The sequence below is a fragment of the Sminthopsis crassicaudata genome, chromosome 2 (genome assembly GCF_048593235.1).
Source record: "Sminthopsis crassicaudata isolate SCR6 chromosome 2, ASM4859323v1, whole genome shotgun sequence".
In the NCBI taxonomy this organism is placed as follows: domain Eukaryota; kingdom Metazoa; phylum Chordata; class Mammalia; order Dasyuromorphia; family Dasyuridae; genus Sminthopsis; species Sminthopsis crassicaudata.
In genome coordinates this window covers 364367110-364439198 of record NC_133618.1, presented here as the reverse complement: position 1 = coordinate 364439198, position 72089 = coordinate 364367110, and the positions used below count along the sequence as shown (strand labels likewise).

The window sequence follows — 72089 nt, the reverse complement described above, 5'->3', positions numbered from 1 at the left end:
TGAGCTACAGAAAGAAATGGTAAGCCACTCCAGTACCTTTGCCAAGGTCGTGAAGAGTTAGATGTGAATGAACATAAAAAGGATTTCTAGTTGAATTCATTCATTCAAGTCTTGGATGTTTCCTGGTATATGGACTCTCAGAGATTTTATACATTCTGTAGTTACTTTGAATGGGCTTTTATTTTTCTGTTTCTGCTGGGTTTTCTTACAAGAGGAAATCTTCTCACTAAGTTCATGTGATAGGCAATTGCTGCCAAATAATACTATCACAATGCAGAGATTCCCCCCCAAAAATTAAAATCTAGGTTTTATAATGCTTAAGCTCAGAACTCAGAAAAATAATTCTGAGCTCCAATTAGAGGTCTATCAAAGCTTTCTTAGAGTAAAATTATGTTAGAGACAGCAATCATACATCCTCTTATTTTGGAAAAGTCACATATAGACATCAAACAGAATTATAATCTCATACATCCTCTAAGAAAACAGAACCAGCCTAACTATTAGTTATACATTAAAAGTTAAGCTTCCAAGATTCAGATTTACAATGAACTATTTAAAAGGAGACATTTTCACATCACAAAAATAACCAAATATTTGGAGCCAGTAAGATCCTTCCATAAATAAAGCAAGTTAAATTACTTTGGGAAACCGTAACTCTTTCTTTTGGCTTTTTTTCTCAGGAATGTAACCAGTTTCAGCCCAGTCAAACAATCTCTTAATCAGGACAAATGACCCTAAGTCCAAAATAATAACGATTCATAAAAAGAAATAAAAAATTATCTTATCAGTAATATGCAAAAAGACTGATGGTTTTTGTTGACTTTTAAGACTTTACTAAAAGTTATTGATTCAGCAATCTTTAGTCAAATCTTAGAATTCACTAAGTAATCATAGGTAATGGGGATAAACTTCAACCATTCCCAATAAGATCAGTAGTGAAACAAGGTTGCCCACTATCACCATTATATTCAATATTGTATTAGAAATGCTAGCTTTGACAATAAGAGTGGAGAAAGAGATTAAAGGAATTAGAGTAGGTAATGAGGAAACCAAATTATCACTCTTTGCTGATGATATGATGGTATACTTAGAGAACCCCAAAGATTCTACTAAAAAGCTATTAGAAATAATCCACACCTTCAGCAAAGTTGCAGGATACAAAATAAGCCCACATAAATCATCAGCATTCTTATATGTCACTAACAAAATGCAACAGTTAGAGTTACAAAGAGAAATTCCATTTAAAGTAACTACCGATAGTATAAAATATTTAGGAATCTATCTGCCAAGGGAAAATCAGAAACTATATGAGCAAAACTACAAAACACTCCACACAAATTAAGTCTGATCTAACCAATTGGAAAAAATATGAAATGCTCCTGGTTTGGGCGAGCAAATATAATAAAGATGACAATACTCACTAAACTAATCTATTTATTTAGCGCTATACCAGACTCCCAAAAAAACTATTTTAATGACCTAGAAAAAATAACAACAAAGTTCATTTGGAAAAACAAAAGGTCAAGAATTTCAAGGGAATTAATGAAAAAAAAATCAAATGAAGGTAGCCTAGTTGTACCAGATCTAAAATTATATTATAAAGCAGCAGTTACTAAAACCATTTGGTATTGGCTAATAAATAGACTAGTTGATCAGTGGAATAGGTTAGGTCCAAAGGACAAAATAATCAATAATGTTAATAATCTAGTGTTTGACAAACCCAAGGACCCTAACTTTTGGGATAAGAACTCAATGTTTCACAAAAATTGCTGGGAAAATTGGAACTTAATATGGCAAAAACTAGGCATTGACCCACACTTAACACCATACACCAAAATCAGGTCAAAATGGGTTCATGACCTAGGCATAAAGAATGAGAGTATAAATAAATTAAAAGAACATAGGATAGTTTACCTCTCAGACTTGTGGAAGAGGAATGAATTTATGTCCAAAGAAGAACTAGAGATCATTATTGATCACAAAATAGAAAATTTTGATTATATCAAATTGAAAAGTTTTTGTACAAACAAAACTAATGCAGATAAGATTAGAAGGGAAGCAATACACTGGGAAATAGTTTTATTGTCAAAGATTCCGATAAAGGCCTCATTTCCAAAATATGTAGAGAATTAACTCAAATTTATAAGAAATCAAGCCATTTTCCAATTGATAAATGGTCAAAGGATATGAACAGACACTTCTCAGATGAAGAAATTGAAACTATTTCTAGCCATATCAAAAGATGCTCCAAGTCATTATTAATCAGAGAAATGCAAATTAAGACAACTCAGATACCACTACATACCTGTCAGATTGGCTAAAATGACAGGGAAAGATAATGCGAAATGTTGGAGGGGATGTGGGAAAACTGGGACACTTATACATTGTTGGTGGAATTGTGAATACATCTAGCCATTCTGGAGAGCAATTTGAAACTATGCTCAAAAAGTTATCAAACTGTGCATCCTGTTTGACCCAGCAGTGTTGTAAATTAGTAATTGCATGAGTTTCTGGGAAACCAAACTCAATGCTGTGTCTTCCTATTTTGGGAGGGACTGAGCCGTGAGCTCTGAGCTGAACCTGAACAGAGAATGGTCAATGAAGAGACAGAGATGCTAAAGTGTTGTGAGATTCAAAAGGAAACTAAAGAATGAGGGACTCCAGAAGACCTTTTGTGATGCAAATCTAGAGGCTTCGATGCTAAATGTTGTGGGTCTCCAGCTGCGCTTAGGGCCGGACCCTCAGTCCCAGGTGATGCAATTAACCTTCACTTTCAGTTCTGCCACTGGACAGTTGGAGGCAAAAAGGATAGGATATCTGGCCTATTATTGGGCAGTTATGTAGGAAAGTGGATTGAGTGATGCACCTGGAGTCAGGAAGATCATCTTCTTGAGTTCAAATCGTCCTCTGATACTATTTAACTTTCTGACCCTGAGCATGTCACTTAATCTTGTTTGCTTCAGTTCCCTTATCTGTAAAAATGAGCTAGAGAAAGAAATGGCAAATTACTGCAGTATCTTATATATATATATAAAATGTATATATAGCTTTTTATTTACAAGATATATACATAGGTAATTTTTCAGCATTGACAATTTACTGCAGTATCTTTATCAAGAAAACCCTACACATGAACTCAAGAAAATGAGTTTCCTGACTCCAAGTTTAGCATCTAGTGCTACCTAACTGCCCTAGTTAATACAATGTTCTTTAGTAATAGATACTTGTGCATCAATAAAAATACTATAACTTTATGAGCATCAATATTAACACAGGATTACTGGTAGTTGCAGTACATATTGTCATTATAAATGAAGATATTGTACATGTCTTAAAGAATACAACACTATGGAAGTCTTCTGTGGATTATGCCTGAAATGCCTGAAAAAATCCAGACAGGTAATAGCACCTGGAAATTGGTTTACTTCCTCAGAAGTAGAGGAGTGCAAACAATTATATCTAAAGACTGTTACAAAGAACAGTATATAAAAGTAAATATGTGTTTGTATACATATGAATATATGTATAGCTAGATAGGTGTATAGTTATGTAAAACCAAGTTTACAAGATTTTAAGATTAGTCTAGATCCCTTTAAAGTGTGGTTTGTGACCCAATCTGGAATCTCATAATTGAGTCTGGGGGGTCATGAAATTATGATTTATTATCAATAAATGTTTGATTTGTATAGCTATTTTATATACCTCTATACTTAGGGTTGCATGAACATTTCTCAGTGAAAAGGGATTGCAAGAAAAAGTTTAAAAAGCCCTATATCGAGAAGTTCTAAAATTCAGTCCACAATAATAGAAAGTTATAATTCACCTATATACCAAACAAGCACTAGATTACCTGGGTTCAGGGGTGTGTTGGAATCAATTCTTCTTGGTTCTTGAGAGCTGGTCTACTCATTTTCCAATTCTTTGCTACCACAAAAAGAACTGCTAAAAACATTTTTTGTACATGTGGGTCCTTTTCCCTCCTTTATGATTTCCTTGTGATACAGACCCAGAAATGGCATTGCTGAGACAAAGGATATGCACAGTTTTATAGCCCTTTTCGGCATAGTTTCAGATTGCTCTCCAGAATGTGGATCATTTCACAACTCCACTAACAATTGCATTAGTGTCCCAGTTTCTTCACATCCCCTCCAACATTTATCCTCTTTTCCTGTTATGTTAGCCAATCTGAGAGGTGTGAGATGGTACCTCAGAATTATTTTAATTTGTATTTCTCTAATCAATAGTGATTTAGAGCATTTTTAAATATAACTATAAATGGCTTTTATTTCATCTGAAAATTGTCTGTTCATATCCCTTGACCATTAATCAACTGGGGAATGATTTGTAGTCTTACAAATTTAACACAATTCTTTATATATTTTAGAAACTTTTATTGGAAATACTCTATAAAAAATCTTTACAGATTTTATAAATCTAAAAAGATTTTTCCCAGCTTTGTAGCTCCCTTTTAATTTTCTGTTGGTTTTGTTTGTGCAAAACCTTTTTAATTTAATGTAATCATTTTACCTTTCATAATGTTCTCTAGTTCTTTTTTGGTTATAAATTTCTCCCTTCTCCAAAGACTTGCTAGGAAAATTATCCCTTTTTCTCCCAAATAATTTACATAGTATGGGAATTGATTGTTCTTTAAATGTTTGGTAGAATTAATTTATGAATCCGTCGGGCCTGGAGATTTTTTCTTAGGGAGTTCATTAATGACTATTTAAGTATTTTATTTCCTCTTCTGTTAACCTGGCAATATATATTTTTGTAAATGTTCATCCATTTCAGTTAGATGGTCAGATTGCTGTCATAAAGTTGGGCAAAATAGCTCCTAATTATTGCTTTAATTTCTTTTTCATTGGTGGTAAGTTTACCCCTTTCATTTTTGATGCTAGTGATTTGTTTTTTATTTTTCTATGAAGGAAATAATAACAGACTGTGAAGGAGATAATAAAGACTTTGCACTCTATTCCTGATCATTCTATTCTGTTGAGACCAAGGCTGGTCCTGAGACCTCCAGAAAGCTAATCAGAACATTACAATCTTATTATTGTTGTTTTTTGGATGAAATTATGGATTGTTTCTGTGATTTGTTTTATATATATATTATATATATTCATTAGCTGTCCCATTTTAAAGAAATCTAGAAGTTTTTAATGCTAGCTTCTCTAGTAATTCCTTTTTATCTCTCTGTATTCATTCAAAACTAAGAGATATTGCATCTCATTTTTGAGATCAGTATGTTTTACTTAGTGAGCATATTTTCTTTGAATGTTATTGTTTTTTGCTTATCTTCTTTTAGATTGTCCTCCACTTGTACATATTCTCTTTTGTTTAATATTTGCTATCACAAATATCTGCTATCACAGATTCCAATTTTTCTATTCTGCCCATTATTTTTCCTGTGCAGGACATAAATTCAGCTCTCATAATTTTCATTTCTCTTTTCTACTACTCAGGAACAGCATGTTGTGATTTCATGTTCTCAAATTCCAGAGGGTCCTCTGTCTCATTAAGTGTTGGATCATGTTCCTTGGTTTTATTCATAGTTATCTAAATTTGTTTGATACATCTGGAAGCATATTTCCTTCTGCCATTAATATTTTCCCTGTTGATTTATCTGTTTATGTTCAAGATCTTTGAATTTTCTTCCTGAGGTCTTTGATAATTTCAATATCTCCCCTTACCCCTGTTTTCTTTTAATTTGCTTTCAGACTTCTGAGGGTTTTCTTGGAGACTGGATTTCAAAATGTCTCAGCCTCCTCTCACACTGGACAATTCCTAGTTTAACAACTTAGGTATGTGCCCCAAGAACTTCTGGGTAATCAAAACTGGCCCCAGCTGGATGTTGTGTTCATTCCCTCAGGCTTAGTGGAATACTGAACAGCTTTTAGTTCTCTGGCAAGGCAGCAACAGTTTAGAGATGTCATACTGGTGCCATGGAGTTGTCTGCCCCAGCACTGGAAGTTCAGAGCTTTGAAAGTAAACTTCTACAGCCTGGAGTCTGGCTCTCTATAGCACCAGAAAGAGAGAGGGATGAGAATAGCTTCTCCCATATCCTAAGCCATGTATAAGGTCCTTGGGTGGAGCTAGTAAGGCTCATTGTAGATAGCAATTGGGTAGTGAGTGAGCTCAGGATCAGTGAATTCATGGTTTTTTAGGTTTTTTTGTTTTTTAAATTTCATTTGTATTGCAGGTATCCCAGACCAGGGTTTCTTAAACTTTTTCCATTTCTGATCCCCTTTCATTCAAGAAATTTTTGTGTGACCAGGAGTTTATAGGTACATAAAAAATAGATACACAAATAAAAATATATATTTACTGATAATAAATCATAACTCTACATTTCATTAACTCTACATTCAGTTACAAGACCACACATGGAATTGCAGTTTAAGAAGTTGGGTCCTAGATCATGGAGACAGCTGAAGTCACTTTCTCCTGTGCATATTTTCTGTTATTGGAGAGCTTGAGAGATCCTGGGGAACAAAGAAATACCTAGTCTTCCATCTTGTTACTCACATGACCCAGAAATCTAATTTTTTAAATATGTTGTTATAACCTAATTGTTAATATTTTGATTTTTTTTTGCATCAATGTTTATTTGAGATATTAATCTAGAGTTTTCTTTTGCTGTTTTGTATCTCTGCTTTAGGTATCACAAGAACATTTATAGCATAGATTGGAAGGGTGCTTATTCTAATTATTACAACATTTATGTAGTATATAATGGAATTTATTGTTCTTTGAATGTTTGATAGAATTCATTTGTAGATCCACTTAGTCCAGTTTTTTTCTTTAGGAATTCATTGCGCCTCATTGGAATTCTTTTTCTGATATTGGATTATTTAAACTGTCTTATCTTCTTTAAAGCTGGACATTTTAATTTTTTTTAAAGTCAAAAATATTATGCTTTAATCCACGTTCAGTCTCCATGATTCTCTCTCTGATGTGGATGTCAAAAGTCTATTGGAATTGCTTTGAATGTCCTCATTGTTGAAAAGATCCAAGATCATCACAGTTAATCACTACACAATCTTACTGTCTATAATGTTCTCTTGGTTTTGCTCACTTCATTCAGCATCAGTTCATGTAATTCTTTCCAGGCCTTTCTGAAATCACCCTAACTCATTTTTTTTCTTTTTTTCTTTTTTATTATTATAGCTTTTTATTTACAAGATATATGCATGGATAATTTTTCAGCATTGACAATTAAAAAACCTTTTGTTCCAATTTTCCCCCTTCTTCCCCCCACTCCCTCCCCCAGATGGCAGGTAGACCAATACATGTTAAATATGTTAAAGTATATGTTAAATACAATATATGTATACATATCCATAGTTATTTTGGTGCACAAGAAGACTCAGATTTTGAAATAATGTATACTTAACCTAAGAAGGAAATCAAAAATGCAGGCAGACAAAAGTAGAGGGATTGGAAATGCTATGTAGTAATTCACACTCATTTCCCAGAGTTTTTTGCTGGGTGTAACTGGTTCTATTCATTACTGAACAATTGGAACTGATTTGGTTCATCTCATTGTTGAAGAGGGCCCCAACCATTAGAATTAATCATCATATAGTATTGTTGTTTCCGTGTATAATGATCTCCTGGTCCTGCTCATTTCACTCAGCTTCAGTTCATGTAAGTCTCTCTAGGCCTTTCTGAACAATAATATTCCATAATATTCATATACCACAATTTATTCAGCCATTCTCCAATTGATGGGAATCCACTTAGTTTCCAGTTTCTGGCCACCACAAAGAGGGCTGCCACAAACATTCTTGCGCATACAGGTCCCTTTCCCTTCTTTAAGATCTCTTTGGGATATAAGCCCACTAGTAACACTGCTGGATCAAAAAGTATGCACCATTTGATAACTTTTTGAGCATAGTTCCAAATCGCTCTCCAGAATGGCTGGATATATTCACAATTCCACCAACAATGCATCAGTGTCCCAGTTTTTCCACATTCCCTCCAACATTCTGCATTATCTTTTCCTGTCATTCTAGTCAATCTGAGAGGTATATAGTGGTATCTCAGAGTTGCCTTAATTTGCATTTCTCTGATTAATAATGACTTGGAGTTATCTTTTCATATGGCTAGAAATAGTTTCAATTTCATCATCTGAGAATTGTCTGTTCATATCCTTTGACCATTTATCAATTGGAGAATGGCTTGATTTTTTATAGAGGAAATTCTCTATATATTGTGGTGGGCATTTTAATTTTTTAAAAAGATCTATTTCCTGACCAGCAGGATGAATACAGAGAGACTTGAAGAGACTTACATGAACTGATGCTGAGTGAAATGAGAACCAGATCATTATACACTTCAACAATACTACATGATGATCAATTCTGATGGACCTGGCTCTCTTCAACAATGAAAGGATCCAAATTGATCTGTAATGAACAGAACCAGCTACACCCAGAGAAGGAACCCTGGAAATGTGTATGGACCATAACATAGCATTTCCACACTGTTATTGTTTGCTTGCATTTTTATTTTTTCTTCTCAGGCTATTTTTACCTTCTTTCTAAATCAGATTTTTTTGTGTGTGTGCAGCAAGATAACTGTATAAATATGTATACATATATTGTATGTAACATATATTTTAACATATTTAACATGTATGGGACTGCCTGTCATCTAGGGGAGGGGCTGGAGGGAAGGAGGGGAAAAGTTGAAACAGAAGTTTTTTGCAAGGGTCAATGTTGAAAAATTACCCATGCATGTTTTGTATATAAAAAGCTATAATAAAAAATATATATATATTTCCTTTAAAGTTATCAGTTTTGTTAGCATAAAATTAGGCAAGTGGTTCCCAAAATTTCCTTTATTTCTTCTTTAACTATTAGAAGTTCTTTTCACATGAACAATTTTATTTTTCTCTTCTTAAAAAAGATGTTAACTGAATATTTATTCATCTTATTTTTCTTTTTCAAAAACAACTCCTAGTTTTATTTTTCTTAGTGATTAGGAATGTCAAAAAAATTTATTCATTTAAGTGGAACAATTATAGTTATTGGTAAAGTCCAGAGTTTGGCCATTTCTATGTATAGCTGATACATAGCATCTGAGGAGATGGAGAAACTGGGAAGTTAAGGTATTTTGGGGTATACCAGCATGTTCATGAAATGTTCTATTGTGAGGACAGGAATTGGGGAGATGACTATAAAATAGGTATCGAATTCTTTCAGAGAAAGGATGACTTAGAGATAACATGTCATGCTATAAATTGTGATTTAATTTTGTTAAGAATAAAGTTCAAAGGAATGGTTGTTGATTGTTGATGACAAAGTGAGAGTCTGGAAATGGCAAGGGGAAATAATTACAGCTTCCTCTCCTGAGAGAAGATAATTCTGGAGATAATTTTGTCTAGGTAAATTCAGATGAGAATGAGTAAGAAAACAATGATTAAGTTGAAATGAGAAAAAACTTGTTACTTATGGAACAGGAATTTCAGAGGGTACAATGGACGGAAAAGGTAAAGTTGGATTGGGATAAAGATAGATAGGATTAAGGAGAATGGGAATCAAAGAATGAGGGATAGAGTTGAGGAGGGAGTTACTTCTCTTTTCAAATATATGTAAGCAACGGCTCAAAGCTTACATAGGACTCTCCTGTTAGTGATTATTAAGTGCTCCTGCATGGACAATGTTGGTAAGAATTTGATAGTAAGAATGTGGTCTTCTCTTCAGCTTCAAGAGAGAAGATACATTTTAGAGTCTTTTTTTATGTCTTTCAAAGGAGAAGACCCTGGGAAGAAGCTAATATGTAGAAGAGCTGGCACCTTGATCATTTCCTTATCTCCAGTTAACTATTCTAGGGATTTTAGGGAATTTTCCTTTGGATAATTTCCTTTAGATCTTTGGATAAGATCTAAGACAGTTATCTCACTGTTAATGATGAGGATAAATGAGTTTGCTATTTACTGCATGTGTAATAGCTTGGGGTATGCCTTTCCCACTAAAGAATAGCAATTAGGAATTCAACTTGAACCTAAAAAATCTTTTCCCCAGGCTAACAATATATATATTTTTAAACTTTTTATTGACAGGAATAATGGGTAATATTTTTTTACATTATCTCTTGCACTCACTTCTGCTCCAACTTTTTCCTTTTCTCCCTCCACCCCCTCCCAGACTAACATTTAAGGGAATACACAGATATGATTCTCCCTGGCTAGCTCATCTCTCTGAGGGCATAATAAACAGCCTCTGACCTCAAACTGCTATTTCTCTTCCTGGGAAGAACTAATGCCTCCCTTGGAAAGAGATGGAGCAAAACGAGACCAGAAATATTTGTTCATGCCTCCCTGAAAAACACATTTAGCCACTCATGTGGATACCCATAACCTACCTGGGCAGCATAATACATTCCTTACATACATAATTTCAACTTGTAGCTTTTTCAAAGTTGTCCTGCTTGCTTGTGCTTTTTTTGTTTCCTCTGTTCCTTTTTTGCATTTTTAAGATAACTCATTGCCCACTTTCTTGGGTTAAATTAGTTTAGTTAGCTGATGGCTAACTTGGAATTGGAAAAAACTGGAAATTGCAGGTTGTGGTGGGAGTTTGCTAGCCTAGCTGGGAGTAGCAGGGGTAGGAGCAGCTCCAATGAAAGGAATTGGTCATCATTTTCTCTCTTTGGTTGTTTCAGCAGCTGTTTGATATCAACCAGGGATTTGTGGACCCAGTGAAGTGAGCAGCAGTGGGACTCCTTGGGTTGGGCAGGTCAGGACAAAACATGTGTTGTCTGAGCTTTCAATCTTCTATACCAGTCTAAATGTGTTAAGCAGGGACATATACCCTTCTTAGTTTTAAGATTAAACATTAGGAGACAGCTCAATGTCCTCCCACACCTATCTCCCCCCTCTACCTACCATTGTTGGATATAATCATGAGCTGGAAGCATTTTTGACCTGACCTGCTACCATTATGCTTCCATTCTTACCACGATTATCACAATTTATTTATTTATTTTTTTTTTCTGAGGCTGGGGGTAAGTGACTTGCCCAGGGTCACACAGCTAGGAAGTGTTAAGTGTCTGAGACCACATTTGAACTCGGGTCCTCCCGAATTCAGGGCTGGTGCTCTATCCACTGCGCCACCTAGCTGCCCCCGATTATCACAATTTAAAAGGCTTTTGGAGATAATTTTCCTAAGTCTAACTGAAAAGTAATAGTTCTTATGAAAGCAAATCTATAAGCTTTTGTGAATCTATTGCCATTCTTCCTCCCCCTTACCCACTCAAACTTATTACCTATCCAAAGGAATTCTTGAAATCATGATGAGGTATGTCCATTGAATAAAGTTGTTGGTGAAGAATTGTCATTGACCTCAGGGACTAGACAGAAGTCCCTTGTTTATTTTTTAAAATAAATTCTTACTAGTATTTCATTACATTGCATAGATGTATCTTTCCCCCTCCCCCAACATAAACATTTCCATATATAAGGAACAAGGTGATATATGAAATCATGAATCTATTATATACAACTTGTTTTTTTCAAGTATTTAGCAAATTCATCACATTTTAAACATTTATTTTACTAACCCAACACATTAATTCCCCATTGCACCACCAGAAAAGAAAAACAAAATCCTTGTAACAAATATGCCTAGCCAAACAAAAGAAAGTCTTAGTTTGACTATGTCCAATAGATGTTTATCTCAATGTGCACTCCAAATCCATTATCTCTAGGTCAGGAGGTGGGTAGCATGTTTCATCATGGGTTGTCTGAAATCTTGATTTTTCATTGTATTGATTTGTACTACTAAATTTGCCTTTTGCAATGTTATTCAAAGCTATTCCTATATAGTTTTGGTTTTGTTTTCAGATGCATCAGTTCATATAGGTCTTCATGGGTTTCTCTGAAACCATTGCTTTCATCTTTTCTTAGAGTCGCCATTATATTCATTATAATTTGTTCAGTCATTACTCATACTTCCTTAGTTTCTAACTGTTCTTTGTTACAAAGAAAAAGCTCCTAAAGTTATTTTTTAGATATGTAGGTTTTCTTTAGATTCTTTGGAACATAAAACTATACATAGTATCATTGGGTCTAAGTACATGCAGTTTACTAACTTTGGAGTTACAGTTCCAAATTGTCTTCAAGAATGGGAGGAACAGTTTATGTAGTTCAATGTACCTTTTTTGAACTGCCTGTCCAATAATCATTTCCTAATGTCAACTCTGCTAATGTGACAGGCATAAAGTGGAACTTCACAGTTGCTTTACGTACAGTTCTTGATTATTTATTTGGGAAAGACTTTTGTTCTTATAAATTTCTTTTCTTCTTTTTTTTTTTTTTCTGAGGCTGGGGTTAAGTGATTTGTCCTGGTCCATACAGCTAGGAAGTGTTAAGTGTCTGAGACCAAATTTGAACTCAGGCCCTCCTGACTTCAGGGCTGGTGCTCTATCCACTGCGCCACCTAGCTGCCCCTGTTCTTATAAATTTCAATCAGTTCCCTACAATTCTGAAATATTTAACCAAAGATTTTTTCTGCATTGGCTTAATTTGTGCAAAATTCTTTGAATTTCATATAATCAAAACTGCTTTGTCATTCTCTAGCCTTTGGTCTTGGATTTTTTCTCTTTTCATTATCTGAAAAGTAATTTTTTTGACGTCACTATGTACCCATTCAGAACTTAGCTTAGGACATAGTTTGAGATATTTCTGTCAATCTACTTTTTTTTTTTTAATTCTACAAAGGACTAATTTGATAGTTTGCTACAGCATTTGGTAGTAATATAGGCTCAGCCTACATGTGAACAAACAATATTTCTGCATTTTTAAATTTTTGTAAAGAATGTTTTATTTGTATACTTCCTGTCTCTCAGCATAGATTCCCAAGTATTTTATATATTAATAAATTATTTTCAATGAAGTTTCTCTCTGCTGGGTTTTGTTGGCATAACATAAAAATGGTTTGAGGGTTTATTTTTTATCTTGCAACTTTGTCAATTAACTATTTTTAAAATTTGCTTTCTCTAGTTTGCTAAAATTTATTTTTCTTATGTCTATATATTCCTACATACTATTACTTATATTAAGGAAAAATCCATTTGTTCCTATTATTTCTAATTTTAAATATTAAATGATTTTATCAGAAGCCCCAAGCTTATATTCTATGTAAAAAATCCAATCTGATCATCATGTACAATCCTCATATGTTGTAATTCCTTAAATTAATATAAAAAAAAAAAAATTTAATGACCACTGGGGATTTTGGTCCCTGCCTTTCTTAGCTCATCTCTCTTTCTCTGATCTATCAAAACATATTTTTATGATTTCCCTATTAATCCAAACAGCTAATTTTTCTTCAAATATCTGATATCATTTTCTAGTAAATCCATCTGGGGGCCCAGGGTTTCATTTATGGCTTATTCCATTTTAGAAGGATTAAGTCCTCTATTTTCTGTTAAATCTGAATTTTACATTTTAAAAATTATTGATCAATTCACTTAGGTTGTCAGTCTTATTGTCATATAACAAACTAAGTTTCTACAAATTAACTGTTTTATAATGGCTTGAAAAGAAGTACTCAAAGCTTTTCACCATTGTAGCTTATATATATATATATATATATATATATATATATATATATATATACACACACACAAATATATATATATATAAATATAAAGGATTAATAGTTCCTTTTAACACGTTGTTTCATGCAGGATTTTGCAGTTGATTTTGCCTAAGACCACAACTGCTATTCTTGCATCTTTTAATTTCAATTGGAGCAAAATGCATTTTGTAAAAAACTCAAATTTTAAGTTCTATGTCCATCATTCAGTTTTAAATGGTTTTTTAAAAAAATGAATTAGTGGGTCCTGCTTTCTAATTCACTTGGCTGTCTTCTTCCATTTAATACAAGTGAGTTAATCCCATTCAACTACAATTGTTAATTGTGTATTTCCCTGTCCTATTTTCCCATGCTTTTCAAGATACATCTGTCTGAAGTTGTGACCCTGTGTCTCTCCTTTGTGAGCTATACCACCCTCTCTCCAAATTGCTGCTTCAGTTAAAACCCTACCACAAAGTCTTCCATACCTGTATCCAAATCAGATCAACTCTTCTTTTAGGCAAGGTAGGTGACACAGTGGATATAGACATAGACTAAGAGTCAAGAAAATCTGAGTTCAAAATCAAGCCCCAAATTCTTACTAGTTGGGTGACCCTGGACAAGTCACTTAACTCGTCCCATTTCTTCAACTGTAAAATGAGATTAATAGCATCTGTCTCAGAGTTAATGAGGATCAAATGAAATATTTGCAAAGTGCTTAGCATAATGCCTCAGATATAGTAGGTATTTAATAAATGCCTATTTTTCTGCCCTCCTTGCACAACGGCCCTTAAGACAAGATCTTAAACAAGCCCAGTTTCTAACCACCTAAAATGGTTTCCTCTAATCCCTGTTTTAAATTCATCTCACAAAACTCCTCAAGATTCGTAGGCAATTCGGCCCCCAAACTGAGCAGAGTCAACAACTACCTCCCAAATGTGTTAGAATACATGATTAATAAAGTCCCTTCATGCTTTAAGATCTGTGATCTATGAACTTAGCTTAGGTTGAACAAAGAATATAGAGGAACCAATATTCTATTTCTTCAGAATGATAATGGAAGAGTATACAGGATAAAGATGATGGGATTTGAACACAGAAGGCTTCTAAATTCTAAAAACATGTTATATCACTTGCTACCTGTGTAACCCAATATATCTTTGAGATTATATACTTATTTTTAAAAAGAGGAAGTCAGATCAGATGTTTTGAGGCTCCTTTCTAATTTATAATGCTACATTCTGTGGTGATTCCACTTTCCCATTATGCCACAGATAATCGGCATAGTATTGCCATCTCTCTCCACTCCTCCACTCAATTATTTGCAATGTATGTGAATTAAGGTTTGCCTTATAAACCTATTATGTGACTAGTTCTATTAAGTGATATTACTAACAAGTCATTTAGAGGGATGTTAGTTTTACCACACACACAAAAAGCTGCTGCTGACAGTTTCTATAGATTCCCAAACACTAAACATAACCTACTACTCTCTCTCACTAGGTATATATAAAGGTAACAAAAAATTCTGTTTCAGCAAGCATCCAATCTATGGGCCATGGACCTGTAAAATTACTGTTAAGGCACACATTTCACTAAACAGCCTAAAGTAATAATAATACTATCTGTAGGGCGAATGTCTCACATGTATATGTATTATTGAATACATCCAGATACAGTTGTGAATAAAATATGAATTCAATTAAATCACTGAATTCATAGTAATTTTAAGCTTTTTTTTTTCATTCCACAATATAAGTTGGGATCCAGATGAGGCAGAAGAAGTCCATGAGATTTTTTTTTTATGGCATTACATAATATAAAAGTTGGAAATCACTGCTTTAGAGTGCAAAATTCTTAAGTCCAACACCAAGAAAATATCCAAGGTTTCCATTATATCTATTCTTTACCAATTTAATACTCATGCAGAATAATCCAGTGTATTTATTTGTTAACTTGTATCGTTTTGCATCTATTTGATTCAAAACATACATGAGTTATATGTAGGTTCATCATAGATATTTTATGGTAATAGCCAGTGTGTATCTGAGCTTAAGAAATCTACATCTCTTACTAGGAAATTATTCCCCTCAACCCTTCAAGGCTAAGCAGCACCTTACAATATAGACAAAACACTCCTGCTAGAGTAACCACCTTAAAGAGTACAACTCAATCTGAAGAGACCAAAATGTATATTTCTTGAGTGTGTTTGTCTTGATACACCTTACTTTATATCTACTAAATTTAGGAAAACATATATATTCATTAAAGATTTGCTTAAACTTTGGCAATTGGGATATACAACACAGCTTAAGAAGCATCTTTCATTTCTAAATACCTGATTAAAATGTCCCCACTAATTTAATTTATATTTCAAATAAATTTAACATATATGGCACTTGCTATGAGGGAATCTGTTCATTTAAGGAGTGTCTTAATATACAAGCAAAAAAAAAAAAAAAAAAAAAAAAAAGAATCAGGGAATCATTTTCTGTACTACAGAAAAACCCCAGAAAGTCATGCCATTCTAGTTTCCCTCCTTCCCACCCCCCAAAAAAATTTAAAATAGAGTTATGCCTGTAAGTTTCTAGTCACAGAGTATCCCTCACAAGCTTGCTCTCCAGCTAATTACAGTTCTCTGGTCTAAATCTTTAAATCTCTTCCTTAATCTGATCAAACATAAAGTGGGGGGAGGGAGAAAGAGAGAACAGGGAAGAAATAACTACTGCTTTAGGAAATTCAAAATGATTGAGTACAACATAAGAACTATGAGGAAAACAGACAACATATCGGATGGTGTATTGATGCAGTTTGCAGTTTTCATATTCAATACATGGATTTCCCTTCAAGAGAAAAAAAACTATAAAATGAACTCTAAATAACTTGCAATATTAATCTGTTCTCTTTGCTATTCAGAACAAAGTTGACAACTTAAATCTTTATGGTAAGTGGGCTTTAATATAAACAAGTACTGGAATTAATCAATGTCCATTTCAGGAAGTTTCTTCTCAGAATCTGGGGAGGCGCTTGGATCTATATTCTGTTCAGTGGCCTGAACCCCTCCATGGCTATCACCTTGTCCTTCTAGTGGTCCATTCTGTTCCACATGTTCATCATCTTTTGGAAGCTCCACTTTAGGTCTAGGCTTTGTAACTATAGGGTTACAAATGCTTGTAAGCTCCTAAAACAGAAACAAAAGCATTGGGATTTTTTGGTAAATGGCCAAGAAATAATTTACTTCCATTTTAATGCCACCTCTGGTGCTTAGTACCTGTGGGGCCTAGGCAAATTACTTAATTTTCCTGGAATTCAGTTTACCCATTTATAAAATGAGGGAGACAGACTAAATGACCTCTACTGCCTCACTGAGCTCTGGATGAACAGTTATGAAGAAGTGACAATTGGTCACATTTTATCACAAGTTCTGTATGGTAAAGTGACTTACATGTTGCTCTCAAAATTATGCTTAAGAACTACACTGAACCATGTATTTAAGCTAACTAAATGGGAATAAGATCAGATAGTGAATTACTTTAATCTTTGCTTCAATTTCCTTTGTCTTTATGATTGGATCCATAGTAAGACTCTGTCTGTTTTGAAGATTTAGCTTGTTGTTCATCCATTCCATTGCTTCATTAGTGCTCTTCTCAACTTTCAACACATCTGCTGCATCCAAATGATCATACTGCTCGTCCTATAACAGGATGAAAAACTAATCAATATTTCAAGCCAGGCTGGCTTAAGATATTATCACCTCCTAAAATAGACAAAACATTACCATACACCAAAACAGAAGTCAGACTACACTCAGAAAAATATATAAAACAAGGTGCTTTCAAATGTCTTTAAAGAAGAAATAATTCATTGGTGTTTTATGAAGATAGAACTTTTAAATGCCAAGAGCACCTGAAGAGAGTATTAATTGAAAAGGCTTCATTAATATTTAAACCACTTTCCACATTTTTAAAAAAGGTTAGCATAAAGAGTTGAAGAAAAATAAACATTTATTCTTATAAAAGTCTTTCACTAGGTAAAATTAGAAAAAGATTAGTTTTATTATATAAGCATTAGAAAGTATATTCAGCTTTTAAATTAAGGGATTGCAATCCAGTTTTTAGAAGAAAGTTAAGTAGGACAGTTGGGACTTGACTCAAGAAGATCTGAGTTCAAATGCAACTTCAAACACTTATTAGCTGTGTAACTTTGGGTAAGGTGCTTAACCTTGGTCTGTTTCAATTTCTTCCAATTATAAAATGTTGGGTAATATCGATCTTTGAGAGATGTTGTGAGGCTCAAATGAAACATCTGTAAAATGCCTGCATGTAGTAGTTGCTATAAAATTCTAACTATTTTTAAATTAATATACTGTATTGCCTGCAAGAGGAGGTAACACTAAACATTCAGTAATTAGAGGATACACAGGGTAGTAAGTAGAAAGAACAATGAGACTCAACACCAGAATTGGTGCCAGAAGATTGTGGCTGGAGTCCAGGTCTTTGATGATTTGATGATTTTTTTTTTTTTTAAAAGAACAGAACACTAATTTAAAGGGAATTTCTAAGGAAAAAAATCTACATGTGCTCAAAAACAAACTCTCTGCAAAATAAAGATATACCTTGTTTCTGAAAGAATCAATGATTTTCATAAACATTTGGATCTGTTTCCCCAGTTCTTCAAATGCTTTTGGTCTTTCTTCAGATTCCTGGAATCGATTTTTAATGGGCTGACCCACATTCTTGGTGAAAAAGAAAGGCACAATGCATTGTTAGGGTAGTTTCAGGAAAAATGAAAAAAATTTTTTTCTATTATTATACAGAATACTGAGATGTAGAAGTTATTTGAAACAAGTATATTCAATTTCCATTTATGACATGGGGATAATCAATTCCAAGTCTAAATAATAAATCAGCTTCTAGGCTCCACTCAATCCAACTTAGCATTGCTTCTCTCTGTGGCCACCTCTACTAAGCACAGCAGTCAAACTGAGGAATACCCAAGTCAAATGCCACAACATTTATTCTTGCCAGAAAAGAGAAAGGCAAGAAACTAAGCTACAGGTCAGGGAGAGGTGCTTTACTCCTCAATAAAGCATAATGCTTACCACACAGAAAATGCTTTCTTTAGTTAGTATTTATTGACTTGACATTGTTTTTTCCTTATTGCATGTTGTGCTAAAATTCTATTCTCAATGCATGAAATGCTAATTTAAATTTTTAACCCCAATAACATTAAAAGCCTGATCCTTTCAGCATCAAATTAGAACATCTTTCCCATCATTCACTTATAAGAAAAGTTGCTGGTCTAATATCTGTCTGCCCAGGTTGCATGTACCTTCGGATTCTAATGTTTATTGTGCAACAAGAAAATGATATTCACACACATGTATTGTACTTAGACTATATTGTAACACATGTAAAATGTATGGTATTGCCTGTCGTTGGGGGGAGGGAATAAGGGAGGGGGGGTAATTTGGAAAAATGAATACAAGGGATAATATTATAAAATATATATATATATAATAAAAAAAAATTAAAAAAAAAAAAAAAAAAAAAGAAAAGTTGCTGGTAACAAATACGTATTTACAATGAAATTCCCAATGCTATAACATAACTATTACAAACGAGATTGTGTATATTAGAACAGTAATAACTTGAAATAAAAAAATAATTAGTCCATCATATTGCATCTCCTCTCTTAAAAGTAACAAATTGAATAGTTCAAAATACCTTTCACACTTGCTGGTCAGTTGTTTCTGGAAAAGTCACATGATGATTCTGCCTCAATTTCTGTGAAATCCTTTCTATCCTATCTTTCAGGGTTGCATATAAAATGGAATATTTGCAAATCACTTTGCAAATCTCAAAATGCTAGCTAAAATTATTATTGCTCATTATTTTTATTCCTAAGTAGATATTTTAGGAAGCCTTACAACCTCTAGAAATGTGGTTCCAAGATAGATCTGACTGCTGAATTTATTGGTATAAAACAATATTACCTTCAACTCTGTTAATTTATCAATATAAACATGTTTGGGCTGATCTTCTCCATCTTCATACAACCAATTTTCAGTATCTTCTAGTTTCAAAGTAAAACTGTTACGATCCTAAAAGCATAAAAATACTTAATACATATTATCTAGAAAGGAAAATAATTAGTTTATAAATTATGTTCAAGCAATCATCTTATTTCTCTCCTTTCAACCACTAAAAATTCCCAGAAAATGTCTACACTGGCTGCCTCTACTTACTCTCCTTTCTCACTCAGTTGTTACCATAATCTGCAATCTGGCTTCCCATATAATCATTAATATGAAATTGCTGCCTCTAATGGGCCATATAAGATCCTATGGCCTCCTAAGAGTCCTCATTCTTCTTAAAAGACTCAACACAGCAGGTGACACTACTATTTAATGGATGCTGACTTCTGTCCCTGTCCCACTTTTCTCCTCTCTGGACTTTGGTGACACTGCTCTTGCATGGTTTTGTATGGCCATTCTTCAGTCTCCTTCATTTATCATGAATGTCCCCAAACCTTTTATTTTTCAATAATTTCATCAACTCTCATAGATTCACTTACTACAATGCAAGTGATTCCTATATCCAGGTATTCAGCCCTAATTTCCTTCCCAAACTGTAGTCTCGAGTCCAAGTGGATGTCCTAGAAGCACCTTAAACTCAACATGTTCAAAATGTGACTCATTTTTCCCCCTCCAAACCCATTCCTTCTTACAGCTTTCTTCTCTCTGTTGATAATCACCTTCCTTTCAGTCAACTTCTTTCCCAACATTGAAATGATTCAGTAAAAGCCCTGCATTCCTTTTTCTATTTATAGAGCCACAAGCCTTTCCACTACCTAATTTCTCTTCTCCAATCTATCCAAACCTAAGTTCAACAATAGTCAAAGCCTTGTTCAAAAAGCTTGTGGAATTCTATTGATTAGAGAAATACAAATTAACAGCTCTGAGGTACCACCTCACACCTCTCAGATTGGCTAAAATGACAGGAAAAGATAATAAATATTGGAGGGGATGTGGGAAAACTGGGACAATAATGCATTGTTGGTTGACTTGTGAAATGATCCAACCATTCTGGAGAGTAATTTGGAACTATGCCCAAAGGGCTATCAAACTATACATACCCTTTGACCCAGTAGTGTCATTACTGGGCTAATAATGACCCAAAGAAATCATAAAGGAAGGAAAGAAATGGGCAAAAATGTTTATAGAAGCTCTTTTTGTGGTAGTAGATGATCATCCACTAGGGAATGGCTGAATAAATTGTGATACACACAGATAATGGAATATTAATTTTCTACAAAAAATGATGAACAAGCTGATTTTTAAAAGACCTGAAAAGATTTTCACGAATGGATGCTGAGTGAAACAACGAGAACCAGGGAATACATCATACACAGTAACAGCAACAATATATGATGATCGAATTCCTGGTTCTTTGCAGTGGTTCAGTGATCTAAAGCAATCCTAATAGACTTTGGACAAAAAATGACAACTGCATCCAGAAAAAGAACTACAGAGATTGAAAGTAAATCAAATGCTATATTCAATTCTTTTTCCTGTTGCCTTTCCTTCACCACTCCCATGCCCAGATTTTTCTCTGCCAACATGATTCATAAACAATGTGTATTGTAAATATATATTTTTAATTAAAAAACAAACAAAAAGTACCTAAAGAAAATCGTGAACTGCTACGGCCTCCAGGATAAAACACAAACTGTATCTATTAGACATTTTGTATCCTTTGCAATATGACTCCAGCCTATTTTTATAGATGGACTTTACACATGCTCTGTTCCAGTCAAACAGGTCAAAGTATTGTACCTATCATCTATCTTCCTGCTTCTGCACAGAAAATTGTTTCCTTTCACCCCCACATTCCGATGCCTAGAATAAACTCCAGAATCAAGTAGTGGTGCAATGGATAGCTGGGCTTGGAATCAGGAAGGCCTAAAATTCAACTTGGCCTCAGATAACTTACTATGTGACTAGTTTGTATCACTTAACTGCTGCCTGCCTCAGTTTCACCATCTGTATAATAATAGAATCTACCTTACAGGGTGATTGTGAGAATCAATGAGATATTTGAAACATGCTTAGCAGGGTGACTGGCACATGGGCAATATTATATAAATGTTAACGACTATTATTATAACTATGCAAGGCTCAGCTCAAGTACCACTGTCTACAAGATTCCCTCCTGATATCTATAGTCATTAGTATCCTCTCCATGTTTCAGATTTTATGTTTACCTCATATAATTTTGAATTGACTTATCTATATGTTTACTCCCTCAACTCCCATGCCCCATTTGAATATAAATTCCTTAGTATTCTAACTAAACAATAAAAGCTTGTCAAATCCATGAAATTCTAGATTCTGATCAACTTCAATCACTGTACTCTCTCTATTCAAATAATCATGTTCATTCTGATCTAATTCTATTATCTTGCAAAACATTCATGGATCTTCAAAGAGCACAAATTTTGAATTTCCCAACCAATACTTACATCCTCACTAACAAATTTCTCATACAGGCCATTTAATTTATCTCTCATTTCATACACATATTCTTCCACTGCATTCTTGGCATCATTTCTTTCCTTTTCCAGCTTATCCTGCATGATCATCTTACCCTGAGAAAGAATAAATTAGTAAGATTTTGATTAAAATTGCAAAATTATGAATGTTATAGTCCAGGAGGAAAAAAAACCTTCCCACAATTAAGGCCTCCCAACAAGAGAATGACTTTATTAAGGAAGAAAGAACACATTTCCAGTACTGAATTAAAAAAAAATTTTCAAAGAAGGTTTTAGCAAATAGTATTTCAGTACTAGTGGGACGAGAATATATCTTGGAGAACTAGAAATAAACAATTTTCTTATTATACTTAAATAAGAAATTTGAAAATGAAGGGAATAATTGGTAATATGTGCTGATAAAACTCCATAAAACATATTGCTTAATATATTTAATTTAACAACAATAATGGAATGTAATATAATTTGGAATAATTCAGAATAAATTCTCCCTCTGACCCACAAGTTATGTCACTGACCAAAGTATGTCATACACCTGTTAATGTACTATTTGTACTGGAAGAAAGGAAAAAAAGCTCAAATAGTACATACACTTCAAAGAACTGCTATAAATCTCTGAATTCTACAAATTATTCCTTAGAACAGGACAATTTGTAATGATCCAGAAGATTAACAAAGATATCTCAAGTTAAAATCTATTTAATCCACCAAACTCAAATGTCTCGTGTTCCAAAGTTTTGCAACTGAGAAGATATTAATAATTACCTCATTTTCAATGTATAAATTCAACATTTCTCTTCCTATCTGCCATAACAATTGATTTTCAATAGGGAGATCCACAGTGGTAGTTTTAACTTTTGCTTTCTTAGCTTGAGGTGGTTGATCCATTTTTTTATCTTTGGACCCAGGTTGAGAAGTCTACAAAACAGAAAATAATGACAACCAAATATGTAAGGACAGACTGTTTTCAACTCTCAATGTGATAAATTAGTGGTAGTTAGTTTCCAAATTAAGTCTGTAAAAGTCTTTTAATCCCACATTGCAGTATATTGTAAAAAAGATTTCTGCTTTACGTAAGCTTTCAAACTAGATGATTCTTAAGGTCCCTTGGAACTCAGTCTATGAACTAGAATATTACTCTATTTTATACACATACATACACAGTATATATTTACTATATACTTTAGTATTTATGGAAGAATTTCTGAGAAATTGTGAAATGTGCAAAAAACCAGATTTTCTTTACTTGCTAATTAAAAATTATAAATACTTGCCTAGATACCTGGCAATATTTGAAAAGGAGGGACTAACAACTAAGTAGATGTGACATGTACTTTCCTTATTGCTGCATATTCAATTGTTCACATACAAACTAGGTGGTCATATAAAGCATCTGGACAAAGACCAAATTTTCCTTCACAAGTTCTTTCACTAACACAATTTAGATTTGAAAACTGACTTACATAGCTAAAGAAATTCATCCATCAATCAAATTAATAAGAACCATATCATCATCTCAATAGATGCAGAAAAAGCATTTGACAAAATCCAACATCCATTCCTACTAAAAACTCTTGAGAGTATAGGAATAAATGGACTATTCCTTAGAATAATCAGGAGCATATATTTAAGACCTTCAGTAAGCATAATATGCAATAGAAATAAACTGCAACCTTTCTCAGTAAGATCAGGAGTGAAACAAGGTTGCCCACTATCACCATTACTATTCAATATAGTACTAGAAACGCTAGCCTCGGCAATAAGAGCCGAGAAAGAGATCCAAGGAATTAGAGTAGGAAATGAGGAAATTAAACTGTCACTTTTTGCAGATGACATGATGGTATACTTAGAGAACCCCAAAGACTCTGCTAAAAAGCTACTAGAAATAATTCAAAATTTCAGCAAAGTGGCAGGATACAAAATAAATCCACATAAATCCTCGGCATTTTTATATATCACTAACAAAATGCAACAGCAAGAGATACAAAGAGAAATTCCATTCCAAACAAATGTTGAGAGTATAAAGTATTTGGGAATCCATCTACCAAAGAAAAGTCAGGAATTATATGAGAAAAATTACAAAACACTTGCCACAAAAATAAAATCAGATTTAAATAATTGGAAAGACATTCAGTGCTCTAGGATAGGCCGAGCGAATATAATAAAGATGACAATACTCCCCAAACTAATCTATTTATTTAGTGCTATACCAATCAGACTCCCAAGAAACTATTTCAATGACCTAGAAAAAATAACAACAAAATTCATATGGAAGAATAAAAGGTCGAGAATTGCAAGGGAACTAATGAAAAAAAACTCAGAGGAAGGTGGTCTAAGTGTACCTGATCTAAAGCTATATTATATAGCAGCAGTCACCAAAACCATTTGGTATTGGCTAAGAAATAGACCGGTAGATCAGTGGAACAGATTAGATACAAAGGACAAAAAAGGATACATATATAGCAACCTAATCTTTGACAAACCCAAAGATACCAACATTAGGGATAAAAATTCATTATTCAGAAAAAACTGTTGGGAAAACTGGAAATTAGTATGGCAGAAATTAGATATGGATCCACACTTAACACCATATACCACGATAAGATCAAAATGGGTCCATGACTTAGGCATAAAGAATGAGATAATAAATAGATTAGAGGAACAGAGGATAATCTACCTCTCAGACTTGTGGAGGAGGAAGGAATTTATGACCAGAGGAGAACTAGAGATCATTATTGATCACAAAATAGAAGATTTTGATTACATCAAACTAAAAAGTTTCTGTACAAATAATACTAATGCAAACAAGATTAGAAGGGAAGTAACAAATTGGGAAAATATTTTTTAAAAACAAAGGTTCTGACAAAGGTCTCATTTCCAAAATATATAGAGAACTGACCCTAATTTATAAGAAACCAAACCATTCTCCAATTGATAAATGGTCAAAGGATATGAACAGACAATTCTCAGAGGAAGAAATTGAAACTATATCCACTCACATGAAAGAGTGTTCCAAATCACTACTGATCAGAGAAATGCAAATTAAGACCACTCTGAGATACCACTACACACCTGTCAGATTGGCTAAGATGACAGGAACAAATGATGATGAATGTTGGAGGGGATGTGGAAAAACTGGGACACTGATACATTGTTGGTGGAGTTGCGAAAGAATCCAGCCATTCTGGAGAGCAATCTGGAATTATGCCCAAAAAGTTATCAAACTGTGCATACCCTTTGACCCAGCAGCGCTACTACTGGGATTATATCCCAAAGAAATACTAAAGAGCGGAAAGAGACATATGTGCCAAAATGTTTGTGGCAGCTCTTTTTGTTGTAGCTAGAAACTGGAAGATGAATGGATGTCCATCAGTTGGAGAATGGTTGGGTAAATTGTGGTATATGAAGGTTATGGAATATTATTGCTCTGTAAGAAATGACCAGCAGGAGGAATGCAGAGAGGCCTGGAGAGACTTAAATCAACTGATGCTGAGTGAAATGAGCAGAACCAGAAGATCACTGTACACTTCAACAACAATACTGTATGAGGATGTATTTTGATGGAGGTGGAAATCTTCAACATAAAGAAGATCCAACTCACTTCCAGTTGATCAATGATGGACAGAGGTAGCTACACCCAGAGAAGAAACACTGGGAAGTGAATGTAAATTGTTAGCACTAATATCTGTCTGCCCAGGTTGCATGTACCTTCGGATTCTAATGCTTATTGTGCAACAAGAAAATGATATTCACACACATGTATTGTACCTAGACTATATTGTAACACATGTAAAATGTATGGGATTGCCTGTCATCGGGGGGAGGGAATAGAGGGAGGGGGGGATAATTTGGAAAAATGAATACAAGGGATAATATTATAAAAATATATATATAATAAAAAATTAAAAAAAAAAAAAAAAAAAAAAAAAAGAAATTCATCCATCAAAATTGGTTATTATCTTATCAAACTAGATGACAGAAAATGCTTTCCTTCAAAAGATTTTCACAGATACAATCAAAAATTAAATGTAAAGCTACACCACATGGGTTAAATTTAAACTAATCAGTTATGCTAGTATTTATAAGCTACACTTATATAAAAATCTAAAATAATGCAAAATTTTAAAAAGCAAAATATTAAAACAAACTCCAAAATTTAGGTTTTTATTGAAAAGTCAGATAACACAAATATAGTGTCTGCGGGATATTTAATTACTAAAAGTATCCTAACCAGTCAAATGGATTATTAATAATTAATCCAAATTTAATGCTGACACTTCCCGATGGCTTGTATTTTAGCCAAATGCTAATCAGTTCAGGTAAACAACAAAATTTACAAAAATTCTTTAGCACTACAACAAACAAAAAAAGAATGCCTAATACGGCTTATTTTGAAAATTCAAATGCAATCTTATACCTCCATTTCTTCAGACTCTGTCTTATTTTCCCCTTGTATCTGATGCTGGTTTTCCTCAGTTTTCTGTTCTTCTTGATCTACTTGCATCTTCTGTGAAAAGATGAGATTAGATTTTAATATAGTAAAGCCAGAAATGTACACACTTTAAATAAATAAAACTGTAATTAGAACGAGACAACACAAATATGGAAGCATGATTAAAGATGACAGAATAAAAAAATTAGAAGAAAAGCATATCATTTAACTTTCACAAATATAGGTAAATGATATATCCTTCACCAAACAAGGGAAAATGGCCATTATAAAAGATAAAATAAACTGATTTTAAAGAAAAGGAAAAGCTGCTCCCATTCCCTAATAATGTAAGTAATGGCTAATAATAAATATAGCATTATTATATCACTTTTAAGTCCACCAAACACTTAAAAAAAAAACAACAACAACCCCACAAAAACCCTGGGAAATAAAAGACATTATCCCCAATTTACAGATTATCTGAAGCAGTGGTTAAATGCCTTGATCAAAGTCACAAAGCTAGTAAATACCCAAGGCAAGATTTCAACTGAGATTTCCAGAATCCAGGTATAGGCTAGGTATAGTAGTCTAATCACTGCACAAAGTTCATGAATAAACAACTCTCAGAAGAATTTCATGCTACTAATAACCATACAAAAGAAGGTTCAAAATAATGAGTAAAATGTACATCAAAACAGCTCTGGGGTTTTACCTCACACAACAAAAATATGCAAAGATAACAAAAAATGCAGCAATAGTCAATGTGGGAGTGGTTATGAATAGATTTTCAATCAGAACCACACTACACAATACCATTGCCTTGTATACAATGCATACCCAGAGACTTGTCTTAGGAGAGGCAAAAGAAATTCTTTGGATTCTCATGAGAAAGGATACATCCAGTGCAAAAAAAGTATTTGCAATTTTGCCTTTCCCCCAACAAGGGGAAGTTTGGTGCAAGAATTAATACACCAAAGAGGTTTCAACAAAAGGTAAAAAGCAAAAAGGTTCCTTTTAAATCTTAGGCTACATTCAGATTAGTGAAGTCAGTCCCGGTCTCCAATAATTTTACATTCTAGAAAGGGATAACAAACCCTGCCCTTGATTATTCTTTGATATCCTTGTGTGTTTATTTTCTAATTTGTTTCACTTTCCCAATTTAATTTTCATAACCAAACAAATGTTTATTCTTTTTCCACAATACAAAACTTATTTTTGAAAACTAAATCCAAATTAGATTTAAGTATTTTAGATTAATGCCTTCACTTTCTTTTTACTTTTCTTTCTTTTTTTTTTTTTTTTTTGGCTGAGGCAATTGGGGTTAAATGACTCCAGGAATAGTGCTCTATCCATTGCAGCCACTAGCTGACCCAATGCCTTCACTTGAAATAATAACTGCCTCAGCATCCTTTTATAATAAAATAGTATCAATTCAAACATTTTTTGATATATCTGTTACATGCAAAATCCTCACAGTCAAGTAATAATCATTCAAGTTTGGCTTTTTTGTCTGGAGGCTAGGCCTGGAGAAATAAGTAACAGAAAAGCAGAACAACAATGATATACAAAAGTTGAAAGATGATGTCTGCACTATATACACACATAGTAATCAACCAATTAACACTATTAAAGCACCTACTATGTGCCAAGCACTATGGAGACACAAAAGTAAAGAATGCAAACATTCCTATTTAAGTTTATATTTCAATGGAAAAAAAAAAAATCTCTCCTCTCTCACTTTCTCTCCCTCCTAATTTAGGGAAGGCACTATCCTATTAGTGAGAAGTAATACATAATTATGATGAAAAGGTAAGCTAGAGTAGGATGTGAAGGGCATGGAATATCAAACAAGATGAGTTTACACATGAACCCAACTTCAAGAGGGAATCATGGGGTTTAGTGAGTATGGAAATGACAGGAACCAGATTTGAGTAAAGGGAGAAATTATCTCATTTGGGTTCATATAGTACCTTAACGGCTTATAGTTCTACCATAGTTTTACTAAAGTTAAAAAATGACAGATTTATAATTCCATACTTCATTATCACAAAAAAGGTGAACAAATTTAGATAAGGACAGTAATATTCCCACATATCCCCTAAGTAAACAAACCTAACTAAACAGATCATATTATAAACTAAGTCAAATTACAGATGAAACTAGTTAGAAACTAGTTCTTGATAGGACAATTCAAAAAGATTTACAAAATCAGAGTCAATAGAATCTTTTCAAGTCAAATTATTTGGAAAGCCTTGATTCCCTTTTTGATTTATCTGATTAAAGCCTTAAGTAAAATTTGACATCCCTTGTGACAGCCCTAACAACCTCTCCCCCTCTAAAATAATAAAATTAATAATAAAACAGTAAATAAGTAAATAAAAATAATAAAATAAAAAGAAATTTTTTAAAATCACAATTTTCTGTAAAATCTACATAAGTGTCCATAAGACATAATTCAATTTATTATAAAGAAAATAAGCAGAATTCATCTATTTAAAATCTTCTAAAACTTTAGATACAACAGAACTAAAAGACAAAATAACAAATCACCCATGAGAATCATTTAATTTCTCTCTACCACAAATGTATTTATTTATTTTGGTTTTGGTTTGTAGTGTTTTGTTTTGTTTTTTTGTTTAGAAGCAGGTGTTGGAAAAAAAGGAAGGGTAAATGAGGGTTCAGTGACTTGCCCAGGGCCACACAGCTAAGTATCCAGAATTGACATTGTACCCCACTGCACTACCTAGCTGCCCCCACCCAACTGGATTTAACATTTAAAAAGTCCTACAATCCTAGACAAGGACAATAATCTGTCAAATATTAATCATCCAGCCAGTTTACTATTTTTGTAGTGGGCTAAAAAGCACAGGCTTTCAGGGCCCAAAATTACCTCTTCCTCTTTTGCATGCTGATCTGTTTCCATAGGCTCTTCACATTCATCAGACTTGTGTACTTCCACAAGGGATGCACTAGACACACTAAAAATACCATGTACATTGACTCGAACTTTTACTTTAACTTTTGAACTGGATCCATCAGTCTGTGGAGTCACCTTCTGAACCAAAAACTGGGCTAAACATATGTACAGAGGAGAAAAATAATTAATAAAAGAAACTATAACTGTAAAAACAAGCAAAAAGAAGAAATGAGACTAAGAAGCTCCTAATGGAGATTCTGATTAAAAACTAAATACAATTAGTATCCCAGACACCGGCAAATAATTTTCAAAGGTCATTTTAAGTAATATAAAACTTATGGTGCACTCAAAATTATAGTCAGTCATCTTTAATTCTTTTTATACCTAGATACTAGTTAGTTTTTGCTTCTATAGGCATTCTATCCCTCTTCATGCTTGTCATCCTAATCTAGGTCTGCCAATCTGTGCCTAAATTAATGTAAGAGCATCTGTAATAATCCAAGTGACACTACGTATCTTAATACTTCAAATGCATCTTTCATGTCATTGTCAAAATTGTCTTACTACACAACTTAAAGTCACTGCAGTGGTCATTCACATTTATATCCATTTTAATTCCCAGTTGCTTGCTACAGCTAAAATTTAAATTTCTAGCTTTCAGGCACCCTACAACCGATCTCCAATATTAAATCTGCTACTTCTAAATAAGAACCTATTGCTCTAGTCAATCTAGCTTAATTTTTTTTTTTTTTTTGGTCACTCAAACATATACCTGTACTTGGGCTAGCCTCCCAGTAAGAGGTGCTTTCTCACCTCTCACTTCCAATACAAATCCATCCATTATTCTCTATCAAAGCCTTTCCCATTCCTATCAATCCTTTAGCATTTAATATAGCCTGATTACAATTTCTTGTATTATCTACTCATATTAAATGTGAGGATAACATATTATTATCAAAAATTAAGGTCAAAACCACGTATTCCATTTCTTTTCAATTAATTATTGCAAATGTCAATGTATACATCTTAGGCACTAAATATTTTCTAATATCATTAGTTCTGAAGCTTAATAGTATCAGGGTTGGAAGGGTTACTTGAGAAGTCATCTTGTTAAACCTTCTCTATTTTCTGACGAGTAAAGATCAGAGAAGTTAAGTGAACCCATGTACTAACTCAGAGTTTTGCATTCCTTCCACTGTAACCAAATTTTAGAAATTGCTTTGATTCCTCAATTCTCCAAATACACAGAACATTTCTGAGAATAACCCCTTTAAATTACCTATGGCAGGATCTGGGTAAGGTAAATCCTTAGGAGAACTGTAATAGGCCTCAAGGTTAAATGGTTCCTTTCTATAAAATGTGAGAACTTTAGAGAAAGGAGCTGCATGATTCTTCGGGAAGACTTCACAATCACTAAAAAGAAGGAGAAAATAAAGAGAAACATTTAAAATAATCATAATATTTTAACCCATGATTTTTAAAAGTACATTCTAATTTTAATCCATTCTTGGTTTTTAACAATTCCAAATTTTCTCTAGAAAACATTTTACCAATCTATTAAAGAAAAAAAAAAAAAAGAAAAAAAAGAAAAGAAAAAAAAAAAGATACAATTGACTATAAATTCAGAAGAGGCAAACACTGTTATCTAACATTTTAGTAGCTTAGGCATGATGCCAAAAAATGCATACAAAAATAATAGTCAAAGTTTTTCTGATAAACATGTCTTATTTTCATCTATGTTACATATAATTCGTTAAGTGTCAAAGTTATTACAAAGAACATGGATAAAAGTATTAAATATCTGGGAGATCTTATTACCTTATTCCTTCTTCTGCTGGGGAATTCCATCGAAGAGATATTGGATATGGCACTACATCAGTGATAGAAAACTCTCGTACTTTGAAAGCAGGAGACAATATCGCACACTAAAGCAACAAATTAATCATTACATTTTTCAAAGTAAAAATAATAATGTAACAATAACAATGTAATCCATGATCAACATATTTATAATTTATTAATTTCTGGTCCTTATTGGACTACCTTTTAAAAAATGCATATATTTGAATTCACATGTTTATTTTACTGTTTTAGAATTAGCATTTGCTGGCTAAGCTTGTCTTCTGAAAAAATCACCTATCTACATGCATGGCATGGTTCATATAGAGATTGCCAAACTAACAAAAGATGACTTCAATGACAAAGGAATATCAATCAGCACAACATAATTTGTCAAAATTCTGGTAATCACCCAGTTTTAAATGAATATATATTGCTATATTAATTTAACATGTGTGATTAAGCATAATGTCTTTTATTTATTTCTTTTTTTCCCTCCTTTTTTCTGAGGCAGGGGTTAAGTGACTTGCACAGGGTCACACAGCTAGGAAGCATTAAGTGTCTGAGACCAGAATTGAACCCAGGTCCTCCCAAATTCAAGGCTGGTGCTCCATCCACTGCACCACCTAGCTGCCCCCTAATTTTTTTATTTCATTGAAATTTCTTTCTATTTTAAGAAGTTATATTTCAAAATCATAACTTGAATATCAATAATGAAACAAAATTTAATTTGAATTAAATTAAATTAAAATACTAATGAATATTGCTTATAATCTGACATCAAATGGTAATCAATTAAATGGAAGAACAAATCATTGCCATATTATGTCCAACAAAACAATCTAACTATGGCAGCTTTGAATGAAATCAACTGAAATCTGCTATTAGCTAAGGAAATTAACTTACCTGCAATGCACACCCTCGTGTGACTGCTTCATCTGCATTCAATGTTGTACTAAGTTCTTTACCAAAGAATTTGCTGATCTTCTCTTTCACTGCAGGGATTCTAGTGGCACCACCAACTATCTCCACTGCATAAATATCCTCTTTCTTTAATTCTATTTAAAAGAATAAGAAATATTTAACATTGCTAAAATCTGAGTTATTAGCTTGTGATGAAATATGAAGACACTGATTTCATTACATTTAAAAATTTGTTCCCAAATTTTTTTCATTACCCACTTGAATAGAAAATGAAGGTCCAAAGTAAAAAAAAGTAAATTGAGTCAGAAAGAATTATATAAATGATAGAAATACATCTAGAATATACATAACTGGATATGTGATTTTGTTTTAACTAGTGTTACCCCAAGGGTTATCTTGTTAGAAAGACAATGTTCTGATTGGTTTTTAGAGTCCCCCATTCTGAATCTGTATGTTGGCATTTGGATCATATAAATAAAATTTCCTATGAGACAGGAACATGTCAGGTTACCAAGTTTGATGGTACTATCGATCTGACAATGGAAAAAAAAAAAAGAGAGAAAAATTTTCAGCCAAGATGACAGGAATGGTTGTTGTCAAGGCATCCAAGTAAAGGAAGCCTGTTCTGGTATCAGTCCATCTCCCAAGTTTCACATGAGTTTATTATAATATTTTAACCACTCCTTCAAGATAACTTTGTTTCTATTCATTAATTCAACAATCATTTATTGCTTTTATGTCTATTACCTATTAGGTATAAAGCAATCATTTCTATGTCTAACCTCAACTCCTCTCTCTGCAACTGAATCCATTTTCGCTTGTTCTGGCCTTCCTGGTGATAACGGTTGATCACCATCTTCCATAGAAAAGCCTTTCGTATGTATACCTAAGGACAATTATTAGGGTACACTCAGCTTCTCTTCTCCAACCTAAATATAACTTATATAACTATGATGAGTATTAAGACTTACTCTTTTAGGGTTTTATCTACAAAACTGGGATCTAGTTAGCACATAGAAAACATCACAACTCATATTTTTTAAAAAAAGACCAGCATAATCAAAGTTAGTATTACATTATTAAACTTAAAAGACATTCTTTCTGTAAAATAAATAAATGGATAAACTCATTTCCCCCCCCCCCAGAAAATGCAGTTTTGCAAGAGCAATTGTTGGGAAAAGCTAGCCTACTTCAAAATAAAATATCAACATTTTTAATCATAATTTTTTTTTTTTTGGGGGGGAAGTCAGTGATATTTAGAAATCAAAATATTCAACTTTAATGAAACATCAAAAATTATTACCATTTGAAAGGGGAAAAAAAGAACAAATCTCTAACTCAGAATATCAATAACATTTAAATTTTTTTTTTCCTAAAAAGGGAACCAATATTTTATTTTAAAAGATCTGAATTAGTTATTAAGGCTATAATCTGAATTCTCTATCATTGAATTTTCCTAAATATTAGAATAGGAAAAGGTGGGAAGAATGGGGGAGGGATAAAAAAATCATCCCAAGTAAAAAATCAGTTCATATTATGGAACTTTTACAGGCAGTTGTAGGAAATAGTAATTAAAATGTCTAAATTCCCAGGAAAGTAGTTATATATTTGGCTTTGAGACATATTAACTACTTATTTTCTAATAATAAAGAACTTACTGGCTTGTTCCAAAACACTTCGAAGTGGTGGTTCCACTCTAGCTAAGAGATCATCACACATCTCCAGAAATTTGCTCCTATTTTAAGAAATGATAAGTTAAATTACATTCTCCTTTGAACAAACTAGGATTTAAAAACAAAAACCTATTTACTCCCTTAACATCCTAAAACTTCCAAATAAACTGTGGTACTTTAAAGAGATCCTTGACCACTCAACACATAAGTGCTCATTAGCCTCAATAAAAACTGTTAAAAGTAGCATATTTAATTGTTTCTAACTCCTACTTCACACCTTTTAAGGAGGGGTTAGGTCATGTTTCTCCAGTATTTTCAAGTATTTATTAAGTATCTACTAAGTAGTAGGTAGTCTACTTGTCACTGAAGTTGTAATACAAAGAATGAAATAATCCCCTCTTTTCTATTTTATCAAAATAGATTCCTAGTCAAGTGACAACTAGGTCAAATAAACATGAACTATCAGAGTCTATATAGCAAACCAGAAAGGCCTAGAGACAAATTATTTGTTGTCAAAAACTAACTTATACGAATTTGAAGAAGACCATCAGGTAATTGTGAAAGCATGTATAGAAGATTTGTATGTTTAACATATATGAGATGGCCAGTAGGCTATCTAGAGGAAATTGGGGGAAGGGAAGAAGGAGAAAAAGATTGGAACACAAAGTTTTGTTTCTAAGAGTGAATGCTGAAAACTATCTATGCATGTGTTTTGAAAATAAAAAAGCTTTATTAAAAAAAAAAAAAAAAAAAAAAAAAAAAGGCAGAGGTCATCAGGGCAAGTATCTTAAAAGACATTTTTCTGAAATCCCAAGAGATACCTGTTCATAATTCCAGATACATCAACATCATTCATGAAACATTCTATATTCATAGGGAGATCTGAAGCATTTGCACTCATTAATTTCTTGAGTTTTTCACACTCCTGAGAAAGTCGCAACAATGCACGAATTTTGGACTTGATGTCTAGTTTGTATTTCTTCCCAAATTCTTCACAGAAGTGATTTACTAACATCTCATCAAATTTTCTACCTCCCAGTGTTGGATCAAATGCAGTGGCAAGAACCTAAGAAAGAATGTGATTAAATTATTCCATTTAGTCAACTGAAAAAATTTATTAATTTTAATAAACATCAATTCTTCATATCAAGAGTGCTTTAATATTGGTAAAGCACTTTCTTTACAACAACCTTCTGAAGGAAGATTATCTGCAATTAAAAACACAAAAAAACTAAAACTAACTTACAATATCTTTAAAGGGCAGGTACAATGAAAGTAAGCTTAGCCCTTTAAAAAATGAACATATTAAGAATCACAGTACTGTTCTAATAATCCTTGGAAGCTTACAACCCCAACTTCCAATCTCCACTAATGGATAAGGGGCTAAAATACTTTTTCACACAGGTGACTAGATGCCTTTGAATTTTTCTGTATTCCTTCCTGTAAAGGTTGAATACTTGAAAAATCAACATAAAATGGAATTAAATGTATTTTGATGACTATTTACATTTGAATACAATAATTTCATTATATAAAATGTACTGGGTACATATGAAATTTACTGATCACTTAATGAGTCATCACCTGTGTCCATTTGCTGCTATATGTCTATATATTCATTCCCCCCGCCCCCTTTTATAAGTTTGCTGGTATGTAAGCTATTCTTACTTTCCTGCTTTCTTTTCCTCATATTTTTGAATAGAACTTTCTATAAACACATGTAGCCCCAATTTAAAAATATAATGCACTGAGTCTAACTGCCCTAAAAGACAATTCCTTCTAAATAACAGAGCAAATGCCATACAGCCTCTTCTTAGAAGAATGTATTTATTTATTGATTTTGCTGGGTTGATTGGGGTTAAGTGACTTGCCCAGGATCACTCAGCTAGGAAGTATTAAGTATCTGAGGCCATATTTGAACTCGGGTCTTCCTGATTTCAGGGGTGGTGCTCTATCCACTGTACCACCTAGCTACCCTCACACAGCTTCTTCTTGAAGAAGGCAGCCCACCCATTCAAGCATCAGAGAATAAATTGAAAGGACCTCATTTAGAGGTTTGAAAGGTAGTAAGATTTGAATACAGATCTTTCAATTCTCCAGCTATCTTATCAGCCATTCAACTACACTGAACTCCTACAACTATGTTACTGCTTGAATCAAGCTTAAATGTAACCTTTGCAATATCTACCTCAAAGCTCTGTGTACAAAAAGAAGCACCTAATCCTTCTTCAACATGACTCCCCTTACAAAAACTGTAACACTATGTCTTGATATCCCACCCCCTCAAATCTTTTTTCCAGGTTAAAGAGTTCCTTCAATTGGTTTCATGACAAAGATCCTTCACTGCTTCTCATCTGGTTTTTCATCTCCTTATAGCTCTCTAGTAATTCTCTCAATAACATTCCCAAAATGTGGCAGCTGGAACTGAACACAGAACTACAGGACAGCATAACCATCATTTAACTCCTTATTCCTGAAATCCATACTTTCTTAAATGTAGCACAAGTTTACATTAAGTGCCGGTGTTTATTTTTGGTTGCCATATTACTCTGCTAACTTAATAATGATGTTGACTTTTGTACCAGTGAAGCTCCCTAACCTTTCCCAAACAAACAACTAACTACGACTCCCTTCATCTTATGCTACTAAAATTAAAATTTGAGCCCAAGAGTAAAAATATTACATGAATTTCACCTTAGGCTGAACTCACTGTTTGCAGCCTTTCCAGATTTTCAGGAGGTATATCACATTAACTATCCCTCCCCCCACTTTCAAATATCTGAGAAAGATGACGTCTATGCCATTATCCAAGTCACTAATAAAAGTCATAACCAGTAAACAGACAACTAAAGATCTCTGGAGAACCTTGTTTACAAGTGACACTGAACCAATAACATAAATATAACCCAAATAATCTTTGGATCTGGCCTTTAACCAGTTTGAAATTCACTTAAAAGTATAATTCTAGCCCCATATCAACTGCTATGCCAAAAACTAGGTAAATTATGTACCATTCTTGTAAGACCAGTTTTATAATCTTGTTTCTAAAAAAATAAAAAAGAAATCAAGTTAGACTGGCACAACTTGTTCTTGCTGAAGTCAAGGTTTCTTTCTGGTTATGTCCCGTCCCCCCCCTTTGTTAACCATCCATCTTTATAACAGAACATTTTCAGAATTTTGACAGGAATTGAAGTCAGACTCACTGTAATCTGCAGACTCCTCCACACTCCTTACTTTTCTAAAAATCCTAACACTGGACTTTTTTTTTTTTTTTTTTTTTTTTTTTACCATTTGCAAACTATTCTATGAAGAAAGCAATGAGGTGAGGAGTCAAGACTGATGTTTTCAAAGACGACCCAATGATATCACAAGGTGATGTCTTGATTCACGTGTGTGTGAATTGTATTTAAGTTCGGCAGAATTGCATAGTTGACAATCTCACTTTTTGAGTCACCGAAGTCCAGTGACAAGACAAAAGTCAAGAGAAAGCTGGTGATGGCCAGGGATGCAATGGAGAACTCTGGCATCTTCACTATCTGAATAAGTTCTATAAGCTCCACAGAGCCTGCTTTCAGTTGCCTTCATAATGAAAAGATGGGGGTCTTCACATTCACTGTCAGGTTTGTGGCCCCCCTCAAGTTACTTTCAACATTAGCAGGATGTGGCTGCTGTACATGCTACAGTTTCTTAAAGCCACAGGTGAGACTTAGATTAAGGTGGACACCAAAAATGGACAAACAGACCTGAAAAGAATTTGGCAAGCCCTCGCAAGAGGTGCTAGTCTTCCTTGAACTCTCCATATAACCAGTGTCAAGTAGCTTCAATGAGAAAGAAAATGAGAGTCTACCGAGCATGATCCAAGGGAGACCAATCCATAGATCTGAGGCATAATTTGCCATGGAGGATGAGGATGACTGATTCTGCTGGACCTACATGTAAGTGCTGTCTTTGTCAGGCCCTACTTATCAGCTATATCTAGGATAGGGAAGACCAAAGGGCCAGGAATAGCTGAACAAAATTAAGTGATTGGCAACATTCCTTATCAACCATTTCTTGCACCTTTTATATAACTCCCTAGGGACCCCCAATTAGACTTTTTTCTTTTTTCCCTTGTACTATTCAGATGCCATTGCTAAGTCAGTATTGAAATAAGCATTGCTACTTAACTGATATTCGCTGCCTTCAAAATGCTCACAATCTAATGGAAGAGACAAAATGAAAACAAATATATGCAAAGCAAGCTGTATACAGAATAAACAGGAAAACATAAATTTTTGTTTGAAATTCATACTTTCCTACTGTACATTATTCTTGTATCTTCCCAATACATGTCCTTCTCAATCCCAATAAGTTATTCCATCTCCCAACTGCAAGAATCTTTTCTTGTTGTCTTGGAACACTCCCCCGTCCTGTACTCTTAACTACTGACTTCCTTGACTTCCAAATAAAATCTCCTGTTAAGAAACCTTCACCATCTTCTCTTTAATTCCAGTGTTTTAATTTTTTCCTGTTTATCCTGTACGAATTTGAATCTAGGCTCAACACTCTGTCCAACGTATAGTTGATTCAATATAATGGGATTTAAGATGAACATTATCTTCAATGTGAAAATCGATCCCTTGGGAGATGGTTAATTTACCAAGAGAGTATATGTAAAGAAATGGAATATACACAACAGTCTTAGAGTACATATGCAGTTGAGATAATAGATGGATGATAATCTAACAAAAAAGACTTCAAAGGAACAGACATGTGGGGAGGAGAATCAAGAAATAGCAGTAACGTGAAAATCTAAGGAGAATAAATCAGACTGTTGAAATATAAAATCAAGAGTTCAGGAAGGATAATGGAATACTATTATTCTATAAGAAACAATCAGCAGTCTGTTTTTAGAAGAGCCTGGAAACTTTCATGAAATGATGCTAAGTAAGTAGAACCAAGAAAACACTGTTCACAGTAACAAGATTATATGATAATAATTCTGATAGACTTGGCTCTTTTTAACAATGAGGTGATTCAGGCCAATTTTACTCAATAAACTTCTGAAGAGCGCCATCTATATCCAGAGAGAAGATTTTGGGAACTGCATGTGGATCACAACATAATATTTTTGCCTTTGTTGTTGCTTTTTTTTTTTTTTTTTTTTTTTTTTTTTTTTTTTTTTTTAGCCCTCCCTTTTGATCCAATTTTTCTTTTGCAGCATGATAAATGTGGAAATTATGTTTAGAAGGACTGCACGTGTTTAAACTTACTATTTAGGGGAGGAGGGAAAAAATTTGAAACACAAGGTTTAGCAAGGGTGAATTTGTTGAAAACTTTGCATGTATTTTGAAAAACAAAAAAAAGTTCAGGAAGATGAAGATCATTGGTAACTTTAGACAGAATAATTTTATTTGAATAGGGAATGGAGACAAGGAAAACAGAATAGGGGATAATGTAAAGAATTTTAAGATACAGAGAAGCCATCATTAAGCAAAATAGCTAGCATTTACATGGTACATGCGACTCTTTCCTTGCTTTAAGTACAAAAATTCCTAGTTAAAACTGTGATCCTATGATTGGCAAAGGGTGTGATATAAAGCTGGAATGGGAGACTAGAACCAGCATGGACACCAAGCCTATTCAGGTAAGCAATAGGACATCATGAAAGATATTTGAGTAGAGGAGTGAAGTTATCAAGGCTATTCATTATAGATACAGAAATGGGCACAGGTACCATTATGAGGCTCCCATCATAGTCCACCTGAGGAGTGATGGATTGGGCAATGGTGACATAGAGAAGAGGGCACAGAGGTGAGATATTGCTGAGGTAGAAGCTTCAGAACTCAACAGCTAATTAAATAGAGTAAGTGAGGAAGGAGGAGGCAAGATTGGCTTTGAGTCATGACTCTACTTTGAGCAAATCAATTTATTGTTCTGTGTTTCAGTTTCTTCTTTAGTAATTTGAGGGTGTTGAATTAGATCAGATGTTCTTAATCTGAGAATCGAGAAAGAGCTATAAATCTGTCAATCCTTTCCGTGTCAGGTTTTCAAAGGACTTTATATATATATATATATATATATATAAAACCTCATTTGGCATTTTTATAAATCATAACTCTGTGAGGTTTTCCTTTTTACAAATGATAAAACTAAGACTCAAAAATGTTAAGGAGGAATAAGTGGAGAGCAAAGGAATAAGCATTTATATAGTATCTAGAGCTTTTACATAGATTATCTCACTTGATCCTCACAATTACCCACTCTATTGCTAGCTGCCTCATTCATCAACATAAAGCAGAATTAGAACTCAGACATTCCTGACAAGTCCGATGCTCTATTCATGCCAATATGCTTTTAGTACCTATCTTAAAATTTAGAAAACTCATAAGAACAATATTTTATGATGATATTGTACTCCTTTTAAAGTATACAAATATGAAACCTTGAGCCACTTTTCATCAGTGGGTACAAATAGTTTTAGAACTACTGTACTACCTCACAATCCATTTCCAATCCAAACACCACAATTACATTTCCTTGATAGAAAAGGCATATTTACTTTGAGTTTTCCTTTGTTGAATGCACACACAGACACCTGGTAGGCAGAATGTCCCATGTCAACAAAGACAACATTTCTTGGTTTCTCTTCCAGGGCAGGCAGATCTTGTTTATAGATTCCATATGCAAGGGCAACTGGAGAAAAGAGAAAATGTTCTATGTTTATAATGTATGCTATCATTCAATGGCAAGCAATATTTCACAACAGTAAAATTAAAGGCATTAAAATAGATTTTCTACATTCATATTACATATAAATGAAAATTATAAACATTTTATGTAAGAGAAATACTTCCTTATGTAGTCGCAGTTAAGAGTTAAAAGAGAGGTAGTCTTGATCATAACTAGTTTTGGAACCAAAGAACATATTAACCTTTTAGCTTCAGTTGCCTGATGTATAAAACAAAGATCCTTGTAACTATTATCTTGATGAAAATGATGTAAATGCTTTGAGGCTGTTTATTTAATCCTGATTCCAAGCTGTCTCTGTTCCTTTTACCCTTTACTCCAAAACCCAAGTACCTGTTTAAACTTTTCCTGAGTCCCTCCCCTCCATACCTCCTCTACTAAGATACTCCACAATTAAGGAGAAACAATTACTTAACCAAAATGGTTTTTCACTGACTTGTGTATTGTACGATTTTTCAATCGAACTTTCTGAAATCAGAAGAGTAAAAATTGTCACAAAATTGTTTTGAATGTTATTAGGATTTCAATCTGTTTAAAAATAATGAGGATTCAAGAATTCCACTTTTTAAATCAAGACACTCACACCAAAGCTCTAAGAGTCCATTAAAATCTTCTATCAATCCAAGGGAATCAACTTCTCAGAAACCTTAAATCTTAAAATATTGCCCAAGCACTGAGAAGTTGAATGGCTATCCCAGAATCAGACAGAAAATGAACCCAAGTCTTCTGGATTCCAAAACCACAAGTGAGCTAAATCACAAAATGTCTGACATTATTAATAGAATTAGACTTGAAATTATGAGAATCCTGTATCTACTGCAAGGAATTTAGCAATATTTAACCAAAGGCCAAGTTATAACTTTCATTTTATAAAACCTCAATTTACTTATGAATAATAAAATGTAAATATTAGTGCTCACAGTATTGGCACCATAAGGAAAGCATTTTGCAAATTTTAGAACACCATATAAATGTATCTTATTTCTTATTGCCTACATGTAGCTTACCTAAGACAAAAGTTACATATACTACTCAAGAATTATCAATCAGAATATTTCATATCTTAACTTGCTTTTATTGTTGCTAAATCTCCTTTCTTATAGTTTTTAAAAAACCTCAGATGCAATTTGTCCTGTCCTATTTTGTTACAAATAAACTGATACAATTCATTATGAAGTAGCTAGAATACCAAAAAGCTTAGTCTTCCAAATAAAATTTAATTAGTTTGTACAGTAAACTATATAACTAAGTAACTGGTGAGTGAGGGTAGAAGCAAGAGAGAAAGAATGTGACTGAAGAAAAAGTAGCAACAAGGAAAAAAAAACAAGGCTCATATCACTCACTGTTCCAGTTGAAGGAGCAATTTAATCTTAGAAGACATCCACTCCTATACCTACTGAACTATATAATTCAGATATTACCCCCAAAATCAAAACAAAAGCAAAACTAAAAATAAACTGACTTTTGTGAAAAAGTATGACCCAATCTGGCAAATCCTCAGCATTATAAAATCCTTATGGGGCCAAATTATGCTCAATATAGTCTATTTTTAAAGACAGGAATGTAGTCTAATATAAACAAATGCCAGAAATATCTGCATAACATTCTTACCCAATTAAGCACAACATTCCTCACAACATTCCTCCAATTAATAAGTTTTTACTATTACTCCAGTGCAGAAATTTATAACAGAATGCCTTGAAAATGTAAACGATGCCACTTTTAATACACACAAAAATAATTCCTCACCTCAAGGAGTGTAATTATAACTAACTAGAGAGATAAGGCAAATGCCAATTAATATGCAAGGACAGAAAGTGCCAGAGTAAATAGTATAAATAATTTTCAAAGTAGGACCTGATCATTAATGGCTGGAATATTCATACTATATCTCCAAGGATCTGGAGGAGTTAAGATAAAAAAGAGGAAAAGAAAGTGTTTCAAATGCAGAAAAGACAAAACAGTAGTTTTATCATCTGATGGCTTTATTTACATTAGATAATTAAGTCCCAGATTCCCTTTTACCTGCAGTAGTTTCATTCATCAATCGTAGGCAATTGAGACCAGCAATTTGTGTGGCATCCAGCACAGATCTCCTCTCAGCATCTGTATAGAAACAGGGGACCTACAAAAAATATTAAAATTATAATGAAAGAAATACTTGCTTAAATGAGATAAAGTGCAGTGCTTTATAATCTAAGAGCTATTATTATCGTTACTGGGTTCAAACTACAATGTCACTTCATGGAGATGCTTTATAGCTATTAACAGTTCAAATGACTTTTTATATAATCCATGCATTTTCTTCCCCACAAGTGGTTCTCTGAAAACATCAGCACAAAAAAACCTGAAGCCCTCCATAGCTCCCTGAGCCTATAAAGATGAGAGGGAAAGAAAACAGATATCTGTCAACTGGGGAAAAAAAGGAGACAGAAAAACAACTGCATTTGAGGTACTCATAAGACAAGAGCTAACTAAATGTCTACAAATGGCTGATGTGTAAAAATGGAGATTAAGAGAATTTAAATTTAAGAGTATTTATATAGCTTCTGCAATCTTCTCCTTGGGTGAAAGAAAAAAGCAAGGAAAAATACAAAAGTTAAAAAACCAAAAAACAAACAAACAAACAAAAAAAAAAACCTGTTTAACTACCCTGAATAATCCCAAAAAAGTTACTTTACATTTCATATTATAGTTTACCAAGTCAGGGAAGCATGTGCTACATCTCACACAGATTTCCCCCCAAAGTTACAGGGGGCAGAAATAGATTGTTTTGGTTCTTAACATGAGGAAAAAGTCAGGTGCCTGATAAATTCACTTACTGAGAATTTCAATCTCTAACCATGAAGGAAATATTTAGTGTCTAGGAACTAGTCAAGCAAGACTGGTTACAAAATAAAAATTTCCACTGAAAGTCCATTGGAAAAAACTAAGGGATGTGAATGACAACTCTGCAAGTAAATACTAAAAACTGATATTCTAATATAAAACAAAAATTAAGAGACAGTGAGGTATTAGGCATAACGTGCTAGATTCTAATTCCAGTTCTGTCATTTAGTTAACTATTAAGCAAATCTCTTCAACTCTCTGGACCTTAGTTTTCCCAATCAACAAAACAAGGCAACTGAACTAATTTTAAGCATCCTCTCTCCCCCCAAGCTTTAACATCCTGTAGGGGAGGTGTGAGTACTCATGATTTAATTTCACTTGGAAGCATAAGCTTTCAAACAAATGCTTCTCTATAATGAGTCCCTGTCAACTTACTGAAACTACACAGTCAACAACCGGTTTCTTCAGGGCATTTTCTGCAGTTTCCTTTAGTTTGGACAAGAGCATTCCTGTGACCTGCTCAGTGCTGAAATTCCGCTCTTCCTCCATATATGTTACCTACAAGAAAATTCAGAAGCCAAAACATCAAAGATAACTGGCTACTACAACTAAAAAATATTTAAACCAAATTTATCATGTTATAGGTAAATCAAGTGCATATTTATTGCATCTTTTCTATAAATTTTGTATTTTAGCACCTATGAACACTTGTCCCAGGCTGGTGATTTTAATATTGTTAGCAAATAACTTAAATAGAGAAATTTTTGTGTTTAGAAAAGCCTTTGGAAATAAACAATTTCTGATTTGTCTTCAAAGATCCTTGCTCCTCTCCTATTAATCCCAATGAGCATAGCATAATAAGAATATTGGAATCACTAAGAAAACAGCAACTTTAAGGACAAATAGGAAAGACTATGGGATTATTACTTACCACTTCAAAGTTTTAAAAATCAAGAATTTCTAAAACAAACAAACAAACAAAAAAATCTTATTCCAACACATGGAAGTCAGCATGGGTTCAAGAAGGGCATAGAAGTAAAAGCAAACTGGAAAGTCTCCAAGTACAAATCAAACCACATCCTTCTATTATTATCACTTTATATATATACTCATTACCACAAGATTGGTAAAAGAAATTGGTAAAAGGTTCCAATAAAGTATAATAAAATGTATAACCTCTATCAATAGAAGCAGTATATTTGCTGGAAAATTATGCTTTTTGAAATACTGTATTTCCCATTAGTATTGCTAGGAAAGGTTCCACAAAGTCTGAGAACCTATAATCTGGATGGCTTAAAGTCAGAAGTGGTATTTGCTTTTTTCATCACAGCATTCCAATAAAGGGAGGGCAATGTATTTAACCCACCAGTGGAAATATTTCAGGACTATCAGGCTGCCTATTTGGACTTATTTTCTTGTGTTTAATTTAACAAAACCCATCCACTGTATCGGCTTCTCAAAAGGTAGATATGGGTTGAAGCTAATGAAAAACTTTTTAACAAGTACAGCTATTCAAAAGTAGAAAAGGTATAGTGGCAATGAAACGGAAATTGAGTGGATTCCCATCAGCTGGGGAATGGCTAAGTAATTATGGCATATGAATACAATGGAATATTATCATTCTACAAGAAATGATGAGCAGGTTGGAAAAGCTTGGAAAGACTGACATGAACTTATGCTAAGTGAACAGAATGAAGAAAAAGAACATTGTACCTGACTCTAGAATCTACTACTTTATCAAACACAGAACAATCATGATATAATCCTTGTTAATGTATACAATGTACAACGCTTCAAAGAAAATTCTTATTAAATCCTGATATTAATCCCACCAACTTTTCTCTATCAAATTTAAATATTCAATTTGAACACTCATCCTTCAAGAATTCTTTCTCATAAACAAAGACTTTATCTTTTATTTCTTTTGCATCACCAAAGAATCCACACAAGTCTGACCACATAGTGGATGAGCACAGTGCTATGTCAATTATTCTCTGAATACTGGTTATAGCAACAGATATGCAGAAAATTGAGGGGATACAGTAGGAAGTCGAATAGCTTAGTTTAATCTCCACTTATACCAGAAATTATTTAATGTTACCATCCTCTGTCCCTTATCAAATTTAAAATTTGATTCAATTTGCTTTAAACAAAAAAGTCCTATAGAATACTTTTCCCGTCCTACTTTTAATTTTAGGAATATATGTGTGTGCACATACACACACATGCTTAATATGCATGTGTATTTATGTATAGGCAATGTGTACATATACATATGTGAACTATTTTTTTATGAACAACTAAATGCATATTATTTTTATCAACACATGCTATACTGGATCCATAATTTTGTCATAAAATTTTCTTTTACATTTACCTTGATGCCAGCTGAACCTGTTGGTAACTGTACAACTTCATAAGCAAGGTGCGACTTCTCTTCTTGAACAAATGGATCTGAGAATGCCCTGCCATGAAATCTCTTAAAACCTTGGACTGTGTTCTTTGCATTTGAAATAACCTAAAAGAAACAATCTAGAATTAAACAATGAAGACTAGATACTGACAGATATGGAAAAAATAAATAAATAAATATATAAAAAACACCTCACTTTCAATTATATTTCCTTCTTAAAGCTTTAGTTTCTTAGAAGGCTCTGATGAAAATGATCTTAGAGACTATCTTTAAGCTTTCCTTTTATAGGTAAAGAGTGAATCCTATAGGATGACTAAGATTCAATGCTACATCCCAGTCCTGAAAAATTGTGGTCTAGCTTTTCCCCCCCTCAATATTCTTCCATCATTCTCTAATATTTTTTTTTCAATTCTACCATCAATCTTTATTAAATATGAACAAAATGAAGCTAAATATTTCAAAGTATATACTTTTAAAAAGTCTTCTGATTACAGAATTAACGTCATACATCAGATACTTGAGAGTTCTATTACAAGATAGACAGTCTTCATTACCTCTACCAGGATAATCTTTCATGCTAACTTGGAAGGAAATAAGTGAATCCTTAAAGGGGTTATAATTGTCTACAGAAGGAGTAAAAGGGAAAAATTTTTACCTGGCTTTTAGCTGCAGCTCCAATTGAACGATTCTTAGGACCAAAAGAAACACAAGCTCTAGAATAAAAAAATTACATATTTTTAGAAAAACTTTTTGAAATTTACAAGTGTAATAAAAATGCTAAAGGCTGTCCGCCCTCTCCCCCCCAGCCTGGGGTTTAGTGACTTGCCCAGGGTCACACAGCTAGGAAGTATTAAGTGTCTGAGACCAAATTTGAACTCCGGTCCTCCTGAATTCAGGGCTGGTGCTCTATCCACTGCGCCACCTAGCTGCCCCCCGTGTCCTATATTCCTTAGGTAGATAACTTCTCTATCACACCTCTTGGATGTACCCAGGTACCTCCAGGTGTACCTCAGCAAGGTCTGAGGACAGCAGACAACTATTTTCATAGTTACCCATTTTCTTCATATCCCTCCCCTTCCAAAGCCTGAATGAAGATTTCTTGTAATCGTGGATTTTTCATAGTGTGATAGAGAAGTTATTTAGCATATTTATTTATTTATTATAGCTTTTTATTGACAAAACATAAGCATGGGTAATTTTTCCGCATTGTTCCTTGCACTCACTTTTGTTCCAACTTTTCCTTTCCCTCCCTCTACCATCATCCCCAGATAGCAGGCTATCTTATACATGTCAAACTATATCTTAAATGCAATATGTGTACTGATCCATCCAGTTTTCTTGTTGCACAAGAAAAATCAGATTCAGAAGGTTAAAATAACCTGGGAAAAAAAACAAAAATGCAAGTAGTCCACATCCATTTCCCAGTGTTTTTAGTGTATTTCTTAAATGACGAAGTCAATCACATGCAGGTTGGAAGAGAAGAGGTAAGGGTAAGGAGAAGGAATTGAGGAAGTTTTCTAGGAAAAAGTGACATTAGCATTTGAATCCAGCCTTGTTGGGTTAGCTATGGGTGTGAAATAAACATTTCCCATATACATTAAATATTCTGGTTGGTTTAAAACAATGTACAGAACATCCATTTTTCTTTCATGGCTTTCTATTTCCCATCAAACCAACCTTAAGTTCCTCTGCCAAGATTTTTTAAATTTCCACTATCCAAAATAATGACAGCAAATATTATATGATATAGCATTTACTATGTGCCAGAAATTGTGCCAATAAGAACTTTACAATTATTACCTCCAACAATGCTGGGAAGTAGGTATTATTATTATTACCCCCATTTTACAGATGGGGAAACTTAAGTAAACAGAAGTTATGTTTTGTCCAGGATGATAGTGTCTGAAACTGGATTTGAATTTAGCCCTTCCTGACTCCAGAACAGATACAATCTACTGTGCTACAAACTGTACTCCACTGAGAGAGAGAAAATACTAGTGGGCATTGGGTACTTATGAGATGAACTTTGAAGAAAGGGTTCTGGAAGGAGATGAGGAAAGAATACATTTCTCACATAAGCAACAGCTTATGTGAATGTCTATATAGTAGTGGGAGATAAAATGTCCAATTTGGGAAACTACTGGTAATCAAATCTGGTTATAACATAAAATATATGAAGGAGGCTAATATTAAATAAGACTAGGGAGGAACTATATTGTAGAGTTTTGATCAAAAAGTGACTTATGAAGCTTATTTTGGGAGTGGTGTAGACACTGAAAGAGGGAGAGATGAAAACAAGGGAAACTAATAGAATCAATAGTTCTTGGCAACAGAGTAAGTAGAGAGGAATGGGGTGGGGAGGGGAGGAGTAGGGGAGAGAGGAGGTAAAGAAAGAAAAACAAGTATGATTTATATAAAGAAAGAAAAAGTGGAGGGAGAGGGGGAGAGCTGGTACTTGGAACAGTGGATAGAGCACCTGTCCTGAAGTCAGTAGGAACCCAGTTAAAAAATGAGATCAGATACTTAACACTCACTAGCTGTCTGACCCTGTGCAAGTTCAGTAACTCCAACTGCCTCACCAAAAAAAAGCTGGATTTGGAGCAAGAAGACACTGCTGATTTCTTATCCTGGCTCTGGCCACTGTTACCTATGAGACTTTTGGAACAAATCATTTAACAAGTCTCTGGGTGTCAGTTTTCTCATCTGTAAAATGAGGTTTGATGATTAGATGACTTGGGGTACCTTCCAATTCTAGATCTATGATACTACAATTTCTAGGTTGCAAACCAAGATAATGGGGAAGAAGGCAATACTCTCACAATCAATAGGAAATTGGTGGCTAACCCTGGGGAGATTATGATTATTTTGGTTTTGAGATATGGGGATTTTAAAAAGTACAAATGAGGAGAGGGTATATTCTGAAGATGAATACAAGCCTGGGCAACAGAACAGAGGTAAGAAATAGGGAACAGAGCATGAAATTTAGATTAGCAGTCAAAAGGCCAATTTTACTGGAATAAACAGGAAGGAAAATTCAGTTTAAAAAACCAGTAATAATTTCAATAGGTAACACAGATGTACAGACTCATTCTGAAATGAGAAGTGGTACTAAGTAAAAGTGGTAGAATATGCTAAAGTCCATCTTCCAGACACAATCTCAGGATGTGAAAGAATGGCTAGCTCTAGTAAAGAGTGACAAAATGAAATATCTTTAAAAGATGGGTTTTCATGAACATCAAAATATGGAAAGAATTTATGAGAAAGAAATTGAGAATGAAGTATACACTAGCACAAAATGTAAAGAGGGCAAAAGAAGAGGATAGTACTAGGAAGGGGTAGGACTGAGATGGACAGAGAATAAAGAACAAGTAAGTATAGGACAAAATACCTCATGGGATACAAAAACAAATCATGGAAAATAATTAGATAGCTAGAGAAAATAAATTTTAAAAAGTATGAAGAAGCTTTTCTTTGTATATGGTCATTTTATTTGATGGTTAAGTTCAGAATAAAAATGAAGTTTAAAAAAAAGGAACATTAGCCTTCTCTAGAAAAAATTAAAAACAAAGACAAATAAATGTGTTTTCATCTTATTTCAACATTCCATAGCTACAGTTTGCTAAAAAGTACATTTTAATCTGAACCATACTCTAGAATTTGGATGAGTAGTTAAAGGTGATGAAGATCATTTTCTTTATATTATACATCTACTGGCTCCTTGTGAAGTTAAACCATAACCAGAAGCATTTTTAAATGAGTCATCTTAGTTTTTGCTTTGAAATACATTCCAATTCCGAGTAGTCTACCATTTTATTGTTTTCAACCAAGTAAATAAAACAAAAAATCCCTCCATTTTCTTTTTTGCTGAAGCAATTGGGGTTAAATGACTTGCCCAGGGTCACACAGCTAGGATGTGTTAAGTGTCTGAGGGCACATTTGAACTCAGGTCCTCAAGGCTGGTACTGTGTCTACTACACCAACCACTTGCTCCCCAAACCCCTTCTTTTTCAAAGAACAGAGAACCTTTCTCAAATTTAAGAAGTCTAACCCTTAATATATTATCACTATCAGGAGAATCCTTTTAAACTCCAATTTCCAACTTTACCAAAGACTCCAACAAAGAAATTAGTTAACTGAATACAAATTAAGAAACAAAGTAATTTTAAATTCCCAGTTTAAAAAAAAAAAAAAAATCAGAGAAACTATCTCCTATGTCACTTCCAGGTTTAAATCTGGAGAACTTTGAAGAAATCACATAAGAGAAGTAGGAGAGTTGGGATTCAAACCCAGATCCTTGGCTCCAAATCCAGTATTCTTTCCATTATATCATACTACCACTCTTCCATTAAAACACTGTAGTACCATGGCAATGATCCAATCTCCATCAAATCCAGTAACAAGCTGGAAATATTTTAATTTGTTAAAGTCAACTACATTTAGAAGCTTACCATCCCAAGTTTGGACACCAAATAATAATTTTAATTTTTGACCATAGCAATCTATCAAACTATTCTAAAGCAATGAAAGATGATGTACATCAGTGGGGATATCCAATCCATGAAGCATTTCCCTTTTAAATATATTCTATCTGAAGAGCTAGTGGGCATAAATGCAAGCAACATTCTTAGATCATCAAAATTATGCCACAATCCAAATCACCAACCAAATGATGAATTACTTCAGAGTCATTTGTACGCTTTAGGGTCTATAATTTTCTCTTGCTACTACAACTGTACCTGTTCCACAATAACAAAAAGTTTCAATTTCGGATTTTGAATTTTGGGGATCTGGTCATTTGTAAATAATTATGACTTAAAATGTACGTTTAAGTGACTGTTTACCAGGAAAGTACTTTTCCTTTCCCAGTTCTTTTAAGGTTTCTTTCAAAATTTAAATTCCGTTAATTCCAAGGAAAGAATCAAGAAGCTGTCAAAGCCTTACTCCTCCCCAAAAGTACTAAAAGTACATTACTGGTCCTGTAGCCTAGGCAACCCTAGTTTAAAAGTAAAGGAAATTAATGATGATTCAGAGTCTTTCCCACCCCAGCTTCTTTAGTGCAGTTCTGTGTATATCAAGTCAAGGACAAAACACTATTTTGCTTAGAGAACCCTCTGCTGGCAGATTTGTTGCTATTTCCCTAGGGCTCTTCTTCACCCATATATCCAATTAAGTCATCAGCTTTTCCCCTCAGTCCTTTTCACTTATTAGTTTAATTTATATTTTATTGAGGCAGCGTGACATAGCAGACATATTAGTGGAAACTATCAGAAAAACCAATCTGAATACTGCCACTGATATTTACCAGCTGTGTGACCATAAGCCAAGTCACTTAATGTCTATGCCCTAGTTATTCAGCTCATGACTATGATACCTAATTTCAAGGCTATTGTAAAAATTAAACAAGATAATGTATGTAAGATACTTTGTAAGTTACAAAGCATGCTATAAATCAATTATTATTACTTGCCTTTAAGTTTCTCTATTGCCTTGGGACACTGCACCCTTTCCTTCAAGATGAGCTTCTGGCAAAAGCAAAAAACCAAGGTGTGCTCAACTATATAGCTGAGTGATCTGGAGGATTAACTTTGTTTATATACACAAAAACATGTTTGTCCTAATATTTTTAAAAATACTATTAAATTACAATATTGCACCATTCTAAAGTAGAAAGTTAAGTTTAGGAATTGCCTGCCCATGGTGTCTCTTCAATTCATAATCCAGACAATGCTTAACTGATTCGATGGAAGACTTTTCCTTTTCTTTCTGGAATAATTTTAAAAGTAGGAGCCATTATGTTTTAAATTTGGTAGCCTGGAAGAGCAATATTTGCTCTAAGAAATAGGGTATAAGTTTATTTTAAAAATATATTTACACTTTCTATTTTACCTAAGTTTCTCTAATTTTGTTATAAACCTCAAACAAAAATTTTCTCCAAAACAGAGACCTCCAGTAACTGTTCCTTCCAAATCTTTTCCAATCAAGGTGACAAAGAAACAAATAAGAGTACACCTGAAACCCTAATTATACGATTTTATTAAGAACTGCAAATCCAGATTGAAAGTGGCATCAGTCTTTTAACAACCTATAGGCCATTTCTCACTTTCCTAATTTAGGAATATGCTATAAGTAAGTAGTATGTGACGGCTGCCACTAGTAGTTTTTTGACATTTTTTTAAAACAAATTTTTTCCTGGGGCAGCTAGGTGGTGCAGTGGATAAGAGCACTAGCCCTGAAATCAGGAGGATCCGAGTTCAAATCTGTGTCAGACACTTCTTAGCTGAATGACCTTCAATTAACCCCAATTGCCTCAGCAAAAAATAAAAAACCCATAATTTTTCCTAATAGCAAGAAAATGTTCAGAACTATACTAAAAAACAGCACTGCTATGCACCCCAAATTGATTTAATGTTTCATTCAAAGCCATCCCCAAACAATTCTTATTTTCTTTTTCATCTTTTAATTCTGTCTAAAATTCTCCACATTTGATATTCATTCTCAATATCTCATTTTCAAGCCACTGCTAAAGCCTGTTGATTTCATCTTTGAAACAATTCTCAACTATGCCCTGCCTTTGATACTGCCAGAACTCTAATGCCTGCCTTCAACTCACACTTGGATTACTGCAATAAACTGAAGTTGGATCTGATTTCTCAACTTTGTTCTCACTCCAAACTATCCATTCAGTCACTAAAGTGATTTTTCCTATGGTACAGGTACTATCAAGTCACCTCTCTACACTATTATCTATAAGAGCAATACAAAATGCTATCTTAGCATTCAAAACTTCTTTGTGATCTAGCCTCCTACCTTTCCAGTATTCTTACAACTTATGTCCTGCCACTTACTCTGAACAGTAACACTGGTCACCTGGCTGTTCCATTCCATCTCTTGTCTCTGGGCATTCTCTCCCGTTTTTGCCTATGACTTGAACATTCTCCCCTTGGAGCTCCAAATACTGACTTCCCTAATTTCCTTTAACCCCCAAATAAAACTTTATCTTGTACAAGAAGCCCTCCTCCAGGGAATAGAGGGAGGGGGGGTAATTTGGAAAAATGAATACAAGGGATAATATTATAAAATATATATATATATATATTTAAAAAAAAAAAAAAAAAAAAGAAGCCCTCCTCCAATCTCTTAATTCTAGTACTTTCTCTTTTACTTCCTACTTGTCCTCTATATAGCTTGCTTTCTATATATTTATATGTTGTGTCCCCATGAGATTGTAAACTCCTTGATATCAGGAATTGTCTTTTGCCTCTTTTTGTATCCCCAGTTCTTAGTACAACTCCTGGCACATGGTAGTTGATTTACTGACTGATTGATTTATTCCTGATGTATTCAGTTTACATCTCCTCAACTTTCAAACTCACTCAACTTAAAATGGGAAGTGTTTGAAGTGAAGGGACATGCCACTTTATCTTTCAAGCTATAGCAAGCATATCACATGTTAAGAAGTTTCTTAAGGAAGTTAACATTGGAGAAATAAAATACATCTAAAGAGTTGGCACCACAGCAGAATGCTGTGCATTAATACATCTAGTCAGTGCAGCATCTCCCCTCCAGCAACATAAGAAAATGTCTTCAATTTTATTATTGGAAACCAAAGGAAAAATAAGTAGCAATTGCTAGTCACCCTGCAATGCATCTATTCTGTGCAGTTCCCTCTATATTGCATAGGTTATTTCAGAGATACTCAGAATGTAAGAGGAAAGGTTCATGCTACAGTAGAAAGAACCTGCCTGCCCCTGCTGGGCTGCTTTAGTAACCTTGGACAAGTTACAACCTCTCAGGCCTCAGTTTATTCATTTGTAAATTGAAGTTGGATTAGAACAAGGGTTTTTAACAATTTTGATAACTGTATTTCAATTTAATTTGTTTTCTTTATACTCCTGTATTTTGTGCGTTTTAAAACATTGTTCTAAGAAGTTTACAGGTTTCAGCAAACTACAAAAGGGTCAACAATGCAAAAAAGGATAATGCTAGATCATTTCTAATGTTGCTTCCAGAATTAGATTCTATGACCCTAGAATAGGTATGGTATAGTGAATTGAGGAAGGGAGAGAGGGTGATTCCACATTGGAAATCGAGTCATGCTACTTTCTCACCTTATGTCCCAGGGCAAGTCTCACTTTCTCAGGGCCTCCTTTTCCTCAGTTGTCAAATGAGGCCTGAATGAGATAATCTTATGATGTGAAAGGTAGCATTCTCTAAAACAACATGAGCAGCTGCTCTTGTAAAAATTCATTAGGACCAGGCTTCCATCATTTACTTTAAAACTTGGAATCTTCTAATAAAGCTATCAATAAAAGCTAAGTAACTCTCTTTTTAACATTGGGGGAAATATTCTAGATAAAACACCTCCGGACAGAGAAACGAGATTCAGGATCCAGACAAACATTTTTTGGACACAGCCAATGCAGATATTTGTTTTGCTTGACTAAGCATATTTGTTACAGTATTCTTTTTATCAAGGGGGAAAAGGAGGGAGGGATTAAGTAAAGAAAAAATTTGGGGGAAATACACGATTACATTCTAATTCGATAGGAAAGCTCAACAATCAAGTGGTCTGCTCGAACCCTGCAGACAGAAGTGGGGAGGAAAAAAAAATATCAATTCCTTCTGATGATGAGAGAGAGTCGGAGTCAGGAGGACCCAAGTTCAAACCCAAGCTTTGCCAGCTCCAACCAGCGTGATCCAGGGCAAATCACTTTCAAAGTCTCTGGGGCGAAATGCTCATTTATAAAATAAGTTGGACTTGGGCGAATATTAAAGTCCCTTTCAGTTCTTAATATGCGATCCTAAGAGCTGGCGGATCTCTCTCCGAAACCTCTAAGGTGAAGCGGTCCCCTTACCTCTGGCGCCCGCCTCTCCCCAACCCCACCCAATCTCAACCACCCTCTTCCCACAGTAGTTCAACCCAGTGGCTTTTAAACTGGCGCCATTCCACTTCCCTCAGACCATCTCTCCCCTCCTAACACGAGCAATCCTGGGACCCTAGTTTGCAACCGAGCTTGCCATCCCCAGGTTCTGGGATTCTCTTCCCTGAGATCTTGGTACTTAGTACAGGATTGGGGCTTAATAAATGTTATTTTAACAAATTTAACCTCGGGGCGGACGGACGGACGGACACACACACACGATCATCTCCTAGTAGGCCAACCCCCAAATCCCTTGGCCTCCCTCGGCCTCCGTCCTCGTGGCGTGAGGGGGAGGGGAAAGGGTAGTAGGAAGAATCCCGAACTTTCGCCCGTTTGAACCTCCGTTTCCTCATCTGTGGAATGGGTAGTCTCTAGCAAGTTATCCGCAAAGCATCAGAGGTAGGTCAGCCACGCCGTCCCGCACCGTCCCGAGCCCACGAGGCGTGGGCCGGGATCCGGACCCGCTCCCCAGCTCCCGCCGCCCTCGCCCTCACTCACGGGGTGCAGCGGTCACTGTACTCATTGGCGATGGTCTCGATGCCGCCGGCCCGGGCCACGGCAACGTAGCAGCTTTGGAAGCCCAGGTCTATCCCAACCACCGACATGGCCCCGACCTGGGACGGGAGCCCGGCGGCCCCGAGCAGTACCGGGGACGGAGGAGGAGCTGGAGAGAGAGCGGGACGCACGCACGAGGCCCCGCGTGGCTACCCTGCAGCGCGCGCCGCCCGCCGCCGGGCCTGAGGACTGACGTACGGACAGACGGAGAGAGAAAGAGCGAGAGCGAGAAAGAGGGAAAGGAGGGAGAGAGGGAGGGAGGGAGGGAGGACGCGAGGTAGCGCGCGAGCTAGGAGGGTGCACGAGCTCCGAGCCGGCTCGGCTGCCGGGACGCAAACGGCCCAGAGGACTGCGGGGGCGGAGGCGGGGGCGGGGGTAGGGGCAGGAAGGGGGGGGGGAAGAAGCTCTCGAAGGATCTCGTCGCTTCTGGAGGAGGGCGGGGTTAGAGAGAAGGGAGGAAAAAAGAGCAATTCTCGCGACGTTTCTCGACTTTTCTCCCCTCCCCTTTCCGGGGCTCTTCCTCTTAACGCTGTCTACGTCACACTTTGGTCTGGGGCGAGGGAAGAGAAGAAAAGGGACAGAAAAAGATGGGGAGCAAAGATTTCACTTTGTTTCAGTGCGCCTGCGCCGCCCAGTGTGTCCTCCTTTCTGCAATTAACTGGAACAATGAATGAGGAAACGCTGGAGAAAAATTAACTTGTGGGCGTATTCACGTAGCTTAATTTGCTGCCGTCATCCCCTCCGTCCACCGCTCGTAAATTACACTCGGGGAAAGCGCGAGATCTGAAGCTGATAACATCTGGCGACCTGGGGCTAGTCCCCTAACCTCTCATGTCTCTTAAAGAGAAAAGCTCCTTTAAATGATCCCGTTGGATTCGATGACCTTCCAGTTTCCAAAGTATTCATATTGCAAAAATCAGAAGTAACTAACATGCATAGAGAGACTTATGGTGTGGGGATATCTCGTTTTATCTTCAAAACAGTTTGTCCAATGTATACATATATTGTGTTTAATTTATACTTTAACATATGTAACATGTATTAGTCAGCCTGCCATGGGGGGAGGGGGAAAATTGGAACAAAGGGTTTGGCAATTGTCAATGCTGTAAAATTACCCATGCATATGTCTGGTAAATAAAAACTATTAAATTAAAAAAACAAAAAAACTAACAGTTTGTCCAGGGAGGTAGGGACTATTATATCCGTTCTACAGTGGAGGATGCAGGCTGAGAGGGTTTGTGGTGGTTTTGAAGCACTTTCCACGCTATGTTATCCATTTTCTTACATTAACTCCTCTGGAGACCTACTGGATGACTATATCTCCCAGGCAGAAAGATGTGGATTGAGGAAATTTGGGAGAAAATCATTTAATCTTGCTATACTTCCAGGTACTGGAACTTGCCTTACTGGAGATCCTTTGTCATTTCCTTCTCCATTGAATTAAGGCAAACTAGGTAAAGCGATTTATTCAAGGTCACACAGCTAGCAAGTACCTGAGGCTGGATTTGAACTTAGAGCACTGGGTCCGGAGTTAGGAAGACCCAAGTTCAAAAATCCTTGCTGATAGTTCTGTTATTCCCATTCCAAAAATGAGGAAATCCTATGACAATGAAACAGTCTTATGAGCTTTTCAATTCATTTCAAGCGTTTTCTTCCCTCTCTTAATTTTTAATCGCATTCACTTGATTTTTAACTCTATAACTTGGTTCACTGAGAGTAGTTTTGTGTTTTGTCAACTTGTTTCCATTTCTCATCACTTCTAAACAGTATCACCTTCTCTGGTGAAAGAGAAGAGGTAATTTTCCTGTGATGTCATTCCCTCCTTCCTTCTAGATGTCTTTTGATTTTACACCAGTCATTTCCGGGAACATCATAATAAAGGAAAATATTTCAGTAAAACCAACTGGCACAAGAACAACATCTAAGACTAACCTGACAGGCTATTTCCCTAATTCGCCACCTTCACCCTCTCCCCATCAAATGAGATTTTTTAACAGGTTACAAAGAGAGTAATGAGGAAGTGGTGTTATCTGACAACTTTTTCAAATTTAGCCAAGAAAGACTGCACATGTGTAATTTATATCAAATTGCTTGTCTTCTCAAGAAGGAGAGAGAAAAGAAGAGAAATTTAGGACTCAAAATTAAAAAAAAAAAAACTCACAAATATTAAAAATGTTTGTTTATATGTGAATGAGAAAAAATTAAAGTTATAAAAGAAATGTGGCTAGGGAAGAGAACTTAAGGAGATAGATGGGACTGTAGAAAGGTCAGAAACATTTTTTTTATAGGACTGATGAGACTAGAATGTGTGTAGGCAAATGAGAGCAGGTAGTAATTGAGATATCTATGATGAGAAGAGAGAGAAAGAGCATAGACCCCACTGCTTGGTATAAATTCTAAGGATGTCAAAGATAGAATTTAAGGTTCCAAATATGACAAAATAATCATAATAATCAAAATAATCATGCTCTAAGAGCAGGGGTTCTCAAACTACTACGGGCCAGTTGCAGCCCGCAGAGGACGTTTATGGGGCCCCAGGTTATGGCAAATGGGCTGAGGGGGCGGAAACAGTGTGAGCTTTTGTTTTTACTATAGTCCGGCCCTCCCACAGTCTGAGGACAGTGAACTGGCCCCCTATTTAAAAGTTTGAGGAGCACTGGTTTAGAAGCACACTGACTAGCTAGAAGCATATCGAGAAAATTGTTTAAAAAAAAATTATATTAAGCTTAAAAGAAAGGAAACCTACAAAAAACCTCTACTAAAAATTCTATTACTCTAAAAAGAATAGATAGAAGTAATGAGTAGTTGAAGAAAAACTACCAATTAGGAGAAAATATTACAGGGTAAAAGAACACCAAAATACAAAAACTCCAGAAGAGAAAAATATTGAAATAATTAGAAGTAGAACCACAGAAAAGAAATCAGAAGTGTATGACCACTAGAACTATTAAGGAAAAGTGAAGGAAGGAAATTAGAACTCAATAAAAAATTCAAAAGGAAAATCACCTGCTTAGAAGAGACACTGGAAAACTTTAGCAAAGCAGTGAATCTGAGAAAAAAAAGAAAGAAACCAAACTCAAAAATTTCAAAGATGTAAGAATTATTAGAGGTAAATCAAAATTTGAAAGTGTGTGTAACATAAGTATGATTTTTAAAATAAATATATTTTAAAATATTTTTTATTTTTTAATGATATTTTAAATTTTATTTTTAGAAGAGAGAATCTAAGGATCATTGACCTTGCAGAAAAACATAATTGGGGAAAAAACAACAACTCTGAATATCTGTTGTAATCTGGAAAAATATCTGCTTTTTCTGGCCTAGTCTTTTTCTGTCCAACAGGATATAACTATTCCCTAGTCATGCTTCTTTTTCCTGTCTGGCACCCTTTCCTTTCTGCCCTTTTCTGTCCCAATAGTTTGGAAGAGATAAAATTTCTAACTATAACAATAAGAGGTAAAGTTAGTAACAGCAGCAAAGATAGTATAATGTGTCCAGGTTTCATAAGCAAAGCTAGAACTCCAGAAGCCATGATAATCTTTCAGTAATGTATAGAACACTGCAAACTTGTCCTAACAGCTGAGAGAGGGGAATACTTACCCAAGCACAAAAAAAGCAGGAGCAAAGGAGCAAGCTGATAATACCTCTATTTTCCTTCTTCTCTCTAAACTAACTCACCCCTTCAGTATGGTCCTCAACTCCAATTACACTTCCAGGCCTTAAATCTGTGAGATTATTTTGCAGGGCCTGTGATTCAATTCATGAGAGGTTGGAGGAAAGAAAAAAGGAAGGGGAAAGAGTGATACACACCAAAAGGTACTCTATAACATCCTACTTGCTAATCAGGGCTGGGATACTAACTCCTCAGTTCTTATTTGCATTTTGTCATATTTATCTATTTTTCTAGACTTATGATTTCATTTGTGTAGCAGGCTCCTAATTCCAAGCTTGTTGGCAACTGTTCTGCAGTGTTTTGGTCTTAGATAGTTATCAAGGCAGATACACATAACAAACAGGTATCGTAGGTGAGACTTAAATTCAGATCTTCCTGACTCAAGACCATCACACTTCACACTCTTATATACATTTTTAATAAAACCTGCTCTTCATACATTACTTTATTTGTATGATACTTTCGAAGAGCTTAACAACCTAGGAGAGAGAAAAAAGTCAAATTCTGATTTCCAAAGTGTCAATAAAATGTCAGAATCATTATTTGAAAACCATCAAAACTGATCTCAATCTATGTAAACCTAAAGATATGTTTCTGCACTAAACTAATATAATCATTACTATCTTTCTATACTATATCCTTTCCGATTCACTGCAACTCATTCTTTCAAAAAGTTTCTCAAATAATCTTATGCTTATATAAACTTTATTTCATTTAAATTTTTTTCTTAATTTATTATATTATTATTTTTTGCTGAGGCAATTGGGGTTAAGTGACTTGCCCAGGGTCACACAGCTAGGAACTGTTAAGTGTTTGAGGTCACATTTGAACTCAGATCTCAGAATTGGTGCTCTATTCACTAAACTACCTAGCTGCCCCTAAACTTTATTTCAAAACACTTTCCCACTGAGGTTATGGTTGCTTTTATGATAGCTGTAAGAGCCAAAAAGTATGTTCAGGATTTGGCCCTTGAGGCTGTTAGTGTTTGAAAAAAAATGAAAAAGTTAATAGAAGTAGTTTGGAAAAAAAATACTATGGAGAAGACAGAGAAAGATGAGATAAAACTTTTTTCTTGGGCAAATTGTTTTAGCTATTATTTTAGGAAAAAAATAATTTCATGATGAATGAGTTTTGAAAAAGCTTTCATATGATTGCTTGAAAAAAGATGAATAATAAGAAAATTCCAATAAACTTGGGATGGAAAATGCCATCCACATCCAGTAAGATAACTATGGAGAGTAAATGTGAATCAAAGCATAGTATTTTTCCCTTTGTTTCTTTTTTGTGTGTGTGTGAATTTTCCCTTTTGGTTTGATTTTTCTTATACAACATGACAAATATGGAAACATGTTTTAAAGGATTACACTTGTTTAACCTCTATCAAATTGCTTGGTGTCTTGGGGAGGAGGAAAAACAATTTAGAACACAAAATCTTATAAAAACGGTTGTTGAAAACTCTTTTACATGTATTTAGAAAAAATAAAATACATTGAGGAAAAGAAGATGAATTTTAAAAAGAAAGGCCTTTCCATTTTATTCTTCTTCCTTTTATGACTCTACTCTAGCCATAACAGAAAATGTTTATTCATTTTATTTATTATTAACATTCTTTTTAAATTTTGAGTTCCAGATTTTCTGTCTCTCCCATTCCTCACCCACTTAGTGAGAAGACAAATAGTATACCAATTGTGCAAGTGATAATCTTGTGAAATATATTTACATATTAACTGTATTACACATGCATAGAAAAAAAAAAAGCAAGAAAATTGTACTTCAGTTTGCATTCAAAGTTCATTGGTTCTCTTTCTAGAGGTAGCATTTTTTTTTCAACATGAATCTCCTTTGGAACTGTTTTGGATCACTGAATTGATTAAAGTAGCCAAGTCTTTTCACAGTTTATAACATTGCTGTTATCATGTACAATGATTTCCTGGTTCTTTTTACTTTACTGTACATCAGTTTATTTAAGTCTTGCCATGTTTTTTGTTTTTTGCTGAAACCACCCTCCTCATCATTTCTTATAGCACAATCATATACATTCATATATAATATATACCAAGTCACATACAAATTGTTCAGCTGTTTCTCAGTTAATGGACAACCCCTGAATTTCCAATTCTTTGCCACCACAAAAAGAGTTTCTGTAAATATTTTTGTACATATCGGTCTTTTTTCTTTTCTTTAATCTCTTTAAGGTAGGAACTATTAATGGTTTTGCTGGACCAAGGGGTATGCACAGTTTTATAGTCTTTGGGGCACAATTTTAGATTATTTTCCAGAATGGACCAGCTCACCAACCATTTATTAATGTAGTTATTTTTCTACATTCCTTCCAGCACTTGACATTTCTTATAGATGTGAAGTGGTACTTCAAAGATGTTTTAATTTATATTTCTCTAATTTTTAGAACATTTTTTTCAGATGACTATATATATATATATGTAGCTTTGCTTTCTTTTTCCAGAATCTTCTTGTTCATATCCCTTGACCATTGAAGAATGGTTCTTATTTTGGTAAATTTGGCTTAATTCTCTATATATTGAAGAAGCAGAACCTTTGTCAAAGAAAAGTTGCTGTAAAATTCTTTGATATTACTTCATTTTCTATGGTACCTTTTAATATAGTTTTCCTGATTATCTCAGTTAGGTCTAATTTTGCTTTTGTTTAGTCTGAGATCATGATTGCTACCCCTTCCCTCCTTACTTCAACTGAAGTTTAATAGAATCTGCTTCAAAACTTTATTTCAAATCTGTGTGCCTTTTTGTCCCAAGTATATCTCTTGTACATAACAGGTTGGATTCTGGTTTCTAATCCATTCTGTGTACTTCCATTCTATGAGTTAGCTCATCCCATTTATAGTCATGTTTATCATCACTGTTCATTTCTCTTTATTCTATTTTCCTCTATTTGTCCTTCTTTCTTTTTTTATTTTATGCCTCTTCAAAAGTCAGTCTTGGTTCCAAGAATGTATATGTACATGTGATTGAGGCATTAGGGAAAACATCATTAGAGCTGGGCTTTTAAGGAGGGGTAAGATCTCAGGGGCAGAGTAGTTTTTTTTTTTTTTCAGCACAGGACAAAACAGTATTCAGATCTTGAATTCATGAGAGATATTATATCTACTTCCCCCTGATTCTTGCTACTTGGACAGAGGCAATCCCCTAACCTTCCTGAACTTCAAAGTCGTAAAAATCAGTATTTATAATATGTTGCTATAAGAAAGACGACAGATTTCCTCAGATCCCACATAATTTTTGTATTTTTCTTATGAATCACAAAATTTAAGAGTTAGAAAGAACCTCAGTAGTCATCTTTATTTTGTCATTTTTCAGTTGCACTCAACTCTTCATGACCCCATTTGGTATTTTCTTGGCAAAGATCCTAAAGTGGGTTACATTTCCTTCTCCAGTTCATTTTGCAGATGAGCAAACTGAAGGAAATGGGATTAAGTGACTTGCCTAGGCTCACACAGTTATTAAGTGTCTGAGGCCTCAGCAGTCAACTAATCCAACCCAAATCTGAAAAGAATTTTTACTAAAGTGTATCTGACAAATGGTCATTCAATCTCTGCTTGAACATCTATAAATAAGGGATTCCTCCATTAGGATCAGTAATTACTTATAGTTATTTTATAATTATTCATTTATGTGCATATTTTATATCATAAGATTACAGATTTAGAACTGGCAGGAAACATTATCAAATCCAAACCCTTCATTTTATACATTAAGAAGCTGATAAAGAAGCAAACTTGCTGAGTACTACACCATTAATGAATGATAAAGCTGCAATTTGACAGAGCTGGGTACAATGACCCCTTAATTCCCATGTAGAGCATTGCATTTGTACTATGAACTTCATCAGAGAAAAATTTTTGTCATTAATAGTTTTTATTTCCCCAGTGAATAGCACAGTGCTCTATACCTAGCAGTACCTTAATAAATAAATGCCAGTGATTGTTAAGTGAATGACAATAAATACTATATATATATGCATATTTAGAGAACATATATGTGCATATACTATATATATGCTATATAGAGTGTGTATGTCTGTGCGTATATATATATACATATATATATATGTATATATGCACATATACTATATGACTATTCAGGAGTAATAAGCATCAGACATATACAGTTTAATCTCATCAGTCCTAATGAGGGATATCTCCTTTTCCTGTAGATTTAACGATAAGAAGTATGTCACTGACACAGCAAAAGTGAACAGAGCAAACAGTTGTCTCAGTTTATTCAGCATAGGCCTTACACTCCTGGTTTTCTTTGGCACAATACCCAGCAACCTAACCCATCATCCTCACTGAGATGTTCCCTTCTAAAAATAAGCTGCAACCAACATCAGCTTCAAATCCGTTGTCCTGCTATAAATAGTTCTCTGTATCATCAAACATATGGTTCATGAGGCTATTCTGGGATATTTGAGCATCAATGAATCAGATCAACAGAGTTCAGAACTATGACAAGTCTAAAGAATCATGTTTCCAGGAATTCTCTTGTAGATTAAGCCATTTACAACATGGTTCTTAAAACATGCAACTTGTTGGTGACATGAACAAACGCAATACTTTTGCCTTCAATAAAAGCTTCTTAGATTTCATAAGGGCATGACATTGTTAAATTCTTTTCTCTGTTAAAATAATTAAATTTAGATCATTTAGATCAAATCCATAAGTATTTATTGAGCACTTTACTAGGCTCTGCTGTAGAGTCCAAGATAAAGAGGTCTGGAACATAGCTAAGAAATCATTAGTTGACACCTACAGTACTGCCTGGCTTTGTAGAATCCTATAGTTAGGCTAAAAGAAATCTTAGTGGTAAATTAATCCAAGCCTGTCATTTAAAAAATGAGAGAATCGAAGTCTAGAAAATTTAGGAAAATCAAGGTCGCATTAGAGGCAGAACCAGAATATGAATCCATATTTCTACCTCAAAGTCAATAGTTCTTTCTCCTATACATGGATAATAAAATCTCTAAATTCCTTTCTGTTGCTGGGGTTCTCTAATTCTGTGACTGATACTCTATTCACATTGCCTTATATGGCATAGAGGATATCCTCATCCCAGAAAAGAGAATGAGCTAAAAAAGGTAAACACTTTAACTTTGTCATAATAGCAGAGCTTACAGTGGAAAAAATAGTGTGTGGGGGGAAGGGAGGAGAAGGAATTGGGGAATTTAAAGCCTGTGCCAGTATGCCTACTATTTCCTCAATATGCTACTTGTATGACATCCATACATCCTGAATTTTATATGACAATAAAAGTATGCTTCCTTCCTTCATTGTAAAGTGAGGGACTATGAATTTGGAATATTATAAATAAGTACTCTTAGACTCAATTGCTGTGTTAATTTTGCAACTGCTTTTTCTATTTTTTTTTATTCTTTTTTATTTTTTGTGACAGGAATGATTATCTGGAGGGGGGAAGGATATGTGAAAATGATATAAATGTAAATTATTCTATTGAAAAATATTTTTTAAATTAAATATTTTCAAAGGGAAAAAGAAAAGAAAATATGCTTTTAATAAAACCTTGCAAAATGAATTTTTTTTTGCCAGATAAAATTCTGATAATCCCCATCTTCATCCTGAGTAGTAACATTCTGCTTACATACAGTCATTGTCCTGAAATGTTGAATCTGGAATGTTCTGCTTGGCTTCTAACAAGTCCTTTTCCTTAAATTTAGAGATTCCCTTGGCCTAGTAACCTGGATTAACGAAGGTGGTTGATGGTACCAACTACTTGTGTATCATAAGGGAAGACCTAAACCTTCAAAGGTAGTGTCTTGCAGTAGAAAGAATCTGAAATTGGTGTAACAAGATCTGAATCTAGTTTTGTTCTGCTTCTTACTACCAGTATGACCTTGTATCAGTATGATAAATCACTTCCCCTACTGGCATTTCTTCTAAATGGGAATCATAATATTTGCACCATGCCCCTCAGGAGGCTGTTGTGAAACAATTAATATGGAAACTGTAAAACCCCACATAAAAGTAAGTTATAATTATTCTAATAACTTGAAAAGTTAATGTTGAATGTTTAATCCATAAAAATGAATTCAGACTACTTTGTATAGATTTGGAGCATCCAAAGTCAGAACATCCTTTGCTTCTTCCTGGAAGATCAAAACATATCTTGTGAACATTCAATAAATGATAATTCACTGTGAGCTCATGATATGGCTCATGATGAGAGTGATCAAAGAAATCCCAGATTTCCTAAACTGAGGAATCTCTTATACAGTTGGACACATGTTTGCTAGGTTACATTTGCTTTGCTTGAATGACACAGCAATTCTCATTGGTAGTCATGGGCTCTGCTTGACTTAAGTTTAGATCCAGATCTCTTGGATAGCTTTCATTAGTTTTTAGCCACAAGCCACTTCCAGAAGTGCTGCCTTTTCTCCCTGGAGAAATATACTTTTATCACTTTCACTTCCATTTGGGCAGCCAGCATCTAAATCCAAAGGAATTCTTAAACTCACAAGGAAACCAATAGGACTGAAAAAAATCCATTTCTCAAGACTGCTTGTTGTCAAGATGTGCTCAAAGAGCAAAAGGAAGTAGCTGAAGACTTGGAGCACTTTCTTAGAACTGCATAGGAAAGAAGGTCTCTGTTCCCATGTACTTCTATTGTAAAACGTTCTTGGGAGAAGTTAGGAGAGAAGCAAAATCCTTTCTCTTTCTTGCTAGAATTCCAAAGAAGAGAAAGAATCAAAAGACTCCCCAAAGAGTACAGGTGGAGTTGTTTCTACAGCTCTTATAATCTAGTAGTTTATTAAAATGAAAATTATTTTTAATTAACCATAGCAGGGGAAAAATATTCAACAAAAATACATGCTAAGGACACCACATTGATTCATCAGATGTCAATCAATGGTCAGAAGCCTTATAAAGGAACTGAATCTTTGGTAGGCCTTAGGAAAAGATAGCCCAGCATACATAACAAGACTTTGGGAAATATTGCTCCTATCGCACTCCCTATAATCTTGATTGTTTGAAGAGAATTGGCTCCTGAAAGTCAGGAGGATGAACTCTGGTGAGAAAGGTAGACTCCAGGTAAATTATAAAAGCTGTAGAAACAATCCCACCTGTACTCTTTGGGGACTTTTCTAATGCCTTCTCTCACTTGGAATTCTAGCAAGAAAGGGAAAGGATTTTGCTTCTCTCCTCTCTCTCAGGAGGGCTTTATAATAAGAGCACTTCGGAACAAATTCCCAGCCTTGCCTATGCAGAGCTAAGGAAGAGCCCTGAGTCCTCAACTACCTCCTCCTTTCTGTTTGCTCTCTGAGCACACTTTGGTAACAAATGGTCTTGAGAAATGGATTTTTTAGCCCTGTTGTGAATTTGAGTTCCTGATTTGGATGCTGATTGCCCAGATGGAAATTAGAGTAATAAAAGTATATTTCACTAGGAGAAAAAGCAGCACCTTCAGAAGTGGCTTGTGACTAAAAACTAATGAAAGCTATCTTTGCTGATTAGGAGATCTGGACCTTGTTGAGTTGCTTGGACAGAAGTCTCCCAAGGTGAACTCACACCTGTGAGTATTTTGCAGGAATGTGCTAGCTACTAGCATTACAACCACTTAGTATTCAGCTTCCTTTCAGCAATTTTTTCCTATGTATTATTGAAGTCATTATATATATTGTTTTGGTTCTGTCATATAATCTCCCCACACTTTTCTGAATTCCTCATATCTGTCACTTATTATAGTACAATATTTTGTAATGGCAATTATGTATCACAACTTTTCCCCAACTATTAATGAGCATCCACTTTATTTCCAGCTTTTTTTTCCACTATAAAATATTTTGGTATTCGTAATAATATTTTATTTTCAGGCTTCTAGTCTGAAGAAGAATCTGTAGTTAATCCTAGAATTTGATGAACAACCAAAATCAGAATGCCTCAAGTTCATACAGCATCTTGGCCAAACATGGCTTCATGTGCCAAAGGGAACCATTTATTAGTCGTTGACAAGTAGTTATATTTAATGTTCAAATGAAATGTGAGTTCAAAATCTAAAAATATCCCAGATGATTAGAGATGATTTGACACTTGGAATGACCACTACAAAAGCACTAAACAGGAGAATGGGTAGGACCTTGGTAACTAACAACATGTTTTCCTGGGAACAGCACAGAGATATGGAGTTCCTTATTAGCCAAAGGGGTGTTAAATTCCTGGGAGTGAAAAAAATTGCACATTAGAAGTAGGATCACAGGATCATGGGGACTTTGGAAGCTTTCTAGTCCCCTCCTACCCTCATTTGTTAAGTGACTTGCCCAAGGTCACAGAGGTAGTAAATATAGAGGCAAGATTTGAGTTTAGGTCTTCTTAACTCCAAATCTCACACTCTAATCACTGTACCACACTGCCTCAAACTGGAATAAACTTCTTCCAAACAAAGGCTGGTAATGGGTCAGAATTCTGGAGAAATTCTTACAACAAGGTGTTATCAGTGGAATTGATAAGACAATGGTTATCTAGTTTAGCATGGTGATCTAATTCAGTACATGTAGTTAGTACTTAATATAGTTCTACAAGATTGACACCTATTCTACAAGATTCACACCTGCAATGATGTAATTATAATAGAGTATATATATATAAGAGCCAACAAGGAATGGATGAGAGACTCCATCTCCCACCACCATGGAGGCTGGCCTGTCTTCCTTCACCTCTCCACTGAGATAAAGGCCAGTCTAAAAGCCATGAAAGCTAGCTGGGCTTCAGGCAAGGATGGAGACAATATAAAGGAGACAATAAAGACATTTGGACTTTATCACCTGGCTATTCTGGTGTTGATTACTCAGCTGAAACGAAGGCTAGTCCCAAGACCTCCTGAAAAGCTAACCAGAACCTTACAAAGGCTGATTTGATACCTGACTCGTGCAGGTCTGGTGGTTCAAGACTGGGTCTGATAATTCAAATAAACTTGGGATGGAAAATGCCATCTGCATCCAGAGAAAGAACTTTAGAGACTGGATATGGATTGAAGGATACTATTTTCACTTTTTTGTTTGTTTGTTTTATTCCTTTTTTGTGCTTTTTCCTTTTCTGATTTTTCTTTCACAGAATGACTAATATAGAAAATGTTTAAAATTATTATATATATATACATATACATATGTGTATATATATATATATATATATATATATATATATATATATATATATATATATATATATATATATATATAAACCTATATCAAATTGTTTGGGGAGGGGGATGGTTATGGAGGGAAAAGGAAAAATTTGGAACTCAAAATCTTACAAAGATGAATGTTGAAAACTATCTTTACATGTAGTTGGAAAAAAATTTAAAAATTATTAAGTTAAAAAAAAAAAAAGAAAAGAAAAGATTGGGTCTGGAATGAAGTCAGACTATCTAACATTGAACTCCCCTCCCAAAAGGAAGTAATATGCAAAGAATATTTGTCAAGGATATATTCCTGGTTCATGTAAACATAGTCCTTATTTGTCACTATATGGAAATAGCTATAGTTTGATGGATGTATTGGGTCACTTGAGAGTAGATAGTTGTAGCGAGCTGTCGTCTCCAGAAGCTGCCAGATCGCTCTCTGGGAAGAGATCTGCTGTGTCTACTCAAATCTCTCCGACAGATTCTTCTTCCTGTAGTGAACCGTTGTCTCCAGGCAGTTGCTGTTAACTCTTGTCCTTAGAAGTGACTTCCCTTCCTGCAGAGAGCCCCGTCAAGCCTGATGCAATTCAGAGTCTTTCTCTTGAATCCTGGCTCTGAATCTCCTCCAACTCTTATCCTTCTTCAGGCCGATCTGCTCTCTGCGCCCAGTGCTGTCTCTTTTTATCCTCCCAGAGAATGGGCGTGGGATAATGCAAGGGCTTCTGGGAAGAACCACCCCAGCCAATGAGCTTGCCCCCTCTATCAAGTCAACCTGAGTTCTCACCTTGTAATTGTCCAGAAAACCTGAATTCTCACCTTGTCACCATCCAGACAACCTGAGTTCTCACTTAGTAATCCTAACAGATAGTAATTATGTGCTAATAAATACTTAATAACTGGCTCTTGTATGGAGGGAGCAAGGGGAGGCAGCAAGGAAGAAGGAGGGAGGAGAGGCATGTACTCATGGCAAACTAAATTTAATCTGCAAAATTAATATTGCCTCCACATTTTCTTGAATTTAAACAATGAACAACGTAATAAATCAAGTCCTAACTTATGAAGTTTTCTGATTATAAGTGAAAACATAATTTTGCAAGCTGATTTGAGTTGGCTCTAGCACACCCCTGGACATTAGTTAAATTTGAGGGACACCAATTTCTTTTATGCCCCAGGCAAAGAGGAAGCCTTAGGTGCCTGGGTAAATCAATCAAGTGTCAGAGACATCTCTGACTTCTAGGAAAAAACTAGCCCAGGCTAAGTGAAAGAAATACAGATATATATATCCCATATCCTAGCCCTTAAAAACTTTGCACTACTCTTATGGTCTTGGGGGAGGGGGGGAAGGGAAGAATATATAGGAGAATGGGAAATCCTAAGCTTCATTTTCATACTATGGAAGGACCTTAGCAAACTGGTCCATATAATGGCTGATGCCAAATCTTTACAATTCACAGTGAGTTTCTTGATGTAAAATGGTGATGGGAAGGAAAAACAGTACCAGGAAACCAGTATCAAGGCAACAACACAAATAATGATAATTATAGCACATTAATACATGGTGACATTCCAGTTGATCAATGATGTACAGAAACAATTACACCCAGAGAAGGAACACTGGGAATTGAATGTAAACTGTTAGCATTACTGTCTATCTACCCAGGTTACTTATACCTTTGGAATCCAATACTTAACGTGCAACAAGAAAATTGGATTTACACACATATATTGTATCTAGGTTATACCGTAACACATGTAAAATGTATTGGATTGCCTGTCATCTTGATGAGGAGTAAACTGAGGTCTAAACTGAGATGGGTCAGTTCCTTTTCTCTCTCTCCTTCCTTCCCCAAAGTAACCAAGGGCGGGTTCGGTAGCAAAGGAATTTGCTACTTAAAGCTGTATGGAAACATAGTCTTTATTGATTAGAATGGAAACACCGGTGAACCGGTGGGCAAAATGGCTGCATGGTACAAGGCCAATTTTGCAAAGAATAGATTTTTGAGGACTCTGTTTTATACAAGAGCACAATCATTCAGATGCAGTGATGTAAATAAGATAAGGATTCTCTTGTTATCTTTTGGGGACAGACAGAAGTCTCTTCCCAAAAAGGAATTTCCTGCTGGCATTTGGTCTATCTGAACAGATTAGAATGGGGGCTGTAAAACCCCAGCCAGCTCAGATAGCCCAAACAAGTTTGACCAGATCTTGTATCAAAGGTCCAAGTCCCAAAGGAAGTTGGAGATCAAACAAAGAATACCAAGGGGCTACCGCCCTCAACAATCTAGGGGAGGGAATGGAGGGAGGGAGGGGAAATTTTGGAAAAATGAAGACAAGGGATAATGTTACAAAAAATTACTTATGCATATGTACTGTCAACAATTTTATAATTATAAAATTAATTAAAAAAAAGAGAGAAAAAATATATGGTGACAATTCTCATCACAGATGAGGATCATTACCCTTATTCCTATACCAAAGTCAATATGGAGATTTCCCCTACACAGTTACCTGCTCAGTGTTTCCCAGACCACCAACCAAGACCTCCATCTTCCTGGGTGCCCTACTGGGGGAAAGATGGAGAGAGGCAGGTGACACTAATTCTTTACTTTAAAAAATCTCTGAGAAGAGTGTTAGACCAAGACTCTCATTTGCTTTCCTTCAAGATTTTTATCAAATCACTAAGATATTTTTCTTACAGCCAGTCATACATACAATATAGTTATGCAGAAACAGTTCTGTCTCCTCCATATTATTAGAAAGCAAGATACTTTCCAATAATTCTACACCCTGATCCTCCAAACCCCTGTGAGGGATAGAAAATCCTATCCAAAAATGACTATTCAGAGATCACTCATAGAAAAGCAGAATTATTTATTAGAATCTCGAAAAGTGGACCCTATCCCAATCTGTGAGCCAAATTCACAGCAGGAGAGAGCCACTCCCTTGAAAATGTTCACAGCTTTTATACATTTCAGACAAAGAATCTCCAAAATCCCACCCTCCACGTGTTGTGATTGGTCATACAAGTCTGCACTCCCCTATTTGGTCAGTGGAATACAGCAGACAAGGTGATATATAGCCTCTTCGGCCACATACATGTTCCCAATTCCTTCTTTGGACAATGGAATGCAGCCTAGGCCTTCACATCTCTGGGACCTATCTCTAAGTTCTTCACCATATCTTACTCCACACACCCCTTTTGGAGGGAAGGCAGAACTGTCCAACTATCCATCAATAATGGAAACCTGCCAGTTATAGGGCATCTGAGTCATTTCCCTGGTATATTTGTAGTCTTCTGAGGGGACAAGGACCTCAAGACTTGAGTGACTACATCAAAGACAGAATAAGGAAGAACTAGAGAAGGTTAAGTGGAAATATATCCAAAAGCAGTCTATCCCTATTAGGTAAGACTTTCTGGAGGCTTGTGGTAGGCTAGGATAATCAAATCTTGGGGCCAGCTTCTTTGTTTTTAGGGGGAAAAATGAGTCTAACCTATATGGCAAGAAGGAAGAGAACCCTGGCCTATTTATGCTTGTATATCAGAGGGGTCATCCTTTCTTTTTATTTTTTCAATTAAATAATAGTTTTTTATTCTCAAACTACATGCAAAGATAGTATTCAACATTTATCCTTGCAAAATCTTGTGTTGCAATTTTTTTTCCCTCCATCCCTCCTTCCCTTCCCCAGACAGCAAGTAATCCAATATAGGTTAAACATGTGTTTAACTTCTATACATATTTTCACATTTATCATGTTGCATAAAAAAAATCAGGTCAAAAATAAAAAATGAGGAAGAAAAAAAGGAAGCAAAAAACAACTAAAAAGGTGCAAATCCTATGTTGTGATCCACATTCAGTCCTCATAGTCCTTTCTGAAGGGAGATAGTT

The 72089-nt window shown here is 34.7% G+C and overlaps 1 protein-coding gene across 2 annotated transcripts; it reads right to left on the bottom strand.

Annotated features, from left to right (window-relative positions):
• Positions 1 to 15504: 15504 nt before the first annotated feature.
• HSPA4 (heat shock protein family A (Hsp70) member 4) lies at positions 15505 to 55799 on the bottom strand. Of its 2 annotated transcripts, none has more exons than XM_074291020.1 (19): positions 55309 to 55799; positions 46545 to 46602; positions 45854 to 45994; positions 43912 to 44034; positions 42673 to 42772; positions 40460 to 40593; positions 34740 to 34984; positions 33904 to 33980; positions 32228 to 32379; positions 31301 to 31407; positions 30762 to 30895; positions 29456 to 29637; positions 26551 to 26640; positions 22899 to 23051; positions 22104 to 22229; positions 19576 to 19683; positions 18196 to 18315; positions 17113 to 17274; positions 15505 to 16761 (listed from the first exon to the last, which is right to left on the bottom strand). In XM_074291020.1, exons 1-19 carry the CDS (start codon positions 55413 to 55415, stop codon positions 16558 to 16560), a joined length of 2523 nt encoding a protein of 840 aa, XP_074147121.1. In that variant the 5' UTR covers positions 55416 to 55799; the 3' UTR covers positions 15505 to 16557. The 2 variants fall into 2 exon arrangements, with proteins under 2 accessions (XP_074147121.1, XP_074147120.1); XM_074291019.1 differs by lacking the exon at positions 55309 to 55799 and adding an exon at positions 54997 to 55211.
• Positions 55800 to 72089: the final 16290 nt, after the last annotated feature.

What these genes read in the sequence shown, in the direction of transcription:
- HSPA4 (XM_074291019.1), bottom strand. Translation starts at nt 55,163, where the DNA reads ATGAGGAAACGGAGGTTCAAACGGGCGAAAGTTCGGGATTCTTCCTAC. An exon ending in AGCATGCAAAAGAGGAAGAG is followed by an intron (nt 26,641 to 29,455) that starts GTAATTTTGGGC and finishes ATCTTTTCACAG; the next exon opens with AAGATGCAAGTAGATCAAGA. An exon ending in CAGAGTCTGAAGAAATGGAG is followed by an intron (nt 23,052 to 26,550) that starts GTATAAGATTGC and finishes TCTGTTTTGTAG; the next exon opens with ACTTCTCAACCTGGGTCCAA.